Source organism: Oncorhynchus keta, chromosome 25 (assembly GCF_023373465.1).
Source record: "Oncorhynchus keta strain PuntledgeMale-10-30-2019 chromosome 25, Oket_V2, whole genome shotgun sequence".
NCBI lineage: Eukaryota > Metazoa > Chordata > Actinopteri > Salmoniformes > Salmonidae > Oncorhynchus > Oncorhynchus keta.
This window is the reverse complement of record NC_068445.1, coordinates 6,135,179-6,207,267: the sequence shown is the minus strand read 5'-3', so window position 1 is coordinate 6,207,267 and position 72,089 is coordinate 6,135,179. Positions and strand designations below refer to the sequence as shown.

Genomic DNA, 72,089 nt, shown 5'->3' with positions numbered 1-72,089 from the left:
TTGAAAAAATATGGTGAAAAGGCCACTAGCCAATGCCTCCACGTATTCAATGAAGGGAGAAAGTTTATATTATGGACGCACCCATTCACTGTCTAAATTCAACCATTTTAGTCTTCGTACCAGATTTACTACCCAGCTAAGTGATACATTCTAGGTGTATCCTTGTTCAATGTTCTCCTATCTTTTGATGTAGATCTCTATGTACCAGCTCCATATTGCTATTTTAATACTGATTTTGCACCCATGTCTTTTTCCACAAGATGGTTGTAAAACAAAACTATAAATCATGTTTGATAAAGTTGAACAGAGAAATGGTTCACATAACAAACCAATGGCTATATCTTTTTAATCTTATAAATGGGCACTGTTGATTTTGGCTACACAATCTGCTATCACTGGTGTTCTGTTATTTTTAATTTACAATGTTTTATATACCATTTAAGGTTTATAGTTCGCCAAAGTTATAAGTATTTGATTTATTTTACCATTGTTTAACCAAGTAGGCAAGTTGAGAACAAGTTCTCATTTACAACTGCGACTGGCCAACTGGCCAAGATAAGGCAAAGCAGTTCAACACATACAACAACACAGAGTTACACATGGAGTAAAACAAACATACAGTCAATAATACAGTACAAAAACAAGTCTATATACAATGTGAGCAAATGAGGTGAGATAAGGGAGGTAAAGGCAATAAAAAGGCCATGTAATTGTTTGGGCTATTTATAGATGGACTATGTACTGGTGCAGTGATCTGTGAGCTGCTCTGACAGCTGGTGCTTAAAGCTGGTGAGGGAGATAAGTGTTTCCAGTTTCAGAGATTTTTGTTGTTCGTTCCAGTCATTGGCAGCAGAGAACTGGAAGGAGAGGCGGCCAAAGGAGGAATTGGCCCTGGGGGTGACCAGTGAAATACACCTGCTGGAGCGCGTGCTATGGGTGGGTGCTGCTATGGTGACCAACGAGCTGAGATAAGGCAGGACTTTACCTAGCAGGGTCTTGTAGATGACCTGGAACCAGTGGGTTTGGCGACGAGTATGAAGCGAGAGCCAGCCAACGGAGCGTACAGGTCGCAGTGGTGGGTAGTATATGGGGCTTTGGTGACAAAACGGATGGCATGGTGATAATCTGCATCCAATTTGTTGAGTAGGGTGTTGGAGGCTATTTTGTAAATGACTTCGCCGAAGCCGAGGATCGGTAGGATGGTCAGTTTTACAAGGGTATGTTTGGCAGCATGAGTGAAGGATGCTTTGTTACGAAATAGGAAGCCAATTCTAGACTTAATTTTGGATTGGAGATGCTTAATGTGAGTCTGGAAGGAGAGTTTACAGTCTAACCAGACACCTAGGTATTAGTAGTTGTCCACATATTCTAAGTCAGAGCCGTCCAGAGTAGTGATGCTGGGCGGGCGGGCAGGTGTAGGCAGCGATCAGTTGAAGAGCATGCATTTAGTTTTACTTGTATTTAAGAGCAATTGGAGGCCACGGAAGGACAGTTGTATGGCATTGAAGCTTGCCTGGAGGGTTGTTAACACAGTGTCCAAAGAAGGGCCAGAAGTATACAGAATGGTGTCGTCTGCGTAGAGGTGGATCAGAGACTCACCAGCAGCAAGAGCGACATCATTGATGTATACAGAGAAAAGTGTTGGCCCAAGAATTTAACCCTGTGGCACCCCCATATAGACTGCCAGAGGCCCAGACAACAGGCCCTCCGATTTGACACACTGAACTCTATCGGAAAAGAAGTTGGTGAACCAGACGAGGCAATCATTTGAGAAACCAAGGCTGTTGAGTCTGCTGATGAGGATGTTTTTTACCTTCATTTAACTAGGCAAGTCAGTTAAGAACAAATTCTTATTTTCTGAAATGCCTGTTCAGGGGCAGAACAACAGATTTGTACCTTGTCAGCTTGGGGATTTGAACTTTCAACCTTCTGGTTACTAGTCCAACGCTCTAACCACTAGGCTACCCTGCCGCACCATGTGGTGATGTGATGTGGTGATTGACAGAGTCGAAAGCCTTGGCCAGGTCAATGAATATGGCTGCACAGTATTGTTTCTTATCGTTGGCGTTTAAAATATCATTTAGGACCTTGAGCGTGGCTGAGGTGCACCCATGACCAGCTCAGAAACCAGATTGCATAGTGGAGAAGGTACGGTGGGATTCGAAATGGTTGGTAATCTGTTTGTTAACTTGGCTTTCGAAGACCTTAGAAAGGCAGGGTAGGATAGATATAGGTCTGTAGCAGTTTGGGTCAAGAGTGTCCCCCCCTTTGAAGAGGGGGATGACCGCAGCTGCTTTCCAATCTTTGGAAATCTCAGACGTCACGAAAGAGAGGTTAAACAGGCTAGTAATAGGGATTGCAATAATTTCGGCAGATCATTTTAGAAAGAAAGGGTCCAGATTGTCAAGCCCGGTCGATTTGTACGGGTCCTGATTTTGCACCTCTTTCAGAACATCAGCTCACTGTATTTGGGAGAAGGAGAAATGGGGAAGGCTTGGGAGAGTTGCTGTGGGGGGTACAGTGCTGTTGACCGGGGTAGGGGTAGCCAGGTGGAAAGCATGGCCAGCCGTAGAAAAATGCTTATCGAAATTCTCAATTATAGTGGATTTATCGGTGGTGACAGAGTTTCCTATCCTCAGTGCAGTGGGCAGCTGGGAGGAGGAGAATGCAATAAATACTTACTCTGAGCTGCGCTTCGGTAGACTGGTCGTCGAAGGAAGGCCAGTTTGTCCTTTGAAGAATGTATCTTGGTGAACTGGAGCGTGGTAGAAAGAATACTCTGTCCGTCCTCTCCTTGCCCATGTTTAGCGGGCGGAGGGGTTAGCACTTCTTTAGTGAATAAGAGTTCAAATTTCATACCAAGTTGCCATACTTTAAGCTCATGCTATATTCTGGCTGGTATAGTTGAAATTCATCCTTCCGGCGTGTAGGTCCTCACCTTAATATTGAAATTCGATGCCAATTTCATTAGGTTCCTGCTGAGGTTGGCTTAGTTCTGTAGGTGGTCTTTGTCCTTTCAATGTGGGGATCTAAGTCCTCACGTTCTTGGAACAGGTAATTATCAAATCAAATTTTATTTGTCACATACACATGGTTAGCAGATGTTAATGCGAGTGTAGCGAAATGCTTGTGCTTCTAGTTCCGACCATGCAGTAATATCTAACAAGTAATCTAACCTAACAATTTCACAACAACTTATGCACAACAATCTTATGCACACAAGTGTAAAGGAATGAATAAGAATATGTACATAAAAATGTTTGAATGAGTGATGGCTGAACAGCATAGGCAAGATGCAGTAGATGGTATAGAGTACAGTATATGCATATGAGATGAGTAATGTAGGGTATGTAAACATTACATAAAGTGGCATTGTTTAAAGTGGCTAGTGATACATTTATTACATACATTTTTCCATTATTAAAGTGGCTGGAGTTGAGTCAGTATGTTGGCAGCAGCCCCTCAATCTTAGTGATGGCTGTTTAACAGTCTGATGGTCTTGAGATAAAAGCTGTTTTTCAGTCTCTCGGTCCCCGTTTTGATGCACCAGTACTGACCTCGCCTTCTGGATGACAGGGGGGTGAACAGGCAGTGGCTCGGGTGGTTGTTGTCCTTGATGATCTTTTTGGCCTTCCTGTGACATCGGGTGGTGTAGCTGTCCTGGAGGACAGGTAGTTTGTCCCCGGTGATGCGTTGTGCAGACCTCACTACCTCACGACCAGGATGCTCTTGATTGTGCATCTGTAAAAGTTTGTGAGTGTTTTTGGTGACAAGCCGAATTTCTTCAGCCTCCTGAGGTTGAAGAGGCGCTGCTGCGCCTTCTTCACCACGCTGTCTGTGTGGGTAGACCATTTCAGTTTGTCCATTCTCCAATACTGTCCGGTTCGATGTGAATAGGGTGCTGCTCCCTCTGCTGTTTCCTGAAGTCCACAATCGACTCCTTTGTTTTGTTGACATTGAGTGTGAGGTTATTTTCCTGACACCACACTCCGGGGGCCCTCACCTCCTCCCTGTAGGCCGTCTCGTTGTTGTTGGTAATCAAGCCAAACCACTGTAGTGTTGTCTGCATACTTGTTGAATGAGTTGGAGGCGTGCATGGCCATGCAGTCGTGGGTGAACAGGGAATACAGGAGAGGGCTCAGAACGCACCCTTGTGGGGCCCCAGTGTTGAGGATCAGCGGGTTTGGAGATGTTGTTACCTACCCTCACCACCTGGGGGCGGCCCGTCAGGAAGTCCGGGACCCAGTTGCACAGGGCAGGATCGAGACCCAGGGTCTCGAGCTTAATGACGAGTTTGGAGGGTACTATGGTGTTAAATGCTGAGCTGTAATCGATGAACATCATTCTTGCATAGGTATTCCTCTTGTCCAGATGGGTTAGGGCAGTGTGGTTGCGATTGCGTTGTCTGTGGACCTATTGGGGCGGTAAGCAAATTGGAGTGGGTCTAGGGTGTCAGGTAGGGTGGAGGTGATATGGTCCTTGACTAGTCTCTCAAAGCACTTCATAATGACGAAAGTGAGTGCTACATTGCGGTAGTCATTTAGCTCAGTTACCTTCGCTTTCTTGGGAACAGGAACAATGGTGGCCCTCTTGAAGCATGTGGGAACAGCAGCCTGGGTTAGGGACTGATTCAATATGTCTGGAAACACACCAGCCAGCTGGTCTGCCCATGCTCTGAGGACGCGGCTGGGGATGCCGTCTGGGCCTTCAGCCTTGCGAGGGTTAACACGTCGGCCATGGAGAAGGAGAGTCAACAGTCTTTGGTAGCGGGCCGTGTCGGTGGCACTGTATTGCCCTCAAATCACTGTATTGTCCTCAAAGAAGTTGTTTAATTTGTCTCGTGTTTGAGCCGTTGTTTTGCAACTCCACTTTGTCTCTTTGTACTGAAGCTTTTCTTGTTTGATTGCCTTACAGAGAGAATAACTGCACTGTTTGTATTTGGCCATGTTTCCAGTCGCCTTACCATGATTAAATGCAGTGGAATGTGCTTTCAGTTTTGGCGATTGCTGCCATCAATCCACGGTTTCTGGTTAGGGAAGATTTTAATAGTCACAGTGGGTACAACATCTCCAATACACTTCCTTATAAACTCACTCACCGAGTCAGCGTATACGTAAATGTTATTGTCTGAGGCTACCCGGAACACATCCCATCCGACGTGATCGAAGCAATCTTGAAGCGTGGAATCCGATTAGTCAGACTAGCGTTGGATAGACCTAAGCACGGGTGATTCCTGTTTAAGTTTCTGCCTATAAGAGGGGAGCAACAACATGGAGTCATGGTCAGATTTGCCAAAAGGAGGGTGGGGGAGGGCCTTGTATGCATTGCGGAAGATAGAGTGGCAGTGGTCAAGTGTGTTACTCACTCGTGTACTGCAATCGATATGCTGATAGAACTTAGGTAGCCTTGTTCTCAATAATAATAATAATAATAATAATAATTGTTCTCAAATTAGCTTTGTTAAAATCCCCAGTTACAATAAATGCAGCCTCGGGATATATGGTTTCCAGTTTACATAAAGTCCAGTGAAGTTCCTTAATGGCCATCTTGGTTTCCTCGCCGATAGAGATGGCAGCTTCGCTTATTTCCCAAGAGAATGGTTGCTTTATGTTGCAAGCACCACACTCTGCAACATCAGAAGTGGATTTACTTTTTCATGTACATACTGTAGTTATTAAACTTGAACTGTCTCTCAACTGCGTTGTGCAAAATCTGAGAATATTAACATATGGACTACAACACTTGACAGTATAAAATGATCACTTCAACATACAGTACCAGTCAAAGGTTTGGACACACCTATACCAGGGTACCAGGGTTTTTCTTTATTTGAACTATTTTCTACATTGTCGAATAACAGTGAATACATCAACACTATGAACTAACACATATGGAATCATGTAGCAACCAAAAAAGTGTTAAACATCAAAACATATTTTAGATTCTTCAAAGTTTACACTCTTTGCCTTGATAACAGTTTCGCACACTCTTGGAATCATGGTTACTATGTGATTCCATGTGTTATTTCATAGTCTTGATGTATTCACTATTATTCTACAATGTAGAAAAAGTAAAAATAAGGAAAAACACTTGAGTGAATAGGTGTCCAAAATTTTGACTGGTGCTGTATGTACTTAATTAAGCAGGTCGTGTAGGTGGGAAGGGGGTGGGGGGATAAATGTGTATTTGTGTCGAGCAATCCCATATCCGGGAGCGTAATTATAGCCTCAAGCTCATTACCATAACGCAACGTTAACTATTCATGAAAATCGCAAATGAAATGAAAGAAATATATTCACTCACAAGCTTAGCCTTTTGTTAACAACACTGTCATCTCAGATTTTCAAAATATGCTTTTCAACCATAGCTACACAAGCATTTGTGTAAGAGTATTGATAGCTACCATAGCATTAAGCCTAGCATTCAGCAGGCAACATTTTCACAAAAACAAGAAAAGCATTCAAATAAAATCACTTACCTTTGAAGAACTTCGGATGTTTTCAATGAGGAGACTCTCAGTTAGATAGCAAATGTTAATTTTTTCCCGAAAATATTATTTGTGTAGGAGAAACCACTCCGTTTTGTTCATCACGTTTGGCTAAGAAAAAAATCTGAAAATGCAGTCTCTACAACGCTGAACCTTTTACCAAATTAACTCCATAATATCGACAGAAACATGGCAAAAGTTGTTTAGAATCAATCCTCAAGGTGTTTTTCACATATCTATTCGATGATAAATCATTCGTGGCAGCTGTGTTTCTCCTCGAAGCAAACGGAAAAAGACACGCAGCTGGAGATTATGCAATAATTGTGACGGGGGACACCAAGTGGCCACCTGGTAGATGTAGTCTCTTAAGGTCAATCTTCCAATGATTTGCCTACAAATACGTCACAATGCTGTCGACACCTTGAGGAAACGACAGAAAGTCTAAGCTCATTCGTGACCCATACACAGCCATATAAGGAAACATTGGAACGGGTATCTTAGCTTTGGCTTCCTTCACAGGACACTTTGCAGATGGCGTATCTTCTAACTGGACTACACTTACAGTTGTAGCAGGTTGTGGGGCATTAAACCGCTTTTTGTTTCGTCTTTCTATCTCATTAGCACAAGCAATGTTAAGCTTCTCTAGCAAAACCTCATCTGATGTTTCGCTCTCTAGCAGGAGAGGCTGCATGTCTATCCTGATACTGTCACTCTGTAGACCCGTAAGGACTGTGTGAAAACACATGCTCTGGACTAGAGCAGGGTCATACTTAAGCCCTGATTCTGACTCCTGGGATGCAAACAGTACTTTTTGCCTCAAATCTAAAATGCGCATCAGGAAGCTTTGAGGGGTCTCCTTGCTATGCTGTGCTTCTGAAGCTAGCTGTTTGTAAAACTCTGTTGCACTCTTCTCTTGGAAGTGGGAACGCAGGATACATCTAAGTGTGGGAAGAGTTAGCTGGGGTTTACCTTCCAAGTAGCTGCGTAGCTGTGAGCCTGGAGAAATAGGTCTGACTACTGCGTCTACTATTTCTACCTCAGGATAGCCTCTGTTAAGTCCATTTTCAATCTGATGGGCAAGGCTGGAAAAAATCAGTTTTTCTTTCTGGCCCGGTTCACCTATCTGACCATAAATTTTAAACCCTTTGCGCCAGTATGGGCTGGGATGTGCATTGGGTGAGAGCGGCACGCTCCCCTGAAGGTTGGCATGATGTTGGGGCTGACGCAGAGAATCACTGGCTTTGGCTGCAGTAATCTGCTCAATTCCCACCCTTTGTTGTGGGGTTACAGTTCTCAGTTCCTCTATTCTGTGATGTGTTCCGGCTGGTTCAATATCATGGTCAATTTGCCCTGTTTTGTTATCTATGCCACTGATCATCTCTGTCATTTCGTCTCTAAGTAGCAACAATTCCGACATGCCGCCATCTTCTAACTCTGCAACTTCCTCTCTTTCAAGGAACATCATTATGCGAGTCATTAATGATATGCGGGATTTGTCTTTAACATCTCTTCTCTGTTCGCCTGATATTTCAAGGAAATCACATATCTCTAGTAATTTGTCTTTAGTCAGGGTGTGCAATTCTCCTACTACCTCTTCCTGTAGTTCTTCCAAGGCACTTGTCATGTTGACAGAACAGGGGGAACTTTTACTGTGCAGGAGTTGACTCTGAATTAGATGGTCCTTACTGTCTCTGATGGTCGATCAATGGCCTCAGTTGACACGTACTTAACCACTAACTTCCAACTTCCCCCAAACAGCAACACTTTCCTCACTGCAGCCTGCCTGAGTTGTCAAACAGACTCCAACCCCTCCACAATGGCCAAGACCAAAGAGCTGTGTAAGGACATCAGGGATAAAATTGTAGACCTGCACAAGGCTGGGATGGGCTACAGGACAATAGACAAGCAGCTTGGTGAGAAGGCAACAACTGTTAGCGCAATTATTAGAAAATGGAAGAAGTTCAAGATGACAATCAATCACCCTCGGTCTGGGGCTCCTCATGGGACATCAATGATCATGAGGAAGGTGAGGGATCAGCCCAGAACTACATGGCAGGACCTGGACAATGACCTGGAGAGAGCTGGGACCACAGTCTCAAAGAAAACCATTAGTAACACACTACGCCGTCATGGATTAAAATCCTGCAGTGCACGTAAGTTCCCCCCGCTCAAGCCAGGACATGTCCAGGCCCATCTGAAGTTTGCCAATGACCATCTGGATGATCCAGAGGAGGAATGGGAGAAGGTCATGTGGTCTGGTGAGACAAAAATAGAGATTTTTGGTCTAAACTCCACTCGCTGTGTTTGGAGGAAGAAGAAGGATGAGTACAACCCCAAGAACACCATCCCAACCGTGAAGCATGGGGGTGGAAACATCATTCTTTGGGGATGATTTTCTGCAAAGGGGACAAGACAACTGCACTGTATTGAGGGGAGGATGGGTGGGGGCATGTATCACGAGATCTTGACCAGCAACCTCCTTCCCTCAGTAAGAGCATTGAAGATGGGTCGTGGCTGGGTCTTCCAGCATGACAACGACTCGAAACACACAGCCAGGCCAACTAAGGAGTGGCTCCGTAAGAAGCATCTCAAGGTCCTGGAGTGGCCTTGAACCCAATAGACAATCTTTGGAGGGAGCTGAAAGTCCGTATTGCCCAGCGACAGCCCCGAAACCTGAAGGATCTGGAGAAGGTCTGTATGGAGGAGTGGGCTATAATCCCTGCTGCAGTGTGTGCAAACCTGGTCAAGAACTACAGGAAACGTATGATCTCTGTAATTGCAAACAAAGGTTTCTGTCCCAAATATTAGGTTCTGCTTTTCTGATGTATCAAATACTTATGTCATGCAATAAAATGCAAATTAATTACTTATGTAATTAAACAATGTGATTTTCTGGATTTCTGTTTTAGATTCCGTCTCTCACAGTTGAAGTGTACCTATGATAACAATTATAGACCTCTACATGCTTTGTAAGTAGGAAAACCTGCAAAATCAGCAGTGTATCAAATACTTGTTCTCCCCACTGTATATATAAACACACACACACACACACACACACACACACACACACACACACACACACACACACACACTGAACTAAAATATAAATGCAACATGTAATGTGTTGGACCCATGCTTCATGAGCTGACATAAAAGATCCCAGAAATGTTCTTTACTCACAAAAAGCTTGCTTCTGTCAAAAGGTGTGCATACATTTGTTTACATTATTGTTAGTGAGCATTTCGTCTTTGCCATAATAATCCATCCACCTGACAGGTGTGACATATCAAGAAGCTGATTAAACCACATGATCATTACAAAGTTGCACCTTGTGCTTGGGACAATAAACGGCCACTCTAAAATGTGCAGTTTTGTCACACAACACAATACGCTTTGAGGGAGTCTGCAATTGGCATGCAAGAATGTCCACAAGATTTGTTGCTAGATCATTGATTATTCCACAGCCACAATTAACAGCCTGATCAACTCTATACAAAGGAGATGTGCCACGCTGCATGAGGCAAATGGTGCTCACACCAGATACTGACTGGTTTACTGAGCTACGCCAGTCCATTTCTTAAAAAGATATCGGTGACCAACAGATGCATACAGTGTTTTCAGAAAATATTCAGACCCCTTGACCTTTTTCACATTTTGTTACGTTACAGCCTTATTTTAAAATGGAATAAATACATATGTTTTCAGACCCCTTTACTCATTACTTTGTTGAAGCACCTTTGGCAGCGATTACAGCATAGTCTTCTTGGGTGTGATTCTACAAGCTTGGCACACCTGTATTTGGGGAGCATCTTTGCAGATCCTCCGAAGCTCTGTCATGTTGGATGGGGAGCGTCGTTGCACAGCTATCCAGACATTGTCTTGATGGTTCCAAACTTCTTCTATTTAAGAATTTTATTAACTTTTTTTAACAGGGAGTCACACTGAGATTAAACTATTTTACAAGAGAGCTCTGTATACATTTACAAATAAAACCAAATTCATAAATAAAACACAACAGCCCTACAAAACAGTGTAATTAAACACAATACACAACATTAAATATACCTTATTTAAGAAAAGCAATCGCATTCTGTAATGTAAAAGTCTCTAATCAATAATTGTATTTGCCTGAAAGGCACCAGAATATCTAATTGCAAGGAATTCTGCATTTTGTTCCACACAAGGAGCAAAAAAACTAAAAGCATATTTTCCCAATTCTGTAGAGACCAATGGGTTTCAAAATCAGAGGTGGAAGAAGGATCGGACCAAAGCGCAGCGTGGTAAGTGTTCATGATGTAATATTTAATGAAACAAACTAAACACTGAAATACAAAACAATAAAGTGAACGAAGGAAAACCGAAACAGTACCGTGTGGACCAAACACTCACACGGAAAACAAATACCCACCATCCAAAAGTGAAACCAGGCTACCTAAGTATGATTCTCAATCAGGGACAACAATTGACAGCTGCCTCTGATTGAGAACCATACTAGGCCGAACTCAAAACCCAACATAGAAAAACAAACATAGAGACTGCCCGCCCCCACTCATGCCCTGACCATACTAAAACAAAGACAAAAATAAAGGAACTAAGGTCAGAACGTGACAGAGAGGTGCATCCCACATGTTTGTAAAGAATACAGTGATGAGTTCTAAAATCGTCCCCAATGATAAAACGTATTTGTCACACCCTGACCTTAGAGATCCGTATTTATTCTCTATGTTTGGTTAGGTCAGGGTGTGACTCGGGTGGGAACATCTATGTTTTCTATTTCTTTGTTGTTTTGCCGAGTGTGGTTCCCATTCAGAGGAAACTGTCTATCGTTGTCTCTGATTGGGGATCAAATATAAGTTGTGATTTTCCGTTTGGGTTTTGTGGGGTGTTATTTTCTGTGCCTGACGGAACTGTTCGCTTTCGTTTTTTGAATGAGTTATTTTTGTTTGAGTGTTTCTTGAAAATAAATATCATAAACACTTTCCACGCTGCGCTTTGGTCCACTGTTCCTTCCACCATAGAAAGCCGTTCCAGTATTGCTGAATGGATAATGTATCCAATGGTTTCAAAACAGAGGCTTCGTCATGCATATTAATAACGTTACTATATAATGATGGAGGCCACTGTGTTTTTGGGGACGTTCAATGCTGCAGATATTTTTGGTACCCTTCCCCAGATCTGTGCCTCAACACAATCCTGTCTCGGAGCTCTACGGACAATTCCTCCAACCTCAAGGCTTGGTTTTCCCTCTGACATGCACTGTGAACTGTGGGACCTTACACAAACAGGGGTGTGCCTTTCCATATCATGTCCCCAATCAATTACATTTTGCCCAGGTTTAATCCAATAAAGTTGTACAAACATCTCAAAGATGATTAATGGAAACCTGGATTTGTGTCTCATAGCACATTATCTGAATACTTGTGTACAGTTGGAGTCGGAAGTTTATCTCCACCTTATCCAAATACATTTAAACTCAATTTTTCACAATTCCTGACAAGCCTCACCCTTTTTCCTCCAAACAAAACGATGGTCATTATGGCCAAACAGTAATATTTTTGTTTCATCAGACCAAAGGACATTTCTCCAGAAAGTACAGTCTTTGTCCCCATGTGCAGTTGCAAACAGTAGTCTGGCTTCTTTATGGCTGTTTTGGAGCAGTGGCTTCTTCCTTGCTGAGTGGCCTTTCAGGTTATGTCAACATAGGACTAGTTTTACTGTTGATATCCTGTAGATACTTTTGTTCCTGTTTCCTCCAGCATCTTCACAATGTCCTTTGCTGTTGTTCTGGGATTGATTTACACTCGTCTCTAGGAGACAGAACGCGTCTCCTTCCTGAGCAGTATGAAGGCTGCTTCGTCCCATGGTGTTTATACTTGCGTACTACTGTTTGAACAGATGAACGTGGTACCTTCAGGCATTTGGAAATTCCTCCCAAGGATGAACCAGACTTGTGGAGGTCTACAATTTTGTGGAGGTCTACAATTTTGTTTCCGAGGCTGATTTCTTTTGATTTTTCCATGATGTCAAGCAAAGAGGCACTGAGTTTGAAGGTAGGCCTTGAAATACATCCACAGGTACACCTCCAATTGACTCAAATTATGTCAATTAGCTTATCAGAAGCTTCTAAAGCCATGACATAATGTTCTGGAATTTTCCACGCTGTTTAAAGGCACAGTCAACTTAGTGTATGTAAACTTCTGACCCACTGGAATTGTGATACAGTGAATTATAAGTGAAATAATATGTCTGTAAACTATTGTTGGAATATTGTTTGAAAAAGTTACTTGCGTCATGCACAAAGTAAATGTCCTAACCAACTTGCCAAAACCATAATTTGGTTAACAAGAAATTTGGGGAGTTGTTGAAAAACGAGTTTTAATGACTCCAATCAAAGTGTATGTAACCTTCCGACTTGAACTGTAAATACGACATTCAGACCATTTTCCCAGATAGCACACAAACCTCTGCCCAACCTTTGCACACAATGTATACAGGACACAGCAAGAAGATGTGATTTATACACTGTTTGCTCATTTGCAAGACATCTTGCTTATATGATGTATTTATCATTCCTTTTACAATTGCATTTCACTTTGGATTTGAAGAAGACACTGCACTCTAACCTCTTATGTCACTTACTTCTGGTATAGAAACCTTTTTCATGAATTCAAAGCTTGATTATAACCATAGAGTTTTTGTACGGCCTGTGTGGATCAGTTCTCACTGTGGGTTCCCGAGACCCAGCAGGCACAGTAATAGGTGGCAGAATGGGACACTTTAACTAACTTAATCTTCAGCTCACTGGGGTGAGATGCAGACTCCCTCCAAACAATGAAATCTGCTCCCTGAGGATGAGTGGTAGCACTGCTGCCAGAATTGGCATCAACATTAATCCAAGTGAAGGCTTCACCCTCTTTCTTCTGGTACCAGTGGACTGTGCCACCTGAACACGAACCAGTAACTTTACAGCTGAAGGTGACACTCTGTTTCTCTCTCCTAGTCTTTGATATCTGATCTTGTTGCAGCCGCTGTCCTGAAGCAGCCACTGTAAAACAGAAGTGAATCACTAAAAAATTCACAGTAGAGTTACTCCATTCAAATATATGGATATCGGTTGGATGAACCACTTACCCAGAAAAAGAGAGAATATTATTATACCACAGTCCATGTTCAATGAACATGTGCTTAAGAATTGGGGAAATGAAAAGCTACACGTTATAAATAACATTGAACATCAGACTGACTTAACAGATCTTTACTGAAGTATGGTTTGGATCATATAGTCGATTATGAAGATGAGAGGTGAAAAACCAGCTGGAGTGTGTCATCTCAAACAGTTCCTCTGACAATGTCACTTCCTGTGGTGCAAAACACTTTCTTTTTGATTAATTCCCAGCTCGAGAATCAAGGTAAAATGTTCTCCATCCTCCTTCCAGGTACCAGTAGACATACGTTGTACACTGATCATTGTCTTTGCAGCTGAAGGAGACAGCCTCTCGCTCTGTCCTAATCCATTATATTTCCTTTCGCAATTTCTGCCCTGCCATTGACACTGCAATGACAATTGACAACAACAACACACTGAGACAAAAACTTATAGACACAAGTGAAAAGCAATTAAATGTGTCCACAAGCTTTGCATCAATCATAGACTTAAATTCAGACAGAGACACTATTTTATGCCAGTCATTTCCAGTTGCTCCACGACTAGGGTGCATTGTAGGAAAAAAATGTACAGTACAGTACTTAAATAAAGTGAGCAAAGAATGACAACAGAGCCTTGATACGTTTCTGTGAGGATTCTGAGATGTCCTTTATTGAACCTGAAGATAATTGTGTTTAGTTGGAGCAGAGATGATGTGAGGTGAAACACTGTCACTAACTGCTCCTCCGTTCTGATATCACTTCCTGTGGTTGTTGACAAGGGCTATGTTCCAATTATATTATCTCTCCTTCCTCCCAGTGTGCACTTGTTTACTTCCCTTACAAAATTCTCTTACAAGATTTTCCCTCACAAAAAATACACCTACCCCCTACAAATTCCTCAATTTATTATAAACCATATAAGAATTCACACGAGACGCACTATAGCCTGCACATAGCATACATATTGTAGCCTACAACATATTTACAGTACTACATTGTTTACAAAGACCACTTCCAGCTGCCCCCTGGTGGCGATTCAAAATATTTACTCAGCTATTCAAGTTGTCCTGCGACTAAAGGGGTCAAATTAAGATCACACATGTGTAAAACCTGACACTCCTGTAATCTACATCGACATCTAGATAGGCTGATTGGGTACAATAATCCCTTCATCCAATCCCTGCCTGATATTTTTCTCTACTGTTATTTCTGACCACTCAATTAGATCATATCTAGATGGGTTCTTTTCTTTTGAGTGTGTCAGTGACAAACCAAAATAGGAAAAAGCACAGCGTGGTTGTGATGCTGCAGGTGGCAGTGTGCAATAATCAGCTTTTCATTTCCTGTCCATTGTTGTCATTTACCAGATGAAAAATGATAGACTACAACTTGTGTTATAATGCAGTCCTATAGGTGTAAATAAACGTTATAAGACTACACTGAGATTTAATTTGACCTTCCCTGTACATTATATCTTCCATTGATATGATTAGCCATATACTGTCATTGCTGTAGTACGGAACTGAACTATAAAGGCACTACCCACGTGTTGCCAAGAGTGAGGCTCATCCAGTGCATTGATCCATGCGGCACTACGGTAAAACCTGTAAACTACGCTCACTCTTTCTCAGTCCAGGAAACCTAAACTTGATACGGCATTAAGCCGTCAGTGATTTGAGTGGTGACACAGTCTTGGAATAAGCTTTCAATATAACAAATACAAAATATTAGGGCTTGGGAATTCCAGTTATCACATGGGCTTGAACTGCTGCCTCAGCATTAAACCTATTACAGATCCAACCTCCTTTCAGACCCCCCATACCAATCATTAATGTGGCAACTACTGACTGGGTGAATAAGGCCTCTTCCTGTAGGTACGGGGCTCCATACACACACAAGATGACCCAGAGTGAAATGTGTCACCTTAATAATCCAGCTGCACTCTCAGAGCCATGGCTCTACTTATTAGATTGGTACAGGTACGTACAGTATGTAGTACATAAACAAGAGTCAGCCAGAAGAGCACATCAGCTGAGGTTTTTTTCCCTTCACTTCTCCTTTTGAAGGTCTGCAATCCTTACCAACCACAGCTGCAAGCTCAATAAAACTACTACCATGCTTTGTCAAATCACACTAACTTTAAGCTAATGCTTTGTGGCTCAGAGGGCAGTGTTCATTTAGTTTCATAGCGGAAACGTTTGTTGGCAAGGTTCTCACTTCAATTCGGCTAGGTGGAGAGCAGTGGTGGAAGGCGCCGTTTAAGATAAGGGAGGGCAATCATTTTTTTAGTCCTTATTTCTATAACGCAGAGGTGGGAGAGAGAATACTCTGCTTCTGAGCTCTGGAGTGTCGAGATTGGAATGTGACTGCGGAACACAGAGATACTTGGAGAATCCAAATGTTTTTCTGTATTCCAAGCAGTTAGAGTGGTCCGTGGACACTTAAGGTTCAGTCCTGTCGAGAAGGACAGGTGACACACATTACTGTTTCTTTGTTTGTATATAGTCACGCCTAGATCTGTTCCACCTGTCCTTGTGCTTGTCTTCACCCCCAGCCAGGTGTCGCCCATCTTCCCCATTATACCCTGGGTACTTACACCTGTGTTTTCTGTTGTCTGTTGCCAGTTCGTCTTGTTTGTTCATGTCAACTAGCGGGTTGACTCTGCTCCTACTTTTTCCCAGTCTCTCTTTGTCACGTTCTGACCTTTATTTCCTTTGTTTTGTCATTATTTAGTATGGTCAGGGCGTGAGTTGGGGTGGGCAGTTTATGTTTGTTTTTCTATGATTTGGGTATTTCTATGTTTCGGCCTAGTATGGTTCTCAATCAGAGGCAGGTGTCATTAGTTGTCTCTGATTGAGAATCATACTTAGGTAGCCTGGGTTTCACTGTGTGTTTGTGGGTGTTTGTTTCCGTGTCTGTGTTTTTCACCACACGGTACTGTTTTGGGTTTCGTTCATTCCACGTTTATTGTTTTTGTATTCAGTTGTTCATGTGTACTATTTCGTATTAAAAGAACCATGGACACTTACCACGCTGCATATTGGTCCTCCGATCCTTTTCGCCTCTCCTCTTCGGAAGAAAAGGAGGAAATCCCTTACACTCTTTTACTCACCCTCCTGATTTTGTACCTTGCTTTTCCTGACCCTGAGCCTGCCTGCCGTCCTGTACCTTTGCTCCCTCTCCAGATTACCAACCTCTGCCTGACCTGACCTGTCGTTTGCCTGCCCCTGTTGCTGAAATAAACATTCTTACTTCAGCACAGTCTGCATTTGGGTCTTACCGGAAACGTGATATATACACTTCTCAATTATTGGGTTTGAATCTGAATGCTGTATAAAATAAATGATTGAGTATAGGAATGCGTTTAGAAAGATAACAATGTGATCTTAGTCTCCTAAATGAGAATTGTTTTTCATAGTAACATAAGATCAGTCATTGTGTGTCCTATTTCTGAGAGATAAGACATTTCAGGATTATTATTATTTTTAGTGATGTATCTAACCCTTTATTTTTGGGACTAAACCGTGTTCATATATTCTATACTTCCATTCATTTTTTAAACTGGTACGGGGACCTTTAGACGAGTCTTGAGGGGAGTGTGAGAGTCTCACCTTTCCACACAGGTGGATGTAGCCCAAACTTGTTGACCACTAAAGATAGAAATGGGCAGATCGGCTGTACCGAGGAGTCCGAAAACAGAGAACGCCATTCTGTACGTGAGAGTCTCATCTTTCCATAGTTAGGTTGTAGGCCAAACCGTTCGGTCGCTACAGACGATTCTGTGAGAAGATCGATTTTCTGTATGTCTCATGGTTTGACAAACACCACTCGAGCTCTGCCACCTTTCATCGCATTGGCGGATGCTGTAGATTGAGAAACATTCCATTTTGGGGGGAAGAAAGTTAAAATTGTATGATTAATTTAAGTTAATGATAGTATTATAGGCCTATATAAGTTCTGTTTTGCATTTCTTTAGATTTAAATCAAATGTAATATTTGCTAATTTTGGGAAGTGTAGGGAAAAGAAAGCAATTAATAAGACATTTCGATAGCACTTTACATTACAGCACAGAATAAATGGTAATAACATTATAACGTGGAAACATTACATTAACTCTAATTTATCTAGGCCTACTACTTCTTTCGGCAACCATATTCATTTGCTGGTAAAATATATGTTAAAAAACAAATTAAACACTCCAACCCTGATTTTATTTCATGTGATTGTTTCAAATTAAAAGTACACATAAACAAAGTAAGAGCTTGTTTTGACATAGGCCTACAATTCTGCAAATGCAAGAACCTTAAGATATGTGGAATTGTTTTGTCTGCCCATCACTGTACTCTTCTTGAATATTGCAATATTGCAAGACCGAACCCAGATGAGAAAAATAATAATAAACACGCACACTGCTCTTGCTAGTATCACTGCTCATTAAAACGCTTTAGGTGTCAGCCTCGAACCCAAGGAAAGAGATGAAAAAGGTTACATGTTTTTTGTATATAAACATCTAGCAGCTTTGAGTAACCAACAACTCATCACACACTCGAACTGGGGTTATCATTTACATATACGTAATTTTATCAGATGCACTTATCAGAAGCATTCGAAACATAGACCTTTCGGTTACTGGCCCAACGTTCTTAACCGCTAGGCTACCTGCCACCCATATAGCTTGTTTTCAGTAACTACCGTGTCACCTTTCATTAGAAAACCAAATAAAAAACCAAATTTTTCCACCACAAGAGTGTCTAGGCTCAACATCTGCGTCGGAAGATGCAGATTCAAGTAAACGGGTGAGGTGAGGTGAATTTATGATTTTATTGTTGTGGCGGCATGGTAGCCTAGTGATTAGAGCGTTGGACTAGTAACCGAAAGTTTGCAAGTTTGAATCCTCGAGCTGACAAGGTACAAATGTGTCACTCTGCCCCTGAACAGAAGGCAGTTAACCCACCGTTCCTAGGCCGTCATTGAAAATAAGAATTTGTTCTTAACTGACTTGCATAGTAAAATGAAAAAAATGTTCAGCTTCTGAAGTGATCCAATAATAAAAAATCACAACTAAGAATAGATTGTCTTATAGTAAAGAAATACGGTGTTTTCTGGGATTTAATTAGATATTATCTGTGACAAAACAGCACAGAACTGAACACCATTTCCAGTACTTTGCAGAAGCATTTCTTTCACAAAGGCAACACACATTAAACACATCATCATGTGAAAGCATATACTGTATACTGAACAAAAATATAAACGCAACATGCAACAATTTCAACGATTTTACTGAGTTACAGCTCCATATAATGAAATCAGTCAATTTAAATCAATGCATTGGGCCCTAATCTATGGATTTCACATGGCTGGGCAGGGGCGCAGCCATGAGTGGGCCTGGAAGGGCATAGACCCACCTACTTGGGAGGTAGGCCCACCCACTGGGGAGCCAGGCCCAGCCAATCAGAATTTGTTTTCCTCACAAAAGGGCTTTAATATAGAAATAAATACACCTTAGGTTCATCAGCTGTCTGGGTGGCTGGTCTCAGACAATTCCACAAGTGAAGAAGCCGGATGTGGAGGTCCTGGGCTGGTGTGGTTACACATGGTCTGCGGTTGTGAGGCTGATTGGACGTTTGTCCCCAGCAGAAGGTGCACCTGTGTCATGATCATGCCATTTAATCAGCTTCTTCATATGCCACACCTGTCAGATGGATGGATTATGCTCACTAACACGGATGTAAAACATTTGTGCACAAGCTTTGTGAAAAATAAGCTTTTTGTGTAGATGGAAAAATTCTGGGATCTTTTATTTCAACTCATGAAACATGAAACCAACACTTTACATGTTTGTTCAGTATAGTTATTCTGAGCAATTTGGTTATTTTGAGCAGGCTGTTATGCAAGGAAAATTTCACTCTTCATACAAACCCTATCAAGGTAAAAAATCGAATAGAAAACATTGAATCAATGTAAAATATCACAAATGTATGATTCCACTCATAGAACAATTTAGCTGGTCAATAAGCACTGAGAATTTAGTACTTTAAAGCAAAACAAAGCTGGATATTCTATAATACATGGTATAATAATGAAATAATTTAAGATATTAAATACCTCATTAGAAAACAAACTCTAATTTCTTGAAAAAAAATACACTTCAGTACACACACGATAAGTTACTAATTATTATATTGAATAATAATACGTATTTAGAACTCATTGGCCTAGATATTTAATCATGAAATATTTTGTTAAATATTTTTGTATTAATCAAATACATAGATAATTTACCTGTGACAGATATTGCAGGGCAACTTTCAGAAAAGATTTGCTCTCCTAAATTTTCCAGAAAACCTTAAATATACCTCTATTCAAGTGTCTACAGTGGGTAGGTCCTACAATCATCAAAAGTCAAATGTGATATTCATTTTATTTTTAAGGAGGGAACACAATTTGCACCATGTTCAAAATGAAAGGTCCTGCAATTAATGTAAAAGGCATATTGCTATATCACAGTCCCTGTTCAGTGATTATGTGGTTTTAAAAATACGTATTCTCCATTGAACAATATGAATAAGAATAAGAAATGATCACAGACATTCTAACTGATTTCACAAATCTTTACTGAAGTATGGTTTGGATAATATAGTTGATTTTGAAGATGAGAGGTGAGGCACCAGGTCTGCGTTCAGTACTTTTTTACTTTGTGGAATGTTCAATTGAAGAGAAATGGTGCTGTACTGAATGACCAGTTGAAAAATGGGAAGTGGTTGGGGTTGTGGGCAGGGTAGTAGTTAGAGCGTTGGACTAGTAACCGGAAGGTTGCAAGTTCAAACCCCCGTGCTGACAAGGTTCAAATCTGTTGTTCTGCCCCTGAACAGGCAGTTAACAGTTAACTGTTCCTAGGCCGTCATTGAAAATAAGAATTTTTTCTTAACTGACTTGCCTAGATAAATAAAGGTAAAATTAAATTAAATGTCATTGATTGTGGGTTGGGGAACGCTGTCAACATGGCCACAGCCCTTTAGATACGTCACTCATTGCTTCAAGCCACACCACACCCACCATATCAAAACGGACCTCAAAGTCTGTTTAAAAACTTACAAAACCTTTTGGGGAAACGTGCCGTTCTGTAGCAAACATTCAAGTGAATTGAACTCACTTCAGCTGGGGTGTGTCTTCTCAAACAGTTCCACATGAATATGTCACTTCCTATGGAGAATATTTTTTTTATTCACAGCTTGATTAAAAACATTGTGGGTTCCCCAGCCCGATAACATTGTGGGTTCCCCAGCCCGATAACAGGCACGGTAGTAGGTGGCAGAATGGACCACTTTAACTGACTTGATCATCAGATCACAGGTGTTCTCCTTTTTGTGGGATAGTTGTAGCCTCTATAGACCATGCAATTAGGCTTTTGTATGTTGAGAATCAAGGTAAAAGCTTCTCCCACTATATTTTGGCACCAACAACAAGTTGTACACTGATCATTGTCTTCGCAGCTGAAGAAGACGGCCTGTCCCTCTGTTCAGGTCCATGATATCTGCTTGTCCAATTTCCACCCTGCCACAGACATTCATTGCAATTACAAAATGTACACATTAACATGCACAAGGGTTGAATTATTATTATTCAGTACAGAATATAATTATTCAATGTTTTGTTTAACCTTTATTTATCTATGTGTCACGCCCTGGTCTTAGTATTTTGTGTTTTCTTTATTTATTTAGTCAGGCCAGGGTGTGACATGGGTTTATTTTGTGGTGTGTTTGTGTATTGGGGTTTTTCGTAGGTTTTGGGATTGTGGCTTAGTGGGGTGTTCTAGCAAAGTCTATGGTTGCCTGAGGCGGTTCTCAATCAGAGGCAGGTGATTCTCGTTGTCTCTGATTGGGAACCATATTTAGGCAGCCATATTCTTGGAGTGTTTCGTGGGTGATTGTTCCTGTCTCAGTGTTTTGTATTTCACCAGATAGGCTGTATAGGTTTTCACGTTCCATTTGTTGTTTTGTTCGTGGTCATCTTCATTAAAAGATGTATATTATCAACCACGCTGCATTTTGGTCCGACTCCTTCGACGGATGAAAACCGTAACACTATGATAAAATCCCTTAAGGTTATTCACTTATTTGTGTGACCTTAAAAGATTCAGCAGAAGAATATAGCAACAATACAGTGGCATTTAAAACAACAACAACAGCTCATCAACAACAGCACATTGAGACGAAAGTATATAAGCAGAAGTCTGAAGCAATTACATGTGTCCACAATATTTGCATCAATCATAGACAATTTCAGACAGAGACACTATCTTCCTCCAGTCATTTCCAGGTGTTCAATGACCAGGGTGTATTGTATAAAAAAAAAATAGATTGTACGTGATGGACACACACAACCTACTTCAATAAAGTAAAGAATGACAACAGATCCTGGAGATGATGATTCTGATGTGTCCTCTATTGAACCTGAAGATAACTGTGTTCAGGTAGAGAAGTGATGAAGACATGAGGTTAAACTGTCACTTGGGCCTCGTGGTTTCTAACTGCTCCTCCAACTTCATGTCACTTTGTGTGGTAGTTGACAAGGGCTATGTTCCAATTGTATCATCTACTTATCCTTCCTTCCTCCCAAACTGTGCACTTTTTCACTTCCCTTAACTGATTTGAAAGAAAATGGGAGCAGGTAAGAGCTTTGGGCCAGTAATTGCAAGGTCACTGGTTCAAATCCCCAAGTTGACTAGTTGAAAGATGTGCCCTTTAGCACGGCACTTAACCTTAACCTTCAGCTAGGCACTTACCCTCCTATAAGTTGCTCTAGATAATTGTGTCTGGTAAATTTGGAAAGGCCACTAGCCGATACCTCCACCTATCTAATACTTGCGGAGAAAGGAGTTCCCACTGGGAAACAATTGGTTGAACGTCAACCAAAAAAACCAAAGTGATGATGTGGAAAACGATTTAGATTTGTAAAAAGTCCTCGACATACGGGCATTTTGTCTTTTTTTTCACCCAACATTTAACCTTTAATTCAATGACACTAGCACATTTCTAGTTGATTTCACGCTGAATTCATAGATAGTTGACAATTCAACCAAATTTAACTGAAAACTAAACGTGCCCAGTGGGATATTATTCACCGTCTAAATTCAGCACTTCTAGTATTTTTACTAAACGTATCAATACTTCTCAAATTCAGATTATAAGTGATACATTACAGAGGTATCCTTGGTCAAGGTCCACCTAACAAAATGTTTTACTTTTGATGTACTGTAGACCTCGATGTACCAATCCCAGATTGCTCCATTACTGCTGATATTGGTCCGCTGTGTCTTTCTCCACAAGATGGCGATAACACATAAGCCTATACATCACGTTTGAGAAATCAAGTTGACTTGAAAAATGGTTCACATAACAGACCAGTGACTATATCTTTTCAATCATATGAACTGGGACTGCTGATTTTGGCTAGACGATCTGCTATCCCTGATGTTCTGTTATTATTCATTTACAGCGTTTTAATATACCGTTTAATGTTTATAGTTCACCAGTTAAAAGTATTGATGTGTGATCTGAGTAAAGAACAACAGACCTATGACCATGTCAAATATCCAAATATCCATATTTGACATAAACACGGTTAATATAGTAACATTCAGTGGTGTACTGCTACTTTTTTTAGGTGCAGGTGCCAGTTTTTGTTTTATATCTCAATCAAAGTTTGTACTGATAGATGTAGCCTATTGAATGTCATCATAGAACCCAGGGGGCTGGTGGCACCTTAATTGGGGAGGACGGACTCGCGGTAATGGCTGGAGCGGAATCAGTGGAATGGTATCAAATATATCAAACACGTGGTTTGCATGTGTTTGATGCCATTCCATTTACTCTGTTCCGGCCATTATTATGAGCCGTCCTCCCCTGTTATAGAATATGCGTTAAATGCATTTGCCAATTGCAACGTCTGTCTATGCCAACATGTTGTCGCAACAACATTTTATATTTGTAATAACTTCAAAGACCAACTTAGGCAACTTAGGGAACCACATGTTTATTTGCCAAGGAAAAGTATATGATCAGTGAATATATTCAATGTGCAGGCTACAATGTGGGGATCTCGTGCATGGTATTAACTACATGTATATAGGACTTGCATCCTTGGCACAATAAAGTTATTATATTCTACTCAATCCATAGGCTTCATTAATGCCATTCAGACTTGAAGTCGATACAACAACTATGATAACTGAGGTTCATAGATAGTTCAGAACCTAATTCATACCAAACGTTTTAGTGTCCATACACAGATCAGCTACATACTGTAGCTAGCTACACATCCATAGGCATACAGTTTTTTTTATCCTCCACTACACAATAAGCAAGTAAATAGTTAGCTAGCTATGTTTCTTCAGCTGCATATAAGCAAGGCAAGCTTACACAATTGTACATTAAATTTGCAGTAAATACTTTATCTAGCTAGATTCTTCACATCCACTGTTTCACAAGATGACAGTCTGGTTTTCTCAGGAGTCCCTAAAGCATTTAACAACACAAACTACAATTTCATTCTCATGTCATAACACTAGCTAGCTAGCTGGCTAATGTTAGCTCGTCAGCTAAATAGCGATTTTTGTAAATGAACTTTGACAAAAAAATGTGCACAATTGTTTGTCTCTACATTAACTAACATATTCCTCTCAATTGTACATTTTTTTTGCTTGACTCATTATGACATTATAATTACTTACATTTGCTTCCACCGTAATGTTTTGTCAGCCATCTTTGTTGAAGACAGTCACCAGGGACAGGTGGCTCACATCAAATTCATAATTGGAACCACTCGATATGATTGGTCATATAAAAACCTTGGGACCCAAGTGCATAATGAGTGTTCTAACTCCCCCTTGCGGTGGTCTGGAGCAATGAAGCAGTGACGCCGGGTACCTCTAAGACCCGCAGTGTAAGCTCGCAACTTTTAAAGGAGGTAGACATGCATGTACCTCTTACTGCACTGAATGCCTCTTCTGATCCTACAGCTATTGTATGCCATAATCATGTGCCTATGAACCAGAGTTATACTGATACCACTGAGGCGGTGTGTCCTAGCAGGAAGTCCACTGTGTGCAGCTCACCATGCACTAAAATAAATAACCTGAGCATGTCTATCTCTCCTAAGCTTCCCAGTAAAGCAATAACAACAATCAAGCATCCCAGAATAGTGCTAAAAATAGCCCATGTTTACATATGTAGCTATAAGAAACAACGTTCATGAAATTAAAAAATTGCTAGTAACATATGACATTCTTACTCTGACAATCTCTCAAACTCACTTAGATAATACATTTGATGATACAGGGGTAGCAATACATGGTTACAAGATCTACAGAAAATACAGAAATGCCAGAGGTGGAGGTGTGGCCGATTTATATTCAGAACCACATTCCTGTAAAGCTTAGAGAGGATCTCATGTTAATTTTTATTTTATTTTATTTCACCTTTATTTAACCAGGTAGGCAAGTTGAGAACAAGTTCTCATTTACAATTGCGACCTGGCCAAGATAAAGCAAAGCAGTTCGACAGATACAACGATACAGAGTTACACATGGAGTAAAATAAACATACAGTCAATAATACAGTATAAACAAGTCTATATACAATGTGAGCAAATGAGGTGAGAAGGGAGGTAAAGGCAAAAAAGGCCATGGTGGCAAAGTAATTACAATATAGCAAGTAAAACACTGGAATGGTAGTTTTGCAATGGAAGAATGTGCAAAGTAGAAATAAAAATAATGGGGTGCAAAGGAGCAAAATAAATAAATTAATTAAATGAAGTTGGGAAAGAGGTAGTTGTTTGGGCTAAATTATAGGTGGGCTATGTACAGGTGCAGTAATATGTGAGCTGCTCTGACAGTTGGTGCTTAAAGCTAGTGAGGGAGATAAGTTTTTCCAGTTTCAGAGATTTTTGTAGTTCGTTCCAGTCATTGGCAGCAGAGAACTGGAAGGAGAGGCGGCCAAAGAAAGAATTGGTTTTGGGGGTGACCAGAGAGATATACCTGCTGGAGCGTGTGCTCCAGGTGGGAGATGCTATGGTGACCAGCGAGCTGAGATAAGGGGGGACTTTACCTAGCAGGGTCTTGTAGATGACATGGAGCCAGTGGGTTTGGCGACGAGTATGAAGCGAGGGCCAGCCAACGAGAGCGTACAGGTCGCAATGGTGGGTAGTATATGGGGCTTTGGTGACAAAACAGATTACACTGTGATAGACTGCATCCAATTTGTTGAGTAGGGTATTGGAGGCTATTTTGTAAATGACATCGCCAAAGTCGAGGATTGGTAGGATGGTCAGTTTTACAAGGGTATGTTTGGCAGCATGAGTGAAGGATGCTTTGTTGCGAAATAGGAAGCCAATTCTAGATTTAACTTTGGATTGGAGATGTTTGATATGAGCAGGTTGCAACACAACACCACATTTGTTCAAGAATTACATAGAGGGGGAGCAATACAAGATAGAACCGCCACTGCAACGAAGCAGTACTGTGTAGCTTTTTAGGAGTTTGTTATTGGTTTTAGTCACTCTGAATAAGAATTACCCTCCGCTAAATGTAAAAATTAATAACCAACAACTCATCACATGATCTAGCTGTGGTTATGCAGCTATATCTTGTTTCCATCTTATTAGAAAACCATATAAATATATTGACCACATTTTCCCACCAGTATTGAGTCTAGGCTCAACATCTGCGTCTTAACACGCAGATAGAAGCAAAAAGATTGAAGAAAATATGATCTTATTGTCTCTGCTTCTGAAGAGATTCAATAAAACACTTTTCACAAATAAGAATAGATCATCTTTTAGAAAAGAAATACAATTTTGGGGGGGGTTTAAGTAACCTTTATTTTTTCTGTTATGGTGACAATTTCATCATACAAAACAGCCCGATACAGTATGTAGAATACTTTGCAGAGCCATGTTTGTTGTAACATTTCTTTCATGCAGTGATTATTAAACCCTTCCCCATCTGAAAGGACATGATTAATGTGTTACGTAGGAAAATGTTACTCTTCATACAAACCTATCAATGTAAACAACATCAATGTAAAAAAAACTATTAATAAATTCACTCATAGACCACTTTGTCTGCTCAATAAGCACTTATTTTTGTTCTTCAAAGAAAATATAAAATATGTATTAATCTATTACTCATGTTCATGAACAAAATAATTGAATTATGATATGAAATATGTTAGAAAACAAACAAATATATTGGGGCGAAAAACACTTCATTACACACGACAAGTTACTAAATATTATATTGGATAATGTTACATAGGACTTTTAGATATCATGGCCCTACATATTTAATAATGTATAGGTAAATATAATACTTAGGTTAATATTTTTTTAGAAATCAAATACAGATTTTGTAAAAAGTTATTTAAGCTATGACAGATACCCAAGGGCAACTTTCATAAAATAGTCTACATTAAAATCGTAAGGGTCTACCTTCAAGATTTTATTTTTCACACAACCTTAACTTAACCTTTATTCAAGTGACCTCAATAGGATGTCAAATCCATGTTATTCCCAGCCTACAACATCTTTATCCATACTGGGTGGTATCCTTTCTACAGGTGTTGTGTCTACTTCCCCATGTTCCTGTGGTGCAGCAGGAGAGAGAGCCCACAGCAGTACACCATGCTCTTCACTATCAGCACTGTGTAAACCAGAGAGGCCAGGTTCAGACTGCACGTGAAGAAGAAGCGATCTGGGGAAAAGAAAATAATATATTGGCTGAGATTTTAACCAGTGAATTTATTTGAATAAAGTCCTGTTTTCTGTTACTTTTTGTTTGCCGTCATCTTCTTCAAATCAAGCTTTATTTATACAGCACATTTCAGACATGGAATGCAACACAATGTGCTTCACAGGAAAAAACAAATACAAACAATGAAAATAAAAACTGAAATATTTACTACACAACAAACACAAGAGGAAAAAAATAAAAAAAAAACAATAAAAACTGAACGAATAAAAAAGCACCCCCAAAGCTAAAAAGGTGTGTTTTAAAATGTCTTTTAAATATGTCCAGAGTTTCAGCCCCCCTCAGGTTCTCTTGCAGGCTATTCCAACGGCTGGGGGCATAGTAACTAAAGACTTCCTCTCCATACCTCCTTGTCTTTGGCTGTGGGATAATTAAAAGGCCAGTGACTACAAAGGGACCTACTGGTTACATAACTTAAAAGCATGTTTGACATATTGGAGTGCACAATAGAGGATTTATTCCAAAACCAATAGAAGGCAAATGAGATTAGCATGAGGTTGTAACTAACAAGAACATTTCCCAGGACATAGACATATCTGATATTGGCAGAAAGCTTAAATTGTTGTTAATATAATTGCGCTGTCCAATTTACATTAGCTATTACAATGAAATTATACCATGATATTGTTTGAGGAGAGTGCACAATTTTGAACAGGAAAAGTTATTAATAAACAAATTAGGCACATTTGGGCAGTCTTGATACAACATTTTGAAGAGAAATGCAATGGATCATGGGATCAGTATAAAACTTTGCACATACACTGATTTCATCTAGTGGCCAAAATCGAAATTGCAGCTGGGCTGGAATAATACATTTAGGCTTTTCTCTTGCCAAGATGATGGTAAAAAAAATACAAAAAATGGTAGTTTTTTTCTTTGTATTATCTTTTACCAGATCTATTGTGTTATATTCCCCTACATTCCTTTCAAATTACCACAAACTTCAAAGTGTTTCTTTTCAAATGGTACCAAGAGTATGCATATCCTTTCTTCTGGGCGACAGGCAGTTAGATTTGGGTATGTCATTTTAGGCACAAAAAAAGGGGCAGATCCTTAAGAGTTTTTAACATTGATTAATAAGTCAAATTTGCAGGTTCTTTAATTTAAATGAGACATTTTAAACATTCCCATAATGACCTAGATGAACCAACTTCTCAGGTTAATTAAAGTTGAATTCCCAGTTGTCTATAAAGTTATAATTAATCATTATCATTGATTAACCAAATCAATATGCTTTTGCAAATTCATTCACGTCCAACTCCCACATTACTGATACAGTATTGATGGTTCATTAACATCTATAAATAGATTAAAATTGTCTCTGAAGCTTCCAACGTTTTCCAAAACCAAACTTTGGAAAGATAGGAACTTTATTATTATTATTTTTTCTCCTTTAAAATTTTATAATAATGTGCAAGCTATCAGAGCGAGTGGTCCCCACTTCCCGCTAATTAGTGAACCCTCACCCATAAGATGACTGATCTCTGACCTTAGCAGCGATACCAACCCTAACTTTGCCATTAGCGGAGAAACAGTAGAAATCGCGACAAACGCTCTTCAAAATCAACCTTCTGGCACAGGCCTTATAAAGGTTCTCTCCAGTTTAGTCCGGATGTCTTGCCATCCGAGATTGGCATCGGTCCAATACCGCAGTGCACAGCTGAAGCACGAGCAGGAAATGGTAGACATAAAGGAACAGGTGGAGAGAACCGGGAAACTGATGACAAATGCAGAAAAGGGATACATTTAGCTAGCTATGGAACTGCGTTTGAAAACGTAACAATTAAATGTAATTGCAAAACCTTATGAAGACGAAAGAGCAGAAACTCTTCAACAAAATCATCTTCTACAGGATTAAAATTGCCTTCTACAGGAACAACTAGATTTAGCCAAAACTAAATACGACGATGTCCAAGCCAAACTAGATAAATCTGACGAGTTATCTACAAACTGGAGCGAGCAGCTTGATTTCATGCATGCAGTTTTGTGGAACGATACTCAAAGTAACAATGTTCTACTCAAAAAGGCTGCAGACCAAAGACGATCAGTTAAACAACTTCTTTGGGATCGGTGTCCCGTTCAACGGGACGGTTATGCTAACGTAGGCTAATACAATTAAGCATGAGGTTGTAAGTAACAAGGACATTTCCCAGGAAATAGACATATCTGATATTGGTAGAAAGCTTAGGTTCTTGTTAATCTAACTGCACTGTTCAATTTACAGTAGCCATTACAGTGAAAGAATAGCATGGTATTGTTTAAGGAGAGTGCACAATTTTGAACATGAAAAGTTATTAATAAACAAATTAGGCATATTTGGGCAGTCTTGACACCAAATTTTTAACAGAAATACAATGGTTCATTGGATTAGTCTAAAACTTTGCACATACATTGATGCCATCTAGTGCCCAAAATCTAAATTGCATCTGGTGCTGGAAAAATACATTATTGCCTTTATCTTGCATTTCAAAGATCATGGTACAAAAAAGAAAATGAAAAAAATGGTTGTTTTTTTCTTTGTATTATCTTTTACCAGATCTATTGTGTTATATTCTCCTACATTCCTTTCACATTTCCACAAACTCACAAACACGATAGCTCACTGGCTAACACTGACAAACAAGCTCGGAATGAACACCCACATGCTTACTATCATATGCTTTGTTCAGCTTACTTTGGCCTACTCACTGAAAGAGGAATGGAAGAGCTTTTACCATTCAAACAAATGTTTCTGTTGAACATGTATCCCACCATTACCTTCTTGGGCCCTACAGCCCACATTGGCTTGCCTATGTTACAACTCAGAGAGCTTGCAAACACAGCTTTTGAGGCATCAAAAGCTCGCAACGCTAAGAGCTTTGACAACTCGGTTTTGAAGTTTGACCAGGAGCACTCACTCCAATTGGAGGGTGCATTATCAGGTATTGGAGTGTTAAGAGATGACGCGCATCATCGGTTTCTACCATGAAACCACGAATACAATAACCTCTGTGGTCGAAATAACTGTAAAGTACATCGCCATCGAAATGACTACCGCTCTTCAATCGACCTGTTCGCTACGTTCCTGCACTCAACCGACAAAACGTGTCAGAGCACAAGGGTAACAAAGAGTTAAAGGACAATCAAAACCTAGACCAATGTTCTCTAGAAAGAGAGAACATTTTGAGAATAGGGTAAAAGATAAGTCACAAGGACGAGACAGGGAATTTCCGGACACCAGGTCCGCAGGGATTAACACCCTTAAAAATCTAATTTCTCCCACTCTCACTCGAGACCCTATCCAGGGCCCGCTTGATAAAGAAACAAGCCCACAGGCTTTGTCTATAGACTGATACAAAGGTTGCGAAGAAAAGGTCAAAAGCTTTGCTAAAACAAAGCCCACTCAAAATCAGAAAAGTCGATCTGTTTTCACCTTGACACATCACGTCATTGTGAACGACCACTCCACTTTGTGGGAAATATGTCCACTAAACACAACTCTAAACGGTCATACCTGGAAACACTCCTGGAGGACTGCTTAACTTGTCATGCGCTAATTGAGTCGGGCGCAACAATAACGCTCGTCTCTCAAACATTGTTAAATGATCTCAAAAGGGCTTTGAAGCCAACTAAACATCGGTTAAAAGTGGAAACTTTTAAAAGTACTACACGAAACTACACTTTGAGGGGTCACTAAGACTACCTCGCCTCTCACATTGAGAGTCATGCTGAAACTACACTTCCAAGACGTATCGCTTATTCACCCTGCGTATGTTACCTGCCTCGAATCTGAACCCCTGCTACTCGGAGCAGGCTTGATGGATCGGTAACTCCCACTGATGGATTGGAGAACCAACCATGTATGGTCACAAGTCACAGTGCCTTCTCCACTGACCACACTGGCTTCTTCTAACACTAGCTGCAACGCAATCATCCACAAATGGTATCTGTCAAAGCAACCCTTGGGAAAAAGATGTTTCGAAACCTCTTGGAGCAGAATCCGATCCAAGGAGATTTACGATATCTAGCAAGACAGCAAGAAAAAAATAGATGAGCAGAGTGTACTCTGCTTCCGATGATACATCTTCTGCTTTGTGGGGGACTGTCACGCCTTGCAATGACACTAATGCCGTCAGTCCAGCAACTGACCTGATGACTCCCACTGGTGAAACACTTTGCGATATCACAGACAGATATCCTCGTCTCAGTTCGCAGGCACTGAAGAGGTTGCCACACGCGGACGCTGTGGTGGCTGACAGGCCTTAACAGCCACTGAAAGTTTTAAAGCACAAACACTAGGAGATTTGGTTGAAAGGTTACAGCCATTCTCATAACAATGCGGCCGCTGACAACTCATTCATAGGGTCCGACCTTTTCGTTTGTGCCTCGGATACCAACAGCAACCGCTGGTGGGGCCCAGACCCATGATGAGCCTCATCGAGGCCAGTTGGGGGGGAGTCGAGACTACCTGCAACACCGTATGAGGCCGCCAGAGCAGAAAACAAATCTAGTTGTAAACTCCCTTATGAGAACAGTGAGGAGCAGACCGGCCCCTAGAAGGGGATAATCTTAGAACACATCTAAGATATTACTGAGGTGTACCACACTGGTCGTAAACGAAGTCCAGTGGACTTCCACCTCCAAAACAAATGGAAAAAATAATCATGCCTTGCCATGTGTAAGTTCAACTACAATACAAATAGTAAAATGCTCAATGTGTTCCGGTGGGATAATATTTCAGAATAAATCGGTAGGATAACTGTTCCCTTTGAGTACCAGTACCAATGCTACCACAGTCAGTCCAGCAACAATCAGTAAGAGGATTAGAGACCTCACAAGTCAAATTGTTATTGATAATAGTGACATAGGAGTTAGTAGTCACTCAGATTGCAATGTGTAAGGGAATCTCCAGAACATTCTTCTGATGGTCAACACACATGCCACTAATAAATAGAACCCTCCATTCAGGAGGAAAGATATTAGAAGTCATGAACCATGATCACACCGCGTATGACTGGTTCAGTGCTTAGAGAGTACTTCCATAATGAGGTTAGCTCCTCCGTGGATAACATAGCTATGAAATAGACTCCTTCATACCTATCACCGCTACAATGGTGTAAGACACATTCAAATGTAGTAAAACTACTTTAGGTCCCCTTAACACATCTTGAGGTTAACATCAATTATTACTGACCTCCAGGCATTGACCTGGAAATCATCTGATGATGTCAGAATCAATCTGAACAGGTTGCAACCTACCAGGATATTTGGTTCTTTCCCTTGGCATGTGTAATTATGTACGCATATAAGCACGCGAACAACGGAACATTTAATGAGGATTTATGCTGGGATTATTTAAGGGGTCGAACGAAATACCAGCCTTAGTAAAGTTGAACATTTACTCTTACGCCTTTTCGACTCTACAGCTACCGTACTACCAGTTTCTCCACAGAGGTCCATAGGTGATCCCTGTAGACTGCCCAAAGCTGGTGCCTTCAAGCTGTAGACTAATCATGTAGTTATCAACTTGGGATAGTGCCCTAAGCAACACACCGCAAATTAGGAACCCTAGATATGACTTTAGACAATGCCATGATATGGTCACTTTTCCAGGACCTTGGACGGATATAGAATACAGTTCAATTAGATGATTTTGGTGTGATATACAAAATATGATTATCTTTTGTTTATGCTTTCATTACTTTTCGTTTCAGTTCCTTTGACACTTAGGAAGTGATAGAGCCATAACCAAAGCCCCATACAACCATCACTTAGTGCCACAACGCCACTCATTTGGGAAGAAATTGAATTATATATTTTGTGAGTGTGTGTGCGTTGTTAACATCTGCTTAAAACCTGTTAGGTCAAGTGGAAGCATATGTCACTTTTTGATGAATTGCGTGTCCAAACTGAACCGCCTCCTACTCTGTCCCAGATGCTAATATATGCATATTATTATTAGTATTGGATAGAAAACACACTGAAGTTTCTAAAACTGTGAATGATGTCTGTGAGTATAACAGAACTCATATTGCAATCAAGAACCTGAGAAGAAATCCAAACAGGAAGTGAGAAGTCGAATTTCAAAACGGTGCCAATTTAAATCCCAGGTAGATATGAATTTGTATGCACTTCCCAGGGATTCCACGAGATGTCACCGTCTTTCCATCCTAGTTGTAAGATTGTACCATAAAGGACGGGCTCATAATAGCTATTTGAATGAGTGGTCTGTCAGTGCGTATCGATCTCATGAAGCGTGCTCACGAGAGAGTGTCCTCTCGTTCCAGGGCATATATTCAGACAATGAAATTCTCCGGTTGGAACCTTATTGATGATATTTGTTAAAAACATCCTCAAGATTGATTGCAGACATGTTTTGACTTGTTTCTACAACCTGTAACGGAATTTTTTGAGTTTTTGTCATGTAGGAAATGGTCGCGCCTCCATAATGGTGGATTACTGGACTGAACAGCTAACAACAGGCGGGCTGATGATGGGCTTTATGGAACTTTATGGAACAAATTAGTCATTTATTGTCAAACTGGGATTACTGGGACTGCCTTCTCATGAAGATTATCAAAGTTAAGTGAATATTTATAGTGTTTTTTGACCTAACGTTGACTCCAAGATGGAGGAATTGTCTCGTTGTTTATAAGCAGGTACTGAGCTCCGTTCTCAGATCATGCTTTTTCCGTAAAGTATTTTTAAAATCTGGCACAGCGGTTGCATAGAGGATCAGTCTATATTTAATTCTGTGAATAACACTTGCATCTTTTATCCATGTTTATTATGAGTATTTCTGGGAAAATCACTGGAAGTTTTGGAATCAAAATATTACTGCACGTAACGCGCCAATGTAAACTGGGATTTTTGGATATAAATATGCACATTATCGAACAAAACATACATGTATTGTGTAACATGATGTCATATAAGTGTCAACTGATGAAGATCATCAAAGGTTAGTGATTAATTTGATCTATATTTCTGCATTTTGTGACTCCTCTCTTTCACTGGAAAATGGCTGTGTGTGTTTTCATGACTGGACTATGAGCTAACATAATCATATGTGGTGCTTTCCCTGTAAATCATTTTTGAAATCGGACAACATGGGTAGATTAACAAGATGTTTATCTTTCATTTGCTGTATTGGACTTGTTAATCTGTGAAAGTTACATATTTATAAAAAATATTTATGAATTTCGCGCACTGCCTTTTCAGTGGAATGTTGAGGTGGGGTTCTGCTAGCGGAACGCCATTCCTAGACAGGCTAAATTACTGCCCAGGTCTTCCAGTCTGGACGACCAGACGAGGGGTCCGTAACAGCGATCCCAATCCAGACATCCACTTCCCATCCTTGTGTCGGCCTGTTCCATTTGCAGAAATCCTACCCGGGTTGACTGCAACGGCGATCACCAACCAGACATCCCTTGGCCATTCCTGTGGTACTTTGCAGCTTCCAGGAAACCTACCAAGGTAAACCGCTAGAGGGGGACCACAACTGCAATCACCAACCGGACATCCACTGCCTATTCTTGTGGTGGACTGTTCCGCTTTTAGAGAGCTTAACAAGGTCAACCACCAGAGGGGGACTGCAACAATGATCCACAACCAGGACATCATGTGGTCTTTGTTTTTATGGTGGTTTGCAACATGCAGGATAATCACAAGATTCAACCCACCAGAGGGGGACTGTCAAGATGTGACCTGGGGGGAGGATCATAGCCCCCCCTCTCTCTCTCTCTCTCCACAACAAGTCATAAATACCTGGTTGAAACTGCCATGCAGTATTGAGGGAGAGAGTCTACCAGAACAAAGAGCTTCTCTTAGTTCAAAACTCTTAATCCCCAAAATGGGAGAAATAAATATTATTTATACTTTGGAGAATGTGGGAATGGTCCGTGGACACTTAACAGTCAAGTCGAGTGTTTTTCATTTGGTGATCTCATGAAGAACAGGAAACACATACAGTATCTCTTAATAAAGTGTACATTTCCCAGCTGTCAAATTTACATCTAGATATTGTGAAACGTATGTGATTAAATATGAAACTATTTGTGGAAAGATGTAATGTGATGTTTTCCTTCTAAATGACTATGGATTTTCATTTAAAGATTAACACGTGGCCACGCCCATTGTGAGCGTAGACATTATGTCGGCGTAATGGAACCGCCCTTTTCTACTCCATAAAACCACCCGTGACGAAATGTACATTTCATGCCAAAGAGATCCACGGTAAGCCGGACGTCTCTAATGGTTAAGAAGTCAGAGATCACTGGGCCAGACTCCCCACGTTGGAATGGCTACAATTCTATAGGCCACAGAGACCATACACCTGTAGTTTTGGCTACAGGGCTAGAAATGGTTAAAATCTGAGACTATCGATCACTGCAGAAGAAGGAGCAAATTCTAGATGACACAAATTAGTAGTCTGCAGCTAGAAATGACGTAAACCTAGTACGATAATACTGACACCCGCCAAAGCATCTATTCTATGAGAACATTTCTGAATGGTACTCTGAAGTAACCATTCTATCCACCTACAACCACAAAAGACATTTTAACTTCTGGGGAACTTAACCAGAGACTCTGATGAACTCTACAGGACGAGCAGGTGTTTTCAACGGTGAGACAACAGGGACATATTTGCGTAAATATATATATTGCAATTATTCTTGAATGAAGGATTAGCATTTCAATTAGTATAATTATCCACTGTGTGTAGTGATTCCATTTAGTCTTTTCCGCTCTCTCAGTCCCCACCACTTTCTTTGTCTATCAAGCCGTCAAATTGGCTTCATCTACTAGGGACCTTTTCTTTGTGTCATTGCTAGTAACCAATATCTACTGTATGTTTGATGTATTTTTGTGGTTACTTAGTTAGTTAGTAAATAAATATTTAACTTCTTACGGGAAGGTAAAGCTTAACTTCTTGTTAATCCAGCCACTGTGACAGATTTCAAAAAGGCTTTACGGCAAAATTTTCCGTGGTGCCCCACCTTCCTTGATTAGTTTATTCACGTAATAATTAAACAAAGAGAAATTATTTTATATAAATTAGTCTTCACATTTAATGATAGTCCAGACTCGACACAAGTATCTCATAGATACATTTTCGTCTTATACAACGGGTGGGTCTCATCAGCCCAGGCAGGGAAGTTATATACTTGATTCCCACTATAAATAGCATCTAGACATTATGTAACATTTCTTTTAGACTAACATTTAGTTTGCAACAGCGGAGATTTGTATAAACCGTAGTGTCCGTTTCTCCGGCATTTGCCACATTGTTTCAATATTAAAATTCGATCTCCTGCTGTCCCATAGTAATGAACATGTCCGGAGTCCGGACAAGACCGACAGGCAGGCATGCAGTGATTCTCAGCCAGTCGAAATCATGAATCAGCTGGCATAATTTTGATGGATATATACAAACAAATGTCAATTGATGAAAAGACAAATGGAACGCACTAACTTTGCAGTCTTTCCATCTTCAGTTTTAAGTGATTGTATTACTGTAGCTGTGTTGTTGGCTAGCTCCTCTGAACAACAGTGTCCTGATGAGTGAGCATATTTTGTCAGGCGAAATCGTGCGTCATTAGATCATTGTTATGGATGATCCAAATAAATGTCACTAGAAAAAAGATTAAACAAATGCAAATGCTGCTACTTTGCTGTTATTCGGGCTGCACTTTTTGACATGACTGTAAGTTAGCCATAGTTGGCTAGCTAGCAAGCAAGGGATAAGAACGTTGACAGCCTGGATGGCAATGGAACATTTAGAACAAATGACTGTGTCGCGTCCTTAGATAGAGTACAAAAAGACTGAACGACTAGGTTGGGTCGTGTCTCTAGCAACAGAACCAATAGAATGAAAGACCAGCCGGCTTGGGTAGCAACCCTCAATTTGTGTCGGGACTATATCTTGTGGAAGGATGAAATAGTATTAATAAACTCATCAAAATATAATTTTTAATGAAAGTATATCAATCATTATTTGAATATGTTGGTAACCTGTTGTATAAAAATGATAATGCCCTCGAAGCTGGTGTTTGGAGGATGTAATGGCACTGTTTGCCAGCTGTCAACTTCCTCTCTGGCATAACAACACCCCTGCCAATATATCCAACAAACACCGGCTTCTCGGGCATTATCACTTAACTTTTTATGGCTGCAGGGGCAGTATTGAGTAGCTTGGATGAAAAGGTGCCCATTGTAAACTGCCAGCTCCTCAGTCTCAGTTGCTAATATATGCATATTATTAGTAGTATTGGATAGAAAACACTCTAAAGTTTCTAAAACATTGTCTGTGAGTATAACAGAACTGATATTGCAGGCAAAACCCTGAGGAAAATCAAAACAGGAAGTGGCTTCTATTTTGAAAACTCCATGTTCCATAGCTTCCCTTTGCTTCATGTAAAGGGATATGAACCAGATTCCTTTTCCTATCGCTTCCTCAAGGTGTCAAGTCTTCAGACAGTTTCAGGCTTTTATTTTGAAAAATGAACCAGAACGATAACATTGCGTCAAGTGGTCACATGAGTTTTGCTCGCGCAACAGAGTTTGGATAGTTATTGTTTTTCCCTCTCCTACTGTGAAAGACATTTGCGGTTGATATATTATCGATTATATATTTTAAAAACAACCTGAGGATTGATTGTAAAAAACATTTGACATGTTTCTGTGGACATTATGGAAACTATTTTGAATTTTCGTCTGCGTTGTCGTGACCACTCTTTCCTGTGGATTTCTGAACATAACGTGACAAACAAACGGAGGTATTTTTTATCTAAAAATAATCTTTATGGAACAAAAGGAACATTTGTTGTGTAACTGGGAGTCTTGTGAGTGAAAACATCCTAAGATCATCAAAGGTAAACAATTAATTTGATTGCTTTTCTGATTTTCGTGACCGAGCTGTCACGCCCTGGTCTAAATATATTATGTTTATTCTTTATTTATTTCGGTCAGGCCATGGTGTGACATGGGTTATTGTGGTGTGTTTTTGTCTTGGGGTTTTGTGGGGTGTCTACGTAGTCTATGGCTGCCTGAGGCGGTTCTCAATCAGAGTCAGGTGATTATCGTTGTCTCTGATTGGGAACCATATTTAGGCAGCCATATTCTGTGAGTGTTTCGTGGGTGATTGTTCCTGTCTTTGTGTTTGCACCAGATAGGGCTGTTTCGGTTTTCATTATTTCATTTCATTATTTTTGTAGTTTCTGCATGTATAGTTTTTCCTTCATTAAAATATATCATGAATCATCATCACGCTGCATTTTGGTCCGATCCTTGTTCCACCTCTTCGTCAGAGGAGGAGATAGAAGAGAGCCGTTACACGAGCTACCTGATGCTAAGTGTACTTAATATTTTATTGTGCGATTGATAAACTTACACAAATGCTTGTATTGCTTTCGCTGTAAAGCATAATTTCAAAATCTGTCACGACAGGTGGATTAACAAAAGGCTAAACTGTGTTTTCCTTTATTGCACTTGTGATTTCATGACTAGAAATATTTATAGTAATATTTATTGTATGTAGCGCTATGCTATTCAGCAGTTGTTGATGACACTTACCCCGATAGTGGGATTGCAGCCATATTAAATGTCATTCTCAACATATCCCTAAAAATATCAAGTTACAATGTTTCCCTTTGTTTACACTGTGTGGTCCTGTCATCATGATTACGATAGGCTAGCATGACAGGAGCTACATTTAGCTGACATTAGCTTGTATGCTAATGGTCTCTTATAAATCAATTAAACTAATAAAAAAATGTGATAAAAATTAATATTATCATTACACTCCGCTTAACTTGGTGTTTCATGTCCTATGCGTTATAACTCGTTCACCATGATGATAACATTTAAAATATTTAGTTTATCTAGTTTTCAGTTGGCTTGGCTCTCTCATTCAAATTGAATGATTCAACTGATCAGGGTTGCCAGGTCAATCAAAAATGTCTAACACAATGACCACACAAAACCTACGAAAAGGCCTGAAAACTATCCCCATTTTTCTTTCACAACAAGAGAGGAGTTGCAATATCTATACAATAATCCCATTTTCCATAACGTTATTGAGCCAATTAATAAGGAATATCATAGTAATGTTAGAAGCAAATTTCGTGTTTCCTCAAAACAATAATTATTGCAAGCCATGACATTGGTTAGTCATAGCAGTCAAACGAGTTAAATCAACATTTATTGACAGAAAATGATCTGGCGAATTTAATAAAGGCAAATTATATTTTCTCTTGCCACATATTCAAATTAATTTATTAGTCATAAGGGGTATGGTATATGGCCAATATACCACGGCTAAGGAATGTTCTTAACAATGAAACCATGTGGACTGCCTGGATACAGCCATTATCCGTGGTATATTGGTCATATTCCACAAACCCCCAGTGTGGCTTATTGCTATTTTCAACTGGTTAAAACTATAATTGGAACAGTAAAAAGCAATGTTTGGTTATACCTGTGGTATATGACAAATCAGCATTCAGGGCTGAACCAGGTTTCTAGATAAATCTGACGGAAGAGTTTGAGTGATGAAAGTTGGACAAGAGGATCTCGAAGTCTCTGAGCAAGAAACATTTGGATGACCATAAAAAACGGCAATTGTGCTGTTATTATGTGCCACATGTTAAGACTACAAACCGTTATAAATGGCCCATTTGCGAGATTGACTTGTCATTTCAATAGGCATAGACTACTAATAGGCCTACATCTCTTTTCAGATAGTCTACAGTAATCCAGACAAGATGTAGGCAAGATATAAACTGAACAATTTAGCAGCTTGCTTAGTTCAAATTAACAGACTAATTCATTCATGAATAGGAAGGCGTTTTCGTAATAAGAAGTGCTTGTGTTTCCCAGTAGCATGCTGGAATAAACTACTCAGGATGGGGGTCATAATTTCAATCACTGAATTAAATATGAATAATATGTATATGAACTGAATATGCTTGTCAACAACAGTCAGTGTTTATAAAAAAAAAAAATGTTTTACCTGTAGCCCATCTGACTACTGTTACTGTCAATCGAATGCGTTCAAAATAACACAAGGCTGCAACAACAAACTGAAGTCGTAGGCTATTTATTAAATTGGTTTACCAGCTCCAGGTAGGCTACACAAGTGGCATGAATTGATTTGCAATGATTCCAGTGATATTGTCATTTCAACATAGTGTAACGATCCTGGGTTTATAACAGCGGAAAAAAGGACTCTGCACAGTCGATTGCGCGCCAGACCTCGGGCTGGAAGGTCGAGGGTTCGAGACCTGCTCCCTGCTGTTTCCTTACACTGGTGTCAGACGTGATCGGACCTTGCATCCAAGACAGTGCATGTGCATGGCCGGTGAGCGCGTTCCAGTAAAGCGTAGAGTCGCAAGCTAGCGCGAGGACGCACTATTTGAAAGGAGGGAGTAGTGTAACGACCCTGGGTTTATAAGTGACTGTACCCCAAAAGCATGCTCAAGCGGCAGAGTCGATATCCGCGCTTATAAACCCAGGGTCGTTACAATATATTTTAATAAGAGAAATGCCTCGTCGCAATTTAGAAATAGGCCAAGAACCGGCAACCGGGAAATTGTTTGCAAAGTAGCTCAATTTGCGGGTACCGAGAACATGTCAAAACTGCAACTGACTTACTGACTACTAGGATGCTAGCGCAAGAGCCACTGTAGAGTGAGTGCGCGTGAAGCAACCACCAGAGCGAGCGGCTCACTCTGCGGGACGAAATAACCACAACACCCCTTAACTATAAATACTCTAAATTATTACAAAATGCCAAAGATTAAGCTACTTAACTTTCTTTATCAATCGTACCGTTTTTTGCTCTTGATTGGGTTCCCTGTGTTGCCAACCTGAATTAAAAACGGCACTATTAATACAGAATGTATTACCCCTGTTTCATTGATGTTACAGACAAACTAGGACCAACAACAGCAGCCTGCCTCTGATTTGATGAGAAACTTGCCCATACTGGTATATAAATGAATCAATATAATACCAAGCAACCTCTTTTGACCTTGTGGTGTTTATTTATTTAATGCATTATACTGCCACTGTGCTATGGTAACACACACACTTTTTAAAATGTTTATGTATCCTTTATTTATACAGGTTTTTCTCATTGAGATAAAATACATTTTTCACTTAATAAATATGCTATCATAAATAAATAAATCCTAAATCATAAATAAATAAATATCACGATTGTGTGTTACCATGGTAGATTGTATAATGCAGTTTAAAACCATGGTATTTCCATGATCCACATCTATGGTATTATTTAGGTGCATCGCAGTACCATCACACTTCAAAGCTAAAACCATTGTTCAGATCTATACCATGGTATAAATGATGCAATACCATGGTGATATTTAGGTTTAGGCCTAATGGCAGTGCCATGGTAAGCGGAGGTGGTGTAGCTCATCTATTCACATGCTCATCTAACACTGTTCAGAAACATTTAGCATGCAACAATGTAGCCTATATTAAGTGCTCCCTAACAAAGCGGAGTAAGGGTAGGAAAGAGATGAAAGGAGGATTAAAAAATAGCATGGGCTTGCCTTCAAAATATGACTTTTATATTTTGACGGCGCATATAGGCTGCACAGACCAGTAGCCAAATTAAACTCTAAATATGCCATTATATTATTTAGAGATTTTTTTATTAGTCTTATGTTTCTTAGGACCTACCTAAAACGAATTAATAATGGATTTATTTGTGATAGTGTAATGGATTTATTTGTGATAGTGTATGTTATTAAGATTGATGTCCACGCACATCTTCACAGGTCTAGTCCCACTCCTAAACTTGTTGAGGGATATAAAAGGCTTATCCCAGAATGTGGTAAAAATAGGACTGAATGAATTGGTCTGTAAATTTCCTGATTTGGTGTTTCACAGGCAACATGCCGTAAAGTCTGTCTGTAAAGGGTACCAATCCGAAAATGGTTAGCTGACATGGCCAATTAAATGACTGTCAGTGACTGACAAAACAAGAGAAAAACTGCTGATGCACATGCTCATTTCGAATTTACACCTTGCGTATTCTACTATTCTAACTCTCCACAGTAAATTGCGACCACGACTGAGGGAGCCAAAGCGACTGAATATGTCACGTATGCCTGCCACTGAAAGGTATGCACTTTTTACATGGTTGAATAGCCTACATGAATGCCGACTCATATAAATATATTACATGAATACATTTACATAAAGAATACACACGAATGTAAAACTATTTCGATGACTGGCTTTACCTTTTAGCATGTCAATATCTTGAGCGCCCCATTCATGCTCCACAGAACAGATGTATTTGTTCCTGTACGCATTCTCTTTATCAATGATGATCATACTGGTCGTCCGCCCTTCCTCCCTCTGCTCCAGCTGTTCCGTCTCTGCTTTGGACACCTCCACTATTTGACCGCATTCATCCTCCCTCTCCCATGAGATCTTGACCAAGTCTGGAAACATGTCTCTAGCCAGACATAGCAGGGTGATCTTCCCATTCGACTCAGGGTTGGACGCTGGGTAGACCGTCACTTTGGGTTTACGTACGTGATTGTCTGGTTTTCAAGAGAAAAAATAACATTTACAGGCTTCTTGAAAGGACCGTCACACACACGTTTTCAGACTTCAGATGTATTATGGTGTCAAGATTAATCGCAATGTCCCACACCATTTGTACTTATATCCATCTTTACTGCCTATATTCAAATAAACAATTAATTACATACATCAATAATTTCCACGTACCAACTCGTCTTTTTTTTGTCATAATAACTATCCTTTATTGGAATATATCATATCAATATAAAGTAAATTATAACGTTCAATATTATTTAAAATATTAAGATTCTTAGCTCAGTAAACAATTCGACATTCTTGCCCTATATCAGACTACTTTACATTTATATCACACATTTAACTGAGAGTGTATATCTATAGGATTAAGGACACGCAATATACTGCAAATTGTGCGTATGGCTTCCTTGAAAATCTGAATAATCAATTATACAGGCTAATAACAAACGTTCAAATAAAAAAAATGAGATTTTTTAAAACTTGGGATGATCGTAAAGAGTGCGTGCATATTCGGAGCAATACTGCAGGAAGTTTTGTCAATTCTTTTTGGACTGATTAGACATAGATTAATTATTATTAATGACTAGTTTATTTCTGCCGAAAATAAGAGGAATGGATCTCTTACCTGTCACATAAAGTCTCGTACCAGAGCCAAATACAAATCCATACACAGTGAATATTCCCTTGTCAAAAAGTAGTCTTCACTGTGTCTTGGGTGAGTTTGTGTTAACAATACAAAGGTTCAGCGGCATCATGCACCCCAAATGTCTTCGGGGGCACAAATATCTGAGGGGGCACATTCAAAACATGTTTAGTTCTACAGTATGCACAAAAATATGTATATTTTTATGCATACCTAAGCATACCTCTTGAGCTAAAATATATATATACGCACATAGAATGAGTTGGAACATGAAGCCTACTGCCAAAGTATTATTATAATTTTTTTTTCTTTATTATTATTATTATAAAAACACAACCCCGCCAAGCCACACTGCTTCTTGACACAATGCACGCTTAACCCGGGAGCCAGCCACACCAATGTGTCAGAGAAAACCATACAACTGGTGACCGTGTCAGCATGCATGAGCCTCCTCGCCCCTAACTGGGCTCGAACCAGGAACACATTGACAACAGCTACACTCGAAGCAGTTTTACCCATTGCTCCACTAAAGCCGCGGCCCTTGCAGAGCAAGTGGAATAACTACTCCAAGTCTCAGAGCAAGTGACGTTTGAAACGCTATTAGGGCAAACCCAGCTAACTAGCTAGCCATTTCACATCAGTTACACCAGCCATTAGGCTTGAAGTCATAAACAGCACTGTGCTTGCGAAGAGCTGCTGGCAAAACGCACAAAAGTGTTGTTTGAATGAATGCTTACGAGCCTGCTGCTGCCTACCATTGCTTAGACTACTCTATCAAATCATAGACTTAATTATAACATAATAAAACACAGAAATACGAGCCTTTGGTCATTAATATGGTCGAATCCGGAAACTATCATTTTGAAAACAAAATGCTTATTATTTTAGTGAAATACGGAACCGTTCGGTATTTTATCTAACGGGTGGCATCCCTAAGTCTAAATATTCTTGTTACATAGTTAGGGAAGGTGACAGGGAGGAGGACGGGCTGGGTGGACAAAGAGGAGTAAGGCACATCCATGCCAACCTGGGAAGGTGCAGGAGCGCTCCTCGGCCTGTCACTTACTCGCCTGGTTCTCCTTCTGGGATAGGTGTTCCAGGGGTGGTCCGACTCCCCGCAGTCGGAGCAGAGACCCTGTTGATGGCGGCATTGACGTTCCTCAGGGGGAAGGTGGGTCGTGCCACCTTCATGGGCTCAGTCTCGCTGGAGGTTCCTCGGACAGACCCGAACCCCCGAGATGGGTGACGACAGGCAAGCAGGAGATTATTCAAGCGTATGGCCATGGCAATGAGCTGGTCCTCTTTGCGACAGGCCAGCTCGGTCTGAACATCCGCCTGTAGTCCGCTGCGGACAACAAGGCCTGGTCGTCCCAGCCAGTGGACGCAGCCGACGCTCGGAAATCCAGAGCGTACTCCAACGCTGTCCTAGACCCCTGGCGTAGACAGAGGAGATGCTCACCTCCAACTCGGCCCTCTGTAGGTTGGTCGAAGATGGCACGGCAGAGTTGTGTGAAGCTGTCATAGGACTGCACTTCTTGCCCGTCCCTCTCCCAGATGGTGTGCGCCCATTCCAGATCCCGGCCTGTCAGCACCGAGATTACAAAGGCCACCTTGTCCTTCTCAGAGGCCGTCCAGGCATGACGGACAAGGTGGAGATCACACTGCAGGACAAAACCCCATACAACGAGCTGGGATGCCTTCAAACCGCTCCGGGAGGGGCAGGTGGACGTTGTTGATCGGCCAGGGTGATGTAGATGGTGTTGGGGTGGCTGAAACGACCGCGGGGAGCTGGAAAGATGGTGTAGCCTGCAGTTGGCGTACAGCCCGGAGCACTTCGTCCATGGCAGTCCCGAGGCGTTCCAGGCACGAGTCGTGGTGGCAAAGCTTCGCTCCTACAGCGGAATGCCCTGCTGCTTCTACTGATGTAGAGTGGAGGAGGCAGTAGCAGGTTAAGAACTACTGAATTTATTTAAGCACCATAGATCAAAGTGGGACAAAACCCAAATGCTGTTGTGCTCAAAATATATTTAGTCGATGCCAAACACGTGCTGGATAGGAGGGAGAATGCTGGATAGCCAACAATACGAACAAAATATATCACACATTTCTTTTCAAATATTTTAAGGTTGATATGGTGTATATAATAGGTATAATTCATTTCTTCATATAAGAACATATAAAAGTTGTATGGCTTTATTGTCAAAATGTCCTTTTGATAATGTTGACATGAAAATACTTCCACATTACTGTATTTTTAGGACACTAATTCTGCTTAGATTAATTATGTGGTTCACTGATCACTTATTTTAGAATACAAGGTTATAATTGAATTTGTGTTTTGCTTGCTTACAACATGCTTTCTTTTAGTTTTTTAGAAGTAACACTTTAAGTGGTCATCCTGGTAATTGCAACGTTTGAATATCACAACTTTGAGCGATAGAACCCAAAGTTACCCAAATTCAGCTAACCCATCTAACTGTGAAGGAAGACTTTGCCTTACAACCACTGCATTGTCACGTTCTGACCTTAGTTCTTTTGTTATGTCTTTGTTTTAGTATGGTCAGGGCGTGAGTTGAGTGGGTTGTCTATGTTCCTTTTTCTATGATTTGGGATTTCGGTGTTTGGCCTGGTATGGTTCTCAATCAGAGGCAGCTGTCAATCGTTGTCCCTGATTGACAACCATACTTAGGTAGCCTGGTTTCACCTTTGAGTTGTATGTGATTATTTCCTGTTTAGTGTTTTTGTCATTCACCTTAGAGGACTCTTCGTTTGTCATTTATTGTTTTGTTCAGTGTTCTAGTACGTCATTAAAAGCTATGAACACTTACCACGCGGTGCATTGGTCTTCCTCTTCTCCCACCACAGACGAGCGTCACATGCATGTTCTGTATTCCTCCACAGAGATCCACATTCCTCAGCCTACTCACCGTCTACACATCTGCTTAATTTCTATTCGCCTCGTCACTCAAGCTTCCAAACAGTTGTATTTAAAGATGAAGATGTTACATTTTTCCTTGACTTTGTGTATACAGTTAACATTTGTTGAAACCATATTATTTCATATAAAACTAGATCCTGATGTGTTTATATTGGTAACTTTATATTGGTAAACCATGGCTCCAAAATCAGTTCAGAGTTGAAGACTGAGAAGTCAGCATGGGCAGTGTATGACCATTGAGTCCTTAATGATGGCACTTGAATATCAATCGATTGTCTAATATAAATAAGAACATAAGTTCAGAGTAATCTCCTTTGGAATACTATCAAGAAAAAAAAGAAAAGGAAAGGAAATGGAATAGGCTGCATAACCAACACAGCTTTTCAATCCATAATCCACAGTCGTGGCCAAAAGTTTTGAGAATGACACAAATATTACTTTTCACAAAGTCTGCTTTCTTAGTTTGTATGATGGCAGTTTGCATATATTCCAGAATGTTATGAAGTGTGATCAGATGAATTGCAATTAATTGCAAAGTTCCTCTGCCAGAGGGTGGTGCTTGGAATCATTGTTCTTCCTCTGTCAATCATGGTTACCTGCAAGGAAACACATGCCATCATCATTGCTTTAGACAAAAAGGGCTTTACAGGCAAGGATATTGCTGCCAGTAAGATTGCACTTAAATCAAACATTTATCGGATCATCAAGAACTTCAAGGAGAGCGTTTCAATTGTTGTGAAGAAGGCTTCAGGGCACCCAAGAAAGTCCAGCATGCACCAGGACCGTCTCCTGAAGTTGATTCAGCTGCGGGATTGGGGCACCACCAGTACAGAGCTTGCTCGGGAATGGCAGCAGGCAAGTGTGAGTGCACCTGCATGCACAGTGAGGCGAAGACTATTGGAGGATGGCCTGGTGCCAAGAAGTGCAGCAAAGAAGTCACTTCTCTACAGGAAAATCATCAGGGACAGACTGATATTCTGAAAAAAGGTACAGGGATTGGACTGTAAGTTTCTCTGATGAATCCCCTTTCCGATTGTTTGGGGCATCCGGAAAAAAAGCTTGTCCGGAGAAGACAAGGTGAGCGCTACCATCAGTCCAGTGTCATGCCAACAGTAAAGCATCCTGAGACCATTCATGTGTGGGTGTTAAGGGATTTTTAAAAAAAATCTATAATGACTAATTAAGTATACATTTCAATCAGGATGTACTAATCAGAATACTAAATGTTACTGTATATGTATGAGTTTTCTTTCTTGATCCCAGTACTGAAAATAATGTGTGTGTGTATGTGGTCAAGAGTTTAGAACAATGACGGTCTGTTCCTTGGTACAAATGAATTAACTATATCTCCAGACTGACTGGAATGCTTATCTACACTGACTGACCTTGGCTCTAGGCGAGGAGGGAAGGCTTGAGAGCTATAGAGCCTTTCTACCAGTGTCAAGAAGAGACGGAACATTTAGAAAACGCTGACGTCATTTTCAGTTTATAACCTGTGGTAAAATGTGTGTGTACTTAGTACTCTCTTGAATAAAGGCTGTTACTTGACTTTTAAGACCGGGCTCTGTCCATTCCTATAAAATAAGGGTCTTACAAATTCTTATGAATTGACAGCGTGTTTAGTTTTAATTGAGAATTAAAACAGAGGAATTAAATTCCTTCAACAGTGGGGTTGTTTCTCAGCCAAGGGAGTGGGCTCACGCACATTTTTGCCTAAGAACACAGCCATCAATAAAGAATGGTACCAACACATTCTCCGAAAGCAACTTCTCCCAACCATCCTGGAACAGTTTGGTGACGAACAATGCCTTTTCCAGCATGATGGAGCACCTTGCCATAAGGCAAAATTGATAACTAAGTGGCTCAGGGAACAAAACATCGGGATATTTTGTGTCCATGGCCAGTAAACTACACAGACCTTCATCCCATTGAGAACTTGTGGTCAATCATTAAGAATCCTTAAAAACCCACAAAGTCTGTCAAACTCCAAGCATTGATTAATGCAAAAATGGGCTGCCATCAGTCAGGATGTAGCCCATAAGTTAATTGACAGCATGCCAGGGTGGATTGCAGCGTTCTTGAAAAAGAAGAGTCAATCCTGCAAATATTGACTCTTTGCATCAACTTCTTGTAATTGTCAATAAAAGCATTTGAGGCTTATTATACTTCAGTATTCCATAGTGACACTGAAGCAGCAAACTTTGTGGAAATTAATATTTGTGTCATCCTCCAAACATTTGGCCAGGACTCTATATACAGTCCAAATGTCCAAATGCATGCATTTGGGAACTCAATGACACAATGTTTGAATTTTTATGGCTGCCATCTCTTCATTGTAGGAAGTGAACAAATTATGTAATCATACAGTACAACCATTAAAGCCACTGGGAAGTGTTATACTATTCGTTTGCTAAACTGACATTTTGAAAGAAGGGCATTAGTGTGGAAGCTTCTTGATAAACTTTGCATTTAGCTTTGCAAATTGCATCAATGCACAAATTCAACATGTCTTCCATGTTGTACAGGACAGAATACTTTTTCTATGAACTGATTTTGGAGTTCACACTGGCATCTAACAGCCACCTGTAGTGGTTTACAGAAGCTGTGTTTGAATTAAATATAATGACTCCCACCCCCATTTCTATCCACCATGACAAGAGTACGAAAGTGTCAATGGTAATACAACTTCTGTGGTTAATACTTGCATACATTTGAAAGGGTTTAAATGTATCAAAATGCACATCAGCCAATTCAAATCATTGTCATAGATACACGTGATGAAATGCTACTTATAAACTCGGTTGTTCAAGAGCCCTGAATGCTGATTGTCTGACAGATGTGGTATATCATCCCGTATACCACGGGTATGACTAGACATTTATTTTTACTGCTCTAATTATGTTGGTAACCAGTTTATAATAGCAATATGGCATCTCGGGGGTTTGTGGTATATGGCCACGGCACTCCGTGATGCGTCGTGCGTAAGCAGCCCTTGGTCATGGTATTTTGGCCATATACCACACCCACTTATTGCTTAAATGTAAGCTGTCCCCATGAGATAAAACAATTCCATATAGCTTAGGGTTCCAGGTTAAGGAGGTTATACCAAGGATCATTTAGGCTTTTTATTTTAAGACCCCTTCAAGTATCAACAAAATAAATTGAGAAAATATTTTGGACTTACTATTAGCCAATAGAAAGTAATTGAATTACAGATTCAATACATGGAACAACGTAGTCCCCCCCCCCAAAAAAAAAAAAATCGAAAGACGTTTGTTTTGAAATGTCTATCTGAGAGATGTAATACAGTTCAGGAAACATTTTAGCCACTTATTTTTGGCACTAAACAGTGACCATATATAGTCTTTATAGGGCCTATGAGAGTCTCACCTTTCCACAGAGTGGTATGTTGCCGAAACTGTCCGGAAACCACAAAATACAGAGCACCACCGTGTTCGTGAGAGTGTCATCTTTCCATAGAGCGTTCATAATAGGGTATAGGCCAAACCGTTTGGACGCTACAGACGATTTTTGTGAGAAGACTGATTACCGGGACGTCTCATGATTTGACAAACACTGCTCTAGCTCTGTCACCTTTCACCGCAGATGCAGAAGTGCAACATTGACAGATGCGGTGCATTGAGACGCATTCAATGCAACTCATAACTCAAACTGACTGGTTATGGGGATTTTTTTATTGTGGTAATATTTCCGTGGGGTTGCAGACAGCGACCTTTTGGGTTGCCTTTTAAAGGTGCACGCTGTCAAAGCCTGATCAGATTTAATCCTGGCCTTAGTGTTCTATATTGAAGAGCCACTAAACAGAGCACTCTCTTATTCAATACAGTAAATTAAAAAAGTTGACCTTTTAAGACACCAAGTTAATTTTCAGTGACAAGCTTGTGTGTGTTTATAAAGTAGCCTAACAATGACCTACCATATTTGATCATGAATTACATTGGTTGTCAATTCAATAAAGTGTATATGTGAAAGTTACAATTCTATGATTAATTTCTGTTATTGATCGTATTATAGGCGTACATAAGTTTTTGTTTTGCATTTCTTTAGATTTTAATGAAATGTAACACTTGCACATATTGTTCTTCTTTGGGAAGTGTAGATAAAAGAAAGCAATTAAGACAACATTTTGTTAGGGCGTTACATTAAAACAGAATAAATGGTAATAACATAACGGAAACATAAGTCTACTGTATTTACTACTTTGGATAACAATGTTAGTTTCCTTTCCAAAGATGTGTTAAAAACAAACTAAACACTCAACCCTGATTTCTTTTAATTTGATTGTTTCAAGGTAAAAACAAAGTAAACACACTGAAGTAAGAGCTTGTTTTGTCATAGGGCTATAATTCTACAAATGCAGGAACCATAAGCTACCATTATGGACTCGTCTTCCCATCGGTGTCATATTCTTCAATTCGAATGGCAGGAGCCGAACCCACAAATGTAGCTGAAAACGGACCAAGATAAAAATGAACCATCCAGCAGCTTTGGATAACCATCTCTTCACACACTCGAGCTGTGGTTCTGCAGCTAGCTATATCTTGTTTCCAGTAACTACCGTTTCACATTTCTTCAGAAAACCAAATATACATTAACCACATTTTCCCACCACTATTGAGTCTAGGCTCAACATCTGTGTTGGTACATTGAAGCAAACTAGTTGAAAACAGAGAATAGGAGATCTTACAATTGTATTGTTTCACTTCTGGTGAGATTCAATCAAATAACATTCACAAATATGAATAGAGGATCTTATAGTAAAGAAATGCTATGTTATATATATATATTTTTTTTTTTTGGGGGGTAGCCTTTATTCATACAAAGCAGAAAGGAACTGTAAAAAAGTTATTTACAATCATTTGCAGAACCATTGTTGTGACATTTCATTCGCAAAGGCAGCGTTTATTAAATCCATCCTCATCTGAAAGGATATTATTATTTTGAGCAACTTGGTTCATTTGAGCAGGCTGTGTTACTCTTCATAAAAGCTGCATAAAAAAAACATTGTATTAAAATGTAAAAAAGCACCAATAAATGATTTTTCGCATAGCCCAATTTTTATGCTCAATAAGCACTCAGCATTTAGATATTTAAAGCAACAATTGATTATCCTACTCATTAATTAAGATGTGAAATACTATGTTAGAAAAACGAATTTCTTGAGAAAAATTACACTTCAATACAAGACAAGTTACAACATATTATATTGGATAATGATTTAGAACTCATGGGCCTACATATTTAGGTAAATATTTTGTATCAATTAAATACAAGTTGTGAGTATAATTTAGGCCTACCTCTGACATATTGCAGGGCAACTTTACCAAATCTAAATTAAAATCATAATTTATTTACATTCAAGATTTGCTCTGCTTATTTTCCAGAAAACCTTTATGCCTGTGTCTGCAGTGGGTAGCTCCCACATAAGGAGGGTAACATTACTCCATATACAAAATTAAATGTGCTGCAATTGTATATTTGGCAGTTGAAGCTATTAGAAGACATGGAAAACTATGGCTCACAATATTGTAGCATCTAAAAAATAAAGCAGGAAAAATAAAAGCTATACAAATGGAATGTTAGACCTCAATGGGATGCAAAGTCCATGTTGTTTACCGCCAAGTATAATTCTATCCATACATGGGGGGTGGTCTCCTTTCAATGAATGTGTCTACAGGTGCTGGGTCCTCTTCCCAAGCTCCTGTGGTGCAGCAGGATAAAGAGCCCACAGCAGTACAGCATGCTCTTCACTATCATCACTGTATAAACCAGAGAGGCCAGGTTCAGACTAAATGTTGACTGGAAGGATTCTGTGGAAGAGAAAAGAGTAAGACCGTGATTCAATCTGATTGTTGGTTACAGGCATTGCGGTTTTTAAAGACATTCTCCTTTTAAGCCGACATATGCCGCATTTACCGTGGATGGCATCTCGGCAAACAGGAAATACCCTTTACTCAGTACTTTGTTGAAGCACCTTTGGCAGCGATTACAGCATTGAGTCTCCTTGGATATGACGCTACAAGCTTCGCACACCTGTATTTGGGGAGTTTCTCCCATTCTTCTCTGCAGATCCTCTTAAGCTCTGTCAGGTTGGATGGGGAGCGTTGCTGCTCAGCTAAATCTTGGTTTCATCAGACCAGAGAATCTTGTATCTCATGTTCTGAGTCCTTTACGTTCCTTTTGGCAAACTCCAAGCAGGATGTCATGTGTCTGACTGAGGAGGAACTGTGGAGCTCTGTCAGAGTAACCATTAGGTTTAGAGGTCGACCGATTATGCTTTTTCAATGCCGATACAGATTATTGGAGGACCAAAAAAAAAGCCGATACCGATATATTGGCAAATTTATTTTATTTATTTATTTGTAATAATGACAATTACAACAATACTGAATGAACACTTATTTTAACTTAATACATCAATAAAATCAATATAGCCTCATAAATTAAACATGTTCAATTTGGATTAAATAATGCAAAAACAAAGTTTTGGAGAAGAAAGTAAAAGTGCAATATGTGCCATGTAAGAAAGCTAACGTTTAAGTTCCTTTCTCAGAATATGAGAACATATGAAAGTTGGTGGTTCCTTTTAACATGAGTCTTCAATATTCCCAGGGCAGAAGTTTTAGGTTGTAGATATTATAGGAATTACAGGACTATTTCTCTCTATACAATTGGTATTTCATAAACATTTGACTATTGGATGTTCTTATAGGCAATTTAGTATTGCCAGTGTAACAGTATAGCTTCCGTCCCTCTCCTCGCTCCTACCTGGGCTCGAACCAGGAACACATCGACAACAACCAGCCTCGAAGCAGCGTTACCCATGCAGAGCAAGTCTCAGAGCGAGTGACGTTTGAAACGCTATTAGCGCGCACCCCGCTAACTAGCTAGCCATTTCACATCGGTTACACCAGCCTAATCTAGGGAGTTGATAGGCTTGAAGTCATAAACAGTGCAATGCTTGAAGCATTGCGAAGAGCTGCTGGCAAAATGCACAAAATTGCTGTTTGAATTAATGCTTACGAGCCTGCTGCTGCCTACCACCGCTCAGTCAGTCTGCTCTTTCAAATCATAGACTTAATTATATCATGACACACAGAAATACGAGCCTTACGTCATTAATATGGTCGTATCCAGAAACTATCACCTCAAAAACAAAACGTTTATTTTTTCAGTGAAATACAAAACCGTTCCGTATTTTATCTAACGGGTGGCATCCATAAGTCTAAATATTCCTGTTACATTGCACAACCTTCAATGTTATGTCATAATTACGTAAAAGTCTGGCAAATTAGTTTTCAACGAGCCAGGCGGCACAAACTGTTGAACATACCCTGACTCTGCGTGCAATGAACGCAAGAGAAGTGACACAATTTCACCTGGTTGAAATTGCTTGCTAACCTGGATTTCTTCTAGCTAAATATGCAGGTTTAAAAATACATACTTCTGTGTATTGATTTTAAGAAAGACATTGATGTTTATGGTTAGGTATTGATGTTTATGGTTAGGTACAGTCGTGTAACGACTGTGCTTCTTTTGCAAATGCGCTTTTGTTAAATAATCCCCCGTTTGGCGAAGTTGGCTGTCTTTGTTAGGAAGAAATAGTCTAAACACAGTTCGCAACGAGCCAGGCGGCCCAAACTGCTGCATATACCCTGACTCTGTTGCAAGAGAAGTGACACCATTTTCCTAGTTAAAATAAATTAATGTTAGCAGGAAATATTAACTAAATATGCAGGTTTAAAAATATATACCTGTGTATTGATTTTAAGAAAGTCGTTGATGTTTATGGTTAGGTACACGTTGGAGCAACGACAGTCCTTTTTCGCAAATGCGCACCGCATCGATTATATGCAATGCAGGACACGCTAGATAAACTAGTAATATCAACCATGTGTAGTTATAAGTAGTGTGTAATGGTTCTCTTGTGGTGATGGAGAGTCGGACCAAAATGCAGCGTGTAGATTGCGATCCATGTTAAATAAACAAACGTAAAACACGAATCAAATACAAATACTACAAAAACAAAGAACGTAATGAACATAACGAAAACCGAAACAGCCTATACTTGTGTAAACTAACACAGAGACAGGAACAAGGACACTAAGGACAATCACCCATGAAACGCTCAAAGAATATGGCTGCCTAAATATGGTTCCCAATCAGAGACAACGATAAACACCTGCCTCTGATTGAGAACCACTTCAGACAGCCATAGACCTAACTAGAACACCCCACTAAGCTACAATCCCAATACATACACACCACATACAAAAACCTATGCCACACCCTGGCCTGACCAAATAAATGAAGATAAACACAAAATACTTCGACCAGGGCGTGACATAGTGATTATGATTGATTGATTGTTTTTTATAAGATTTGTTAAATGCTTGCTAGCAACTTACCTTGGCTTCTTGGAGTGCAATGAGAGGTAGGTGGTTAGAGCATTGGACTAGTTAACCGTAAGGTTCCAAGATTGAATCCCCGAGCTGACAAGGTAAAAATCTGTCTTTCTGCTCCTGAATGAGGCAATTAACCCCCCCGTTCCTAGGCCATCATTGAAAATAAGAATGTGTTCTTAACTGACTTGCCTAGTAAAATAAAGGTGTTAAAAATAAAATCTGCCAAATCAGGGTCCAAAAATACAGATTTCCGATTGTTATGAAAACCTGAAATCGGCCAACCAATTAGGTTCTTGTTCACCTCATTGACCAAGGCCCTTCTCCCCCAATTGCTCAATTTGGCCGGGAGGCCAGCTTTAGGAAGAGTCTTGGTGTTTCCAAACTTCTTCCATTTAAGAATAATGGAGCCCACTGTGTTCTTGGGGACCTTTAAGGCTGCAGAAATGTTTTGGTAACCTTCCCCAGATCTGTGCCTCAACACAATCCTGTTTCGGAGCTCTACGGACAATTCCATCGACTTTATGGCTTGATTTAATAATAATAAATAATTGCTTTCATTAGCAGCTTTGTTCTGCTCTACGTGATTATGGAGTACCCTGAGATCCAGATAAGAGTATCCAATTCTATCCACAAAATAATGACAGCAAGGGTAAGGCCATATTCTCAAAGTGTTACATTCTACATCGAACCAACATATCACCAACTACCAATCTATTCAAAATGGAACAAAGATACACCAGCGATATATATATATATTATTGTGCCTCTGGAAAGTACTCAGACACCTTGACTTTTTCCACATTTTGTTACGTTACAGCCTTACTCTTAAATGGATTGTATTAAAAAAAAATCCTCAGCATTTTACACCCAATACCCCATAATGACAATTGCAGTCAGCATGTCAATTGCACACTCCCTCAAAACTTGATACATCTGTGGCATTATGTTGTGTGACAAAACTGTATATATTAGAGAGGCCTTTTATTGTCCCCAGCATAAGGTGCACCTGTATCATGATCATGCTGTTTAATCAGCTTATTGACATGCTACACCTGTCAGGAGGATGGATTATCTTGGCCAAGGAGAAATGCTCACTAACAGGGATGTAAACAAATTTGTGCACTAAATTTGAAATAAATTTGCTCAGAGACCCAAGCCATCATCTGACCCTGATGTATGATTTGTGCCACAAATGCACTGGCTGGCCAGGCTACCTAGACGTTTTCATTCCAAATTAGTGACTGAAAGTAGTTACATTTTTAACATAGTGATGACCTACACTTTGCAAATAACTTTTAACTTTTGAATTACAAGTGCATAATGATGCACCCTGCAACAAGCAATCTCAGCCATATTTGTTCTATTGTCCAATTACTGTACAAGCTTGCTGTGGTTCGGCAATTCACACAGTGCCCTTTTGGAAAATTTTCTGTACACCAGCATGAGGGAGCTGACACACCTTGAAGTTATGGAGCACAACAAGATTGTGGACAGAAACCAGCTAGGGATAATAAAGTTATAAAATCATGACTACAACAGTAATGACACAACCACCTCATTTTCTTCTCTTCGGATTCTCAAAACACAATACAAAGACATGTCTACAAAATTCCCCTGCAAAGGGTTACTATTGATACACCAAGATGGTGCCGAAGTAGAAGGCAGACGTGCCCCCAGCCGATTGAGTTTGTTTATTTGTAACTTATTTTTTAACTTATTTTGTACATAAAGTTGCCTCTACCGTCTCTTATGACCGAAAACTTCTAGACATCAGCACTGCAATTTCTCAACATTGACTAGCAGAATATTTCCTTTCCTTTTGCGACTCTGATGAGCCCGACACAATGGATATATACTGCTTCCTCGGGAACAGGCCCCGATCCCCATGATCTGCATGAAAAGGAGGCGGAGAATAGGGGCCGAAGAGCGGGCTGCCTTCTGAGAATTCGTAGGCGAACGAATAAACCCCACTTCCCTCCATTCTGCTAGCAAACGTGCAATACTTGGAGAATAAAATCGACAACTTATGCGGAAGATTAAACTATCAACGGGACATTCAAAATTAACATCTTATGCTTCACAGAGTCGTGGCTGAACGACGACAATATCAACATACTGCTGGCTGGTTATATGATGTACCGGCAGGATAGATAAATAACAGCTGGTAAACGATATCTAAGGAAGTCTCGAGCTATTGCTCTCCTGAGGTATACTATCTCATGATAAGCTGTAGACCACACTACCTACCGAGAGAGTTTTCATCTGTATTCTTCGTAGATGTTTACATACCACCACAGTCAGAGGCTGGGACTAAGACAGCATTGTATGAGCTATATTCCGCCATAAGCAAACAAGAAAACACTCACCCAGAGGCCGTGCTCCTAGTAGCCGGGGACTTTTAATGCAGGGAAACCTAAATCCGTTTTACCAAATTTCTATCAGCATGTTATATGTGCAACCAGAGGAAAGATAATTCTGGACCACCTGTAGTCAACACACAGATGCATACAAAGCTCTCCCTCACCCTCCATTTGGCAAATCTCACCATAATTATATCCTCCTGACTCCCGCATAGAATCTAAAATTAAAGCAGGAAGCACCAGTGACTCGATCAATGACAACGTGATCAGAAGATGCAGATGCTAAGCGAAAGGACTGTTTTGCTAGCACAGACGGTAATATGTTCCGGTATTCCTCCAATGGCGTCAGTACACCACATCAGTCATTGGCTTCATCAATAAGTGCATCGATGAAATTGTCCCCACAGTGACCGTACCTAATTAGCTCAACCAGAAGCCATGGATTACAGGCAGCACTGGGCTAAAGGCTAGAGCTGCCGCTTTCAAAGAGCGGGACTCTAACCCGGAGGCTTATATGAAATCCCGCTATGCCCTACGACAAACCATCAAACAGGCAAAGCCTCAATACAGGACTATGATCGAATCGTACTACACCGGCTCTGATGCTCGTCAGATTTGGTAGGGCTTGTAAACCATTACAGACTACAAAGAGAAGCCCAGCCGAGAGCTGCCCCTCTTCCAGACAAGCTAAACTACTTCTATGCATGCTTTGATGCAAATAACACTGAAACATGCATAAGAGCACCAGCTGTTCTGGAAGACTGAGATCACTCTCTCCGCAGCCGATGTGAGTAACACCTTTAAACAGGTCAACATTCACAAGGCCACAGGGCCGGAGAGATTACCAGGACGTGTACTGCGAGTATGCGATGACCAACTGGCAAGTGTATTCACTGACATTTTCAACCTCTCCCTGTCCGAGTCTATAATACCAACATGTTTAAAGCAGACCACCATAGTGACTGTGCCCAAGAACACTAAGGCAACTTGTCTAAATTACTACCGACCCGTAGCACTCACATCTGTAGCCATGAAGTGCTTTGTGGCTGGTCATGGCTCACATCAACACCATCATCCCAGAAACCCTAGACCCACTTCAATTTGCATATCGCCCTAACAAATCCACAGATGATGCAATCTCTCTATTGCACTGTGCACTGCCCTTTGCCACCTGGACAAAAGGAACACCAATGTGAGAATGCTATTCATTCACTACAGCTCAATATTCAACACCATAGTGCCCTCAAAACTTATCAATAAGCTAAGGACCCTGGAACTAAACACCTCCCTCGGCAACTGGATCCTGACAGGCCGCCCCTAGGTGGTAAGGGTATGTAACAACACATCCACCACACTTATCCTGAACACAGGGGCCCCTCAGGGGTGAGTGCTCAGCCCCCTCCTGTTCTCCCTGTTCACTCATGACTGCAAGGCCAGGCACAACTCCAACACCATCATTAAGTTTGCCTATGGAACAACAGCGATAGGCCTCATCACTGACAACGACGAGGCAGCCTATGGGGAGGAGGTCAGCGACTTGGCCGTGTGGTGCCAGGACAACAACCTCTCCCTCAACATGATCAATACAAAGGAGAATATTGTGGACTACAGGAAAAAGAGGACCAAAAGAGGACCAAGCAGACCAAGTTCCCTGGTGTCCACATCACCATCAAACTAACATGGTCCAAGCACACCAAGACAGTTGTGAAGAGGGTATGACAAAACCTCAGGGGACCGAAATGATTTGGCATGGGTCCTCAGATCCTCAGAAGGTTCTACCGCTGCACCATTGAGAACATCCTGACCGGTTGCATCACATTGCCTGGTATGTCAACTACTCGGTCACGACAAACGATACTGCGTACGGCCCTGTACATCACTGTGGCCAAGCCTCCTGCCATCCAGGACCTCTATACCAGGTGGTGTCAGAGGAAGGCCCTAAAATGTTTCAAAGACTCCAGCACCCTAGTCATAGACTGTTCTCTCTGCTACTGTAAGCGGTACCGGACGGAGTGCCAAGTCTAGGTCCTCCCCCCCTCTTTTATACTGATGCTTCTCTCTGTTGTTATCATCTATGCATTGTCACTTTAATAACTCCACCTACATATACATATTACCTCAACTAACCGTTGCTCCCTCACATTAACTCTGTACTGGTACCCATATGTACATAGTCTTGCTATTGTTATTATACTGCTGCTCAATGCAGTTAAAAAACTTTTATTTTTTTAACTGCATTGTTGGTTAGGGGCTCGTAAGTAAGCATTTCACTGTGTTTTATTCCTGACTAATAACATTTGATTTGAAGAAGCTGATTAAACAGGATGATCATTACACAGTTGCACCTTGTGCTTGGGACAATAAAAAGCCACTCTAAAATGTGCAGTTTTGTCACACAACAAAATGCCACAAGTTTTGAGGCAGTCTGCATTTGGCATGCTGACTGCAGGAATGTCCACCAGAGCTGTTGCCAGAGAATTGAATGTTCATTTATTTACCATAAGCCAAATCTAACATTATTTTAGAACATTTGACAGTATGTCAACCGGTCCCACAACTGCAGACATAGTCATTTTTTACATTTTTGTCATTTAGCAGGCACTCTTATCCAGAGCAACTCACAGAGGGATTGTGCATACATTTCTGTACTTATCCTCCGTGGGACTTAAACTCACAACCCTGGCATTGTAAGCAACATACTCTAACCAACGTAGCCACACGAACTACGTGTAACCACACCAGCCCAGAACTTCCACATCCAGCTTTTTCACCTGCAGGATCATCTGAGACCAGTCACCCGGACAGCTGATGAAACTGTGGGTTTTCACAAGAGAATCACTTCTGCAAAACATGTCAGAAACTCAGGGAATCTCATCTGCGTGATCGTCGTCCTCACCAGGGTCATGACCTGACTGCAGGTCGGTGTCGAAACTGACTTCAGTGGGCAAATGCTGACATTCTATGGGCACTGGCAGGCTGGAGAAGAGATTCATCTTCACGGACGAATCCCAGTTTCAACTGTACCGGGCAGATGGAAGACAGAGTGTATGGTGTTCTGTGGGCGAGCTGTTTGCTGATGTCAACGTTGTGAACAGAGTGCCCCACGGTGGCGCTGAGGTTATGTTAAATAATTGCATTTATCGATGGCAATTTGAATGCACAGAGATACCGTGACGAGATCCTGATGCCCATTGTCGTGCCATTCATCCGCCACCATCACCTCGTGTTTTTTTCTTCAATATAACCTTTTTTTAACTAGGCAAGTCAGTTAAAAACACATTCTTACTTACAATAACAGCCCTCTGGGAAACACAGAAAGACAGAGTTTTACCTTGTCAGCTCACGGATACGATCCAGCAAACTTTCGGCTACTGGCCCAATGCACTAACCACCCCATGTTTCAGCAATGATCTGTACCCAATTCCTGGAAGCTGAAAATTTCCCAGTTATTCCATGGCCCGCATACTCACCAGACACGTCACCCATTGAGCATGTGTGGGATGCTCTGGAAGGACCTGTACGACCGCGTGTTCCAGTTCCTTCAATATCCAGGAACTTAACACAACCATTCAAGAGGAGTAAGACAACATTCCACAGCCACAATTAACAGCCTGATTAACTCTGCGAAGGAGATGTGTCACACTGCATGAGGCAAATGGTGGTCATATCAGATACTGACTGGTTTACTGATCAACGCACCTCCAGTTTTTAAAAAGGTATCTGTGAGCAACAGATATATACAGTGAATTCAGACCCCTTGACTTTTTCAGATTTTGTTTTGTTACATTCTTATTCTAAGATTAAATAAATAGTTTTTTTCCCTCATCAATCTACACACAATACCCCATAATGACAAAGCAAAAACAAGTTTAGACATTTTTTAAATTGTTTTAAAAAATATCACTGTTACCTAATAATTCTGAACCTTTAGTCAGTACTTTGTTGAAGCACTTTTGGCATCGATTACAGCTTAGCGTCCTCTTGGGTATGATTCTACAAGCTTGGCACACCTGTATTTGGGGAGTTACTTCTTTGCAGATGTTTGATCGGGTTCAAGTCCGGGCTCTTGCTGGGCCACTCAAGGACATTGACTTGATGGCTCCAAACTTCTTCCATTTAAGAATTGAATGGACCTTTTTTTAAACAGGGAGTCACACTGAGGTAAAACTATTTTACATGAGAGCCCTGTATACATTTACAAATAAGCCACAACAGCCATACAAAACACTATAATAAAACACATAATAAACAACATTAAATATATTTAAGAAAAGCAATCGCATTCTGTAACGTAAAAGTCTGCAATCAATAATTTGATTTGCCTGGAAGGCACCAGAATATCTCATTGCAAGGAATTCTGCATTTTGTTCCACACAAGGAGCAAAAAAACTAAAGGCAGATTTTCCCAATTCTGTGGAGACTGCATTTTAAATCATTGTTAATCATTAAATGGTTGTGCAGCTCTCTTCCTACAGACAGAGAGGTCCATCCCACATGTTTGTAAAGAATACAATGAGGAGATCTAAGACCGTCCCCAGTAATAAAATGTATTGCTGAATGAGAAACTGAATCCAATGGTTTCAAAACAGAGGCTTCCGCATGCATATAATTTTGTTATTTATTTTTATTTTTATTTCACCTTTATTTAACCAGGTAGGCTAGTTGAGAACAAGTTCTCAGAATTTTTAGTGGCCTTCCTGAGCCAGTATTCAGACACGGCAAGGACATCAGGGTTAGCAGAGTGTGCTAAAGCAGTGAGTAAAACAAACTTAGGGAGGAGGCTTCTGATGTTTACATGCATGAAACCAAGGCTTTTTTGATCACATAAGTCAACAAATGAGGGTGCCTGGGGACATGCAGGGCCTGGGTTTACCTCCACATCACCCGCGGAACAGAGGAGGAGTAGTATGAGGGTGCGGCTAAAGGCTATCAAAACTGGTCGCCTAGAGCGTTGGGGACAGAGAATAAAAGGAGCAGATTTCTGGGCATGGTAGAATATATTCAGGGCATAATGCGCAGACAGAGGTATGGTAATGTAACGATAGAATGATGAAGGTCACTGTGTTCTTGGGGACATTCAATGCTGCAGACAATTTTTTGTACCCTTCCCCAGATCTGTGCCTCAACACAATCCTGTCTCAGAGCTCTGTGGACAATGACTCCTACCTCATGGCTTAGTTTTTTGCTCTGACATGCACTGTCAACAGTGGGATTTTATATAAACAGGGGTGTGCCTTTCCATATCATGTCTAATCAATTGAATTTAGCACAGGTGGACTCCAATCAAGTTGTAGAAACATCTCAAGGATGATAATGGAAACCTCGATGCACCTGAGCTCAATTTTGAGTCTCATTGCAAACAATCTGAATATTTATGTAAACAAATTATTCAGACCGTTATACCCATATATACCTAAAAAGCACACAAACCTCTGTCCATCCTCTGCACACAATGTACATATACAGGACACATCAAGAAGATCCAGATTAGACACTGTTTACTCATTGGCAAGACATCTGGTTTATTTATTTATAATTCCTTTTATAATTGCAATTCACTTTGGATTTGAAGAAGACACGACACTCTAACCTCTTACTGTGGTATAGAAACCTTTTCATGAATTCAAAGCTTGATTTAAACCACAGAGTTTTTGTACAGGCTGTGTGGATCAGTTCTCACTGTGGGTTCCCGAGACCCAGCAGGCACAATAGTAGGTGGCAGAATGGGACACTTTAACTGACTGGATCTTCAGCTCAATGGTGTCAGACTCCCTCCCAACAGTGAAATCTGCTCTCTGAGGATGAGTTCTATATGAGGTGACAGAATTGTCATCAAAATCAAAGTATAGAATCCAAGTAAAGGGTTCACCCTCTCTCTTCTGGTACCAGTGGACCCGGTTACTCCCACACCGACCAGTAACTTTGCAGCTGAAGGAGACACTCTGTTTCTCTCTCATAGTCTTTGATATCTGGTCCTGTTGCAGCCGCTGTCCTGAAGCAGCCACTGTAAAACAGAAGTGGATCACAAAGAAAATCACAATAAAGTTACTATATTCAAATATATGGATACAAGTTTGATCAACCACTTACCCAGAAAAATAGAGAATATTATTATACCACAGTCCATGTTCAGGGAATATTAAGATTTGGGGAATTGAAAAGCTACACGTTATAAATAACACTGAACATGAGACTGATTTAACAGATCTTTACTGAAGTATGGTTTGGATCATATAGTTGATTATGAAGATGAGAGGTGAAAAACCAGCTGGAGTGTGTCGTCTCAAACAGTTCCTCTGACAATGTCGCTTCCTGTGGTGCAAAACACTTTCTTTTTCATTAATTCACAGCTTGATTCTTTCGCAGCTCAAGACTAAATTTGAAAGGTTCTCCCTCCTTCTTCTGGTACCAGTAGACATACGTTGTACACTGATCATTGTCTTTGCAGCCGAAGGAGACACCCTCTCGCTCTGTCCTAATCCATGATATCTGCCACTGACACTGCAATGACAATTGACTGCAAAACTTAAAAGTAATTACATGTGTCCACAATGTATGCATCAATCATAGACTTAAATTCAGACAGAGACACTATTTTCTGCCAGTCATTTCCAGTTGCTCCACGACTAGGGTGCATTGTAAGAAGAAAAGTTACAGTACTTCAACAAAGTGAGTAAAGAATTACCACAGAGCTTAGAGACATTTCCCGTGTTTTATGATTCTTTTGAACCTGAAGATAATTGTGTTTAGATCGAGCAGAGATGATGTGAGGGTGAAACACTGTCACTAACTGCTCCTCCAATCTGATCTGGTTGTTGACAAGGGCTATGTTCCAATTATATTATCTCTCCTTCCTCCCAAAGTGTGCCCTTGTTCACTTCCTTCACTGATTTGAAAGAAATATGGTGGAAAGGCCACTAGCCAATGCCCACGTATTCAATGAAGGGAGAAAGTTGATATTATGGAGGCACCCATTCACTGTCTAAATTCAACCATTATTTTCTTTGTACCAGATTTATCCATACTACTCAGCTAAGTGATCAATTCTAGGTGTATCCTTGTTCAAGGTCCTCCTATCTTTTGATGTAGATCTCTATGTACCAGCTCCATATTGCTCTTTTAATACTGACATTGCACCCCTGTGTCTTTCTCCACAAGATGGTGAAAAAACATAGCCCTATAAATCATGTTTGAAAAAGTTGAACAGAGAAATGGTTCACCTAACAAACCAATGGCTATATCTTTTCAATCTTATAAATGGAGACTGTTGATTTTGGCTACATGATCTGCTATCACTGATGTTGTGTTATTATTAATTCACAGTGTTTTTATTTACCATTTCAGGTTTATAGTTCACCAAGGTATAAGTATGGAGGTGGTGATCTGAGTAAAGAACAACCAACCTATGACCATGTCAAATGAAAGAAACGGACCAAAATGAGCTAATGTTTACTACAGCTGCAATGTCAGACTGTGTGCACGCACCCTATTAAACTGGGTAATTACTTATCAATGGCTTTGGAGCCGTCTGACAATCTCTACTAACCATCAAATTCAAGGCTAATCAGTAGGCTATGTCAGCCTCGCTGCCTAGGCTATTTTTCATTAAACGACTCCAGGATTTTTGGAGTTGACTCCGACTCTTGGTAGTCAAGGAGTTGAGGAATTTACTATTTTGGAGTTGACTATCCAGTTTAGTCTCCCCCGAAGGGAAGACCATCCTACCTTGTTTAGGGCTAGGGTCCTTTTTTCGGAATTTCCGCCTGACTGATGTGCCCAAAGTAAACTGCCTGTTACTCAGGCCCAGATATGCATAGACTTAGTACCTTTGCAAAGGAGACACTCTGAAGTTTGTAGGAATGTTAAAATAATGTAGGAGACTATAACACATTAGATATGGTAGGAAAACCAGAATTGTTTTTGTGAGGCCATGCTCTTCCATTAGAACGTATAGGGAAAAAGTTCAAATCCATCTTCCAGATTTAAATTCCTATGGCTTCCACTAGATGTTAACAGTGTTTGTTCAAGGTTCCATGCTTGTTTCTTCCAAAACTAACAAGAATTCAGAGTTTCGATACAGGAACACTGAGTTGGAAAACAGTCTGTGCGCGATGAAGAGGACGCGCACCTGCTAATATCACTTTCCTATTGAACATACTTCTTTCCGTATGAAATATTATAGTTTAACATTTTAGGGTACCTGAGGATTAAACATACATGTATTTTGACTTGTTTTAAGGCGCTCCATCACTGGAACTCTTCCAAGTCAAGGTAAGCTTTCAGTTTTATTTATTTTGACCGAGGCCCACTGGTGTAACTGCTAAACTGCTTGCTGTACAGTGCACCGTGTGATTGTAGCAGGTTTACTAATGCGTTAATTCTAATAGGTATGTTGACTATGACGTTCGCTAATATGGTGACAATGATGTAGGATGTGTGTAGCAGTTGTGGTATGAAGGTTTGGCTCTGAAAGTGTTTTTCACCTGTTCACAGATAGCTGTGCACTGAAGTCCACAATGGCTGAAAATGCTAAACATAAATCGAAAATTGACCCTAGAAATTGTATTGTTGGGAGATTTGGAGAGACCTGGTCAGTCAATTGCTAATAAATTAATACTCTTAGTAAATGTATTTATCTTCAACTCGCAGTCTATGGATTCTATTCAATTAGATAGATTCACATTGTATGTTAAACGTCACAGCATAGTTGGAAGATACTGTATATGGTGGGAGATCTGTCGATGTGCCTGTGGGCATGCGCTTGATCCTGGTTGCTCCTGTGGGTCACTCTGGATTGGAGTGTCTGCTAGATGACCGAATGTAATGAATGTAGGGTGCAGGTAGCATGTATGTTTTAAAATTAAATGTAAAAAATATTTTTTTTAATTGCAAATTGCGGATACTGTTTGTATGTGGCTGCTATGAAAGTGAATTGTGTGTTCCAGTGATCAGGGGTGTATTCATGCTGCTGATTCTGTTGGAAAACATTTGAATAAACATGCCTGTTTTAAACTATTGGACTAATGATTACACTTAAGATCAGCTAGATCCAGTGTGTGCAAGGCTGTATTGAATTTGTCACTATCTGTCTGTCACTTTGATTACTCCAATTTGTCCATCGATCTGTGCACCTACGCTATAAACTTTCAATCGTAGGCTATGCTGTAGTAACCTCATGATGGGTATAGGAAAAACTGTAGTATCATGTAGTAGCCAAAACCTATCCATTTTTAAATTGAGCTGGGTGAATGGAATATGAATGACAGTCATCCCATATGCTGTTATAGAAATAAGGCCATTGTAGCAAGTTCAGGGAGTGAATACATTTAATGAATATACGAAACATAACAAGAAACACGAATAACGCACAGACATGAAACAGAAACAATGACCCCTGGAGTAGGAACCAAAGGGAGTGAGAGATATAGATAATCAAGGAGGTGATGGAGTCCAGGTGAGTGTCATTATGCGCGTAACGATGGTGACAGGTGTGCACCATTAACGAGCAGCCTGGTGACCTAGAGGCCAGCAGAGGGAGCACAAGAAGAGAGAGGGAGCGCCGGGGATAGAGCATACGTGACATTACCCCCTCCCCGGCACATCCGGCTCCAGCATCAGGATGCCAACCAAAGGGAAATCCCGGGGATCCGGAGTGTACCGGTCACCTCTGCTGAGGCACAGAAACCTGATGAACCGGCTGAGGGGTGAGAGACTGATGAACCGGCTGAGACATCCCTGGTTGCCTCGGTCGAGGCACGAGAACCTGTTCACCAGCTGAGGCATGGGGGCCTATTGAACCCGCTGAGGCATGGCAGCCTGTCGAGCCAGCTGAGGATTGAGAACTCGACAAACCGGCTGAGGCCTCCCAGGTAGCTCCATTTCGGACACCCGGACCCGACATCACCTCCAACACAAAAACAACAAAAAACAGATGCTTCCCTTTGGTGAGGCGTCATTCTGTAACATGTGCACTGGGAGAAGGGAAGCAAGTTCTGGGAGTGAATACATTTAATGAATAAACTAAACAAAGAACAAAGAACCATAAACAACACACAGACATGAAACAGAAGCAATGATGCCTGGGGCATTTGGTAGCATTGCCTTTAAATTGTTTAACTTGGGTCAAACGTTTCGGGTAGCCTTCCACAGGCTTCCCACAATGACTTGGGTGAATTTTGACCCATTCCTCCTGACAGAGCTTGTGTAACTGAGTCAGGTTTGTAGGCCTCCTTGCTCACGCAAACTTTTTCAGTTCTGCCCACACATTTCCTATAGGATTGAGGTCAGGGCTTTGTGATGGCCACTGCAATACCTTGACTTTGTTCTCACAAACTTTGGAAGTATGCTTGGGGTCATTGTCCATTTGGAAGACCCATTTGCGACCAAGCTTTAACTCTCTGACTGATGTCTTGTGATGTTGCTTCAATATATCCACATTATTGTCCTACCTCATGATGCAATCTATTTTGTGAACCGCACCATTCCCTCCTGCAGCAAAGCACCCCCACAACATGATGCTGCCACCCCCATGCTTCACAGTTGGGATGGTGTTATTCGGCTTGCAAGTCTCCCCCTTTCTCCTCCAAACAGAACGATGCTCATTATGGCCAAACCGTTCTATTTTTTTCATCAGACCAGAGGACATTTCTCGACAAAGTATGATATTTGTCCACATGTGTAGTTGCAAACCGTAGTCTGGCTTTTTTATGGCAGTTTTGGAGCAGTGGCTTCTTCCTTGCTGAGCGGCCTTTCAGGTTATGTCGATATAGGACTCGTTTTACTGTGGATGTAGATTCTTCTGTAAATGTTTCCTCCAGCATCTTCACAAGGTCCTTTGCTGTTGTTCTGGGATTGAGTTGCACTTTTCGCACCAAAGTACATTCATCTCTAGGAGACAGAACGCGTCTCCTTCCTGAGTGGTATGACGGCTGCGTGGTACCATGGTGTTTATACTTGAGTACTATTGTTTCTACAGATGAACGTGGTATCTTCAGGCATTTGGAAATTGCTCCCAAGGATGAACCAGCCTTTATTAAGCCTTTGCAGAACGCAAGAATCGCAGTCGCAGGCAATGGTCAAACACAGGTAGGCAGTCAAAAACAAACAATATCTCACAATCATACAAACAGAAATAAATGAACTAAATAGGGAGTTGATGAGACCAGGTGAGAAACGAACACAGGTGAAATCAATGAACAAAAATGAAAGACAGAGCTACGTTCCAGAACACAAAGAAAAAGAACACAAGGTTGACTAAGAAAAGAGAAGCAGAACCTTACACCTTTATTCAGGTGTCTGCAGTAGGTAGGTCCCACAATCATCAAAAATAAAAAGTGATTCATTTTGGTTTTAAGTAGTGAACACAAAATGCACCATGTACAAAATGAAAGGTCCTGCAATTAATGTAAAAGGCATATTGTTATATCAATCAAATTAATTTATAAAGCCCTTTTTACATCAGCCAATATCACAAAGTGCTACACATAAACCCAGCCTAAAACCCCAAACAGCAAGCAATGTAGATGCACGGGGGCTCTGAAAAAAATCCCTAGGAAGGCAGGAACCTAGGAAGAAACCAGAGAGGAACCAGGCTCTGAGGGGTGGCCAGTCCTCTTCTGGCTGTGCCGGGTGGAGATTATAACAGTACATGGCCAAGATGTTCAAATGTTCATAGATGACCAGCAGGGTCAAAAAATAATAATCACAGTGGTTGTAGAGGGTCAGCACCTCAGGAGTAAATGTCAGTTGGCTTTTTATAGCCGATCATTCAGAGTTAGAGACAGCAGGTGCGGTAGAGAGAGTCTAAAAGGTAGTATGTTCTGTGAACAGGTCAGTGTTCCCATAGCTGCAGGCAGAACAGTCGAATCTGGAGCAGCAGCACAACCAGTTGGACTGGGGACAGCAAGGAGTCATCAGGCCAGGTAGTCCTGAGGCATGGTCCTATGGCTCAGGTCCACTGAGAGAAGAGAGAAAAGAGAGAGAGAGTTAGAGGGAGCATACTTAATATTACACAGGACACCAGATAAGACAGGAGAAATAGGAGGAAATCCAGACATAACAGTCCTTGTTCAGTGACTATGTGGTTTTAAGAATGGGTTGCAAGGAAGAAGTTAATCTTAAATGTTTCAAAAACGTAAAGCATTGTATTTGGGACAAATCACTCACTAAACCCTAAAACTGAACTACAGTGCCTTGCGAAAGTATTCGGCCCCCTTGAACTTTGCGACCTTTTGCCACATTTCAGGCTTCAAACATAAAGATATAAAACTGTATTTTTTTGTGAAGAATCAACAACAAGTGGGACACAATCATGAAGTGGAACGATATTTCAAACTTTTTTAACAAATCAAAAACTGAGAAATTGGGCGTGCAAAATTATTCAGCCCCTTTACTTATTGATCATTGATCACTATTCACTTTCAGCAGCATCCTAATAGCTCGTAAAATGTGTTGGTTTTGGTGTAACAGTAACATAGGCCTACTATGCTATAGCCTATGCTATTTGATCTTGCAGGAAAGGGCGAGTTCATTAAGTGCATCATAATACAGCCCCAAGTCAATATCAAACTGTTTGTGGCTGTTCTTGTTATTTCGGATTTGGCCCCCTCAACATGAGCGTGTAACGGTCATTGTTGCAAGAAGAAGTGGACCAAATCGCAGTGTGGTAAGAGTCCATGATTTATTAATAGAACTGAACACTGAATAACAAAAACAACCAAGAGAACGACCGAAACCGAAACAGTTCTGTCTGGTGCAGACACAAAAACAGAAAACAACTACCCACAAAACACAGGAAGGGAAAAGGTTACCTAAGTATGGTTCTCAATCAGAGACAACGATGGACAGCTGCCTCTGATTGAGAACCACACCCGGCCAAACACACAGAAATAGAAAACATAGAATGTCCACCCCAACTCACGCCCTGACCAAACCAAAATAGAGAGACATAAAAAGGATCTCTAAGGTCAGGGCGTGACAGAGCGCAGAGCTTGTTGGACCAGGAAAGAGCTTGGTACCCAGCGTGTTCACATACGCACCTTTGTAACTTAATGCTGTAACTTAATAACTAACTTAGTTCAGCAGCACACTCAGAGTTGGTTACTTCTAAGCTGCTATACACATATATTTGGTTTGTTATTCTATCGTTTTTCATGGAATTTTGTGGTAATTAAATAGCTAATAATTTATTTAGAATTTCTCAGGATAAATCTCTCATATTTTTACAAGCATATTTTAAAAAATTAGCAGCCCCGTGGGAATTGAACACACAACCAACTGAGCCACACCAGACCACTTTGGCATCAGAGGATGAATTGGAGATGGTCAGAGCATGTTTACACAATAATCAATAATTCAAAGACGTTGGAAAAAATATACGAAGACACTCATGTTGGTGATTAGGTTAGGTCGCCCACTTTACTGGAAATTTGTATCTGTCACTGATCAAATAACTTAAATGCGACTGTAAGGGGTGCGTACTGGCGGCAGAGAAGTCAGACGCAGGAGAGCAAAAACTGTGTTTCCAACGGCGCAGTTTAATAACAAAAACCCACTGGAAAACAGAACAAATCAATAAATGGATACATAACCCGACGCACACCAGGACAGTCGTGCACAAGCACTTACAACAAACAATCACCAACAAGGACATGATGGGGAACAGAGGGTTAAATACACAACATGTAATTGATGGAATTGGAACCAGGTGTGATAAAAGACAAGACAACCAAAGGAAAATGAAAAGAGGATCAGCGGTGGCTAGAAGGTCGGTGACTTCGACCGCCGAACGCCGCACGAACAAGGAGAGGGACCAACTTCGGCGGAAGTCGTGACAGCGACAACCGTCATCGCCATTAGCAAGTGTTGATGTCTGAGAAAAACATCCTGCTTCATGTAGTTAACGAACTGTCAATTCTGTAACCGACAAAATATTATCCGATTGAATCCACGAAAGGGGTATTATCTTATACATTGCAGTAAAATAATAAGGTTCACCGTTCAAGGGACCAAGTACATTTTCACAGTAGCAAGTCTGTGTGCATGTTGCAACACAACGCCACATTTGATCAGGAGTTACACTGTTTGTTAATTCAACGAAGCAGTGGCGGATTTAGGTTTAGACGACATGGGCAGCTGCCCAGGGCAGCATCTTGCCGGAGGCGGCACGGGGCTCCCTGATTCTAGTTAGGCAGCAAACTAACCGGGGAAGTTGTCCCACTCAGAAGTACGAAACGGGGAGGGTAGCAGGGGTAGGTTGACCTCAGGTCTCCCTACTGGAAGGCCGATGGAGGCGGAGCAGGGGAATCTATCAAATAGCGCACCTCTAACTTTGTACAGTACTAATGCAATTGGTTGTGCAATTTAATTTGTGTGTTTCTTGTTTGAAGTGCAATAGTGTAATAATCAGGTTCTCTTCTTTACAAGTGTGTTATTCTATTTGTGTATTTCTGTGATATTGGATTTGTACAATTTAGTTTTATTTGTGTGTTTTTGTTAGCAATAATGTAATAATTCAAATCTTTTTTATTATTTATATACTACAATTTGTTTCTGCTTGTCCTTGTTACTTCTTTTTGATATTTATGAGTCTTATTCTTGTATATATTTTTATATAGTTCAAAATGTTATTATTATTTTTTTGTGTTGTTCCCAATGTCTGAATTAAAATTCCAGTGCAGTGTGGTGTTTTTTTTTTATGTTGG

At 40.6% G+C, this 72,089-nt stretch overlaps 1 protein-coding gene across 1 annotated transcript; it reads right to left on the bottom strand.

The window, feature by feature from the left end:
- Window positions 1-26,498: 26,498 nt before the first annotated feature.
- On the bottom strand, window positions 26,499-63,849 carry LOC118357816 (uncharacterized). The gene is made up of 7 exons (XM_052479981.1): window positions 63,478-63,849; window positions 63,060-63,391; window positions 45,123-45,324; window positions 44,730-45,024; window positions 43,646-43,719; window positions 42,696-43,001; window positions 26,499-27,387 (listed from the first exon to the last, which is right to left on the bottom strand). Exons 1-7 carry the CDS (start codon window positions 63,512-63,514, stop codon window positions 27,263-27,265), a joined length of 1,371 nt encoding a protein of 456 aa, XP_052335941.1. The 5' UTR covers window positions 63,515-63,849; the 3' UTR covers window positions 26,499-27,262.
- Between the last annotated feature and the right edge of the window lie 8,240 nt (window positions 63,850-72,089).

What these genes read in the sequence shown, in the direction of transcription:
- LOC118357816 (XM_052479981.1), bottom strand. Translation starts at nt 63,514, where the DNA reads ATGGACTGTGGTATAATAATATTCTCTATTTTTCTGG. An exon ending in AATATTCTCTATTTTTCTGG is followed by an intron (nt 63,392 to 63,477) that starts GTAAGTGGTTGA and finishes TCTGTTTTACAG; the next exon opens with TGGCTGCTTCAGGACAGCGG. An exon ending in AGATATTGACATGCTAAAAG is followed by an intron (nt 27,388 to 42,695) that starts GTAAAGCCAGTC and finishes TCTTTTCCCCAG; the next exon opens with ATCGCTTCTTCTTCACGTGC.